We start from the raw sequence: 72089 nt of genomic DNA, 5'->3' as shown, positions 1-72089 counted from the left end.
GCTTGTTTCAACTGTTTATTTTGAATGGTTGAACTCTACCAGGTCCTGTTAGACACTATGAAACACATGCAGACTTTGCGATGTTGAACTAGCATTTTCATTGTGAATATTTATCACGAGGGTAAACAGGCACTCTAGCTGCTGTCTCAGAGCCCACGGAGGTCAGTAAATGCAGGATATCATTGTGTTACCTGGCATCACTGAGCCTAACACTGGGACCATCTATGAATCTAATTCATGGTTCATATCCATGCCATTCCACAGAAATCTATACTTATTAGTGCCAACTATTCCAGAGACGTGAAAACTCATATGATATAATAAGAGTTCATACTGCTCGATATGAACCCTCAACCTACTGCCATGGGACTGTGCAGACAGCGGAGGTACAGCTGTACTTATAAATTTACATAACCTGGCAGAATTTGTGACTTTGGGAATTATGAGAGAAAATACAAAATCTTTTATTTCACATGTTCTTATGTTTGACCTTTTTAAATCATAATGACATCAGAAAAAACTCAAATGACCCCAATCAAAAGTTTACATACCTTGGAAATTTTGGCATGATAACAAACAAGTTGACACACACAGGTCTAAATGACTATTATGGTAACCATCCTTACCTGCCATTTGTTTGCTTGTTTGTGTGTGTTATCAAAAGTCAGTGAGGTTCTGGTCTTCAGACACACCGCTAAATGTTTTTTTGCACTGACGTTGATGAAATCAGAGACAAAGAGACCGCAAAAGAACTATCAGAGAATTTGTAGAAGAAAGTTTAACTTTATAAAACAGTAAAAGGATATTTAACCTCCTAAGACCTCAACTCTTCCACAGCATGCATGTTTAATTTCTCTTTGATATTTGGGCTGATTGGGGACCAATGAGTGTAAAATCAAAGAATTACCAGATTTTCTTTTTTACCTGATGGTTGTTTCTAAGAAAAACGAAAGCCACATATGAGCATATTTGTTTACATTTTTGATAGAACAGTAGCAGTATAATGTCCTCTTAAGTGGATATCAGGCCCTTGTAGAGCAAAATTGAGTATTTTGGTCTAAATAACCCAAAATGTGATGTCCACATATGTGGACGCAGGGTCCTAGGAGGTTAAAGATATCCCACAAGTGAAAACATCAGTCAGCAATGTCCAAACTCTAATTATGAAGTGGAAAACTAGGAATTCTGTAGAAACCAAGCCTCAGTAAGTGTAGGCCAAAAAAAATTCAGCCACGGCTGCCAGAAAAATGTGTGGGATGAAAAGAACCCACAAATAACTTCAGCTGACATCGAGGACAAAAACTGACTGTGGCTGTGTTACGTCCCTACAAATGAGGTCTGGGGGGAGAGGGGGGAACAGTAACAAACAGGTCCCCACAAATCTCATCACTATTTCACAAAGATGTCTGATGGGAAACGTTGTTGTGGTGAACACAAACACACTTCAGTCCTCAGATAACAGATAACAAAGTTCATGTGAGCCACAGACTTAAAGCAGCAGGAACACTTTCCCACACGAATCTTAGTTACTGTGCAGTTTGATGTCTGACACCAGGGCCCTGTTTCAGGAAGCCGGTTTAGTGGAAAAACTGAGTAAGTATACCCTGAGTTAACGAAAACTCTGGTTTTTCGGTTTCACAAAGCAAGTTCAGCTGAAGCCTGAGTGAGTCACTATGACGACACACGCCGTGAAGCTAACCTGCTCCCTAGCAGGTTTACTACAACTAACCCTGACTGTCTCCGCCCCTTTGTCGGAAACCTGACTGTAGGAAGTGTCAGACATGGCGTGCCCCTTCCTTGAAGAGCCAGTAGATCGTGAAGCCCAAATTCTCCGCAGAGCTCTCCGCCGGGAGAGAGTGATCAGATCGCGTTTGGACATTTTATCATTTCCTGATGATTTTCTGTGCGAACGTTACCGTTTCTCAGCACAATCTATAATTTATTTGGATAACATCCTCAGGCCATATATTACGCATGTGACACATCGCGGACATCCTCTCAGTTCTGTACATATTATTTGTATTGCACTTCGTTTTTTTGCAAACGGGAGCTTTCTGTATAATATTGGTGACGCTGAGCACGTTTCCAAGGCTACCGTCTGTCGGGCAGTCAGGAATGTTACAGTTGCACTGAAACGTCTCCTGTACTCGTCTGTGGTGTTCCCCGGTCATAGACCCACAAGATTTATCAAAGAGGGATGCCACAAAATTGCAGGTATCAGGATGAACAAAACTTAATTTATGATGTGGTGATACTTGAACTACTACTTAAATTTTACATTTATTTTCAGGGTTCCCAGGCGTGATTGGCTGTATAGATGGCACTCACATTCCAATCATTGCCCCTTCAGTAAATGAAGGAGACTATGTGAACAGGAAGTCTTTCCACAGCATTAATGTACAGGTACATAGTTCCCTGTAGCATTTCAAACTAACAAATTATTTCATCATAGTAATGGATGCTAATTTGTGTTCTCTGCACTGTGAAGATCATATGTGATGCTGCCAACATTATCACAAATGTGGAAGCCAAGTGGCCAGGCTCTGTCCATGACTCACAAATATTCCGTGAATGTACACTGAGCACAAAATGTGGACATGGTGAGTTGAGAATACTTTAAAATATATAAAGACCAATTGCTTCAGGGACATTTGAACTGAAGTGTACCCTTCTGTCTTAGGAGAGTTCACTGGCTACTTGTTTGGTGATAGGGGGTATCCATGTTTACCCTATTTGCTCACCCCTTACCCTTACCCTGAACCGGGCCCACAGCAGCGATATAATCTGGCTCATTGCAGGACAAGAGCCAGAATTGAAATGACTATCGGAATGCTTAAGGCCCGGTTCCAGTGCCTGCAAAGACTCAGGGTCACCCCAGAAAGGGCATGTGACATTATTGTGGCATGTGTGATTCTTCACAACATTGCCACAATTAGAGGAGAACACTGTCCTTCTGAACCAAACAGCAGTGATCCAAACCATGAACATCCTGACCCTCCCACGGACATACAAGATGGAAGCGCAGTCAGAGACACCATATGTCACAATCATTTCTTTTGACCCATCACCTCAACATGTTGAAAGACGAAAAAACAGATTTTTTGTTCAACTGGCTTTATTGGTCGCCTGTGTTTCCTGTACACAAAGTATTAAAAGATGTAAACCTCATAAAGTGTCTCTGTTGCTTCCTCCTCTGTAACAGCTGTCAATGTTTCTTCATTATTTCCCTGCAGTAAAGAAATAAACAACATTGCTGTTCTACTGTACACTCATATAATCTGTGGAGTATTACTCACAACTGCATGTTGGTCTGGCTCAACAGGAGGCTGCACCAGATGCAGTACACCACCACCATCAACTGATAGAATATGAGGTTTATACAGGTCACTTATAACTTACAAGGGACCAAATGGCAACTAGAAAGTGCATTTTCTGAAGAAACTGCAGTGTGAATGCTTGAATCTGAATGTATGTGCTGAAATGAATTAATTGCTGAATTTAAGTTAAAAATGTTGAATGAGATGAAAAATACAGAAATTTTTGCCTGAAAACAAAAGTGCTGAACTGCTAAAATCTGACACTCACACAGAAGAAGAAGTTGGAAAATAGTTGAAAATGTTTTAAATGTAAATTAGAAAACCCTAAGAAATGAGAAAAGAACATTTAGAGTCAGAAAACATCTGAATGAATATTAAAAGTTCATATTCTTTGAATAACTGAATGACTAAAATGTGATCCCTCCACTTGGATCCACACAGTTTAAAAATTTTAAATGTCTGAGCTTTGAAAGACACGGTGTTGGAAAGAGAAGAACGATGGCGATGTTTTGAGGGTAAAATGATGGCTGTAGAGCAAACACTGTGGACACAGCAGCAGTTGAAAGAGAAGTGTTTAAGATGAATCTTGGCAGAGAGAGAGAGAGCTCGTTAAGCAGGCAGGTGTGAGCCTGGTTGCTATAGTGACTGCACCCAATGGCTCCATACACACGCACACAGACATGCACCTCACTTTTGCTGCTTAAAATGAACAGAAAAGTCAGGCCCAAACAAATTCTTCCCAAATGAAAAGTACATGTCGTATTGACAAAATTCTTTCACCGTGAGCGACAGCCATGTCTAGTCTACCAAATTCTCAGTTTTCATGCCTGTGGAGTTTATTATATGGACGTGGTGACAGTGGAAAGACACCATGCTCTTCTGATTTTCAAACGAACCTTCTGAGCCATTTTAACATTAGAGTCTATGGAAGAGTTGGAGGGAGGAGGCTGTGCATTGGTGACATTTATGAAAGAAGCATAAGACCTAGGACAATAGTAAACACATTGGATGAAAGAGGACAGCCATGGCTACGTTTTGAGGGTAAAATCATACCTGTAGAGCAAACGCTGTGGACACAGCAGCAGTTTTAAAAAAGATTTTAAGATTAATTTTTTTGCTCCTCTCACTCTAGCAGTTGAGCTGTCTCACTCTAGCCCCAACATTCCGTCCCATACACACCCATTATAAACTCTGAAACGGGTGAAAAAACATCATGAAACTTAAACTGGAACTGAAGAAAAAGTATAATAGATATTGAAAAGATAAATACAAGTTGAATAGTTGAATGTCTTGTCTTCGTTTTAAAGTTTGAATGGTGGCTCTATGTCAATGTATGTGGAAGTAGTAAGAGTTTAAAAATGAGTAAGTTGAATGAGGATTTGAAGGGTCTCCCCATTGAAATACATTATAAATTTTTGTTGAAAAAGGTTGAATAAAATTAAAAATATAAATGTTAAAAATGAGAAAAATAGAAGCAGTGTTGTCCAAAAGAATAGGAATCTAACGGTGTTTGAATGGTTTTTCTAAGTTGAACGGTTTTGAAGGAGTGAGATGCCAAAAAACGTACGGAATATATAATAATAACTAGAAAGTGCATTTTCTGAAGAAACTGCAGTGTGAATGCTTGAATCTGAATGTATGCACTGAAATGAATTAATTGCTGAATTTTGAGTTAAAAATATTGAATGAGATTTTAAAAAAACAAAAAAAAAAAAATGAATTTAACCTGAAAACAAAAGTGCTGAACTGCTAAAAGCTGAAGGTTACACAGAAGAAGGAGTTGGAAAAAAACTGAAAATGTTTTAAATGTAAATTAGAAAACCCTAAGAAATGAGAAAAGAACATTTAGAGTCAGAAAACATCTGAATGAATATTAAAAGGTCATATTCTTTGAATCACTGAATGACTCAAATGTGATCCCTCCACTTTGATCCACACAGTTTAAAAAGTTTAAATGCCTGAGCTTTGAAAGATACGGTGTTGGAAAGAGAACAATAATGGCGACAATTTGAGGGTAAAATGATGGCTGTAACACTGTGGACACAGCAGCAGTTGAAAGAGAAGTGCTTAAGATGAATCTTGGCAGAGTGAGAGAGAGAGCTCGTTAAGCAGGCAGGTGTGAGCCTGGTTGCTATAGTGACCGCACCCAATGGCTCCATACACACGGACACAGACATGCGCCTCACTTTTGCTGCTTAAAATGAACAGAAAAGTCAGGCCGAAACAAATCGTTCCCAAATGAAAAGTAAAAGTCGTATTGACAAAATTCTTTCACCGTGAGCGACAGCAGCTTCTAGTCTACCTAATTCTCAGTTTTCATGTCTGTGGAGTTTATTATATGGACGTGGTGACAGTGGAAAGACACCATGCTCTTCTGATTTTCAAACGAACCTTCTGAGCCATTTTAACATTAGAGTCTATGGAAGAGTTGGAGGGAGGAGGCTGTGCATTGGTGACATTTACGAAAGAACCATAACACCTAGGACAATAGTAAACACATTGGATGAAAGAGGACAGCGATGGCTACGTTTTGAGGGTAAAATCATACCTGTAGAGCAAACGCTGCGGACACAGCAGCAGTTTTAAAAAAGATTTTAAGATTAATTTTTTTGCTCCTCTCACTCTAGCAGTTGAGCTGCCTCACTCTAGCGCCAACATTCCGTCCCATACACACCCATTATAAACTCTGAAACGGGTGAAAAAACATCATGAAACTTAAACTGGAACTGAAGAAAAAGTATAATAGATATTGAAAAGATAAATACAAGTTGAATAGTTGAATGTCTTGTCTTCGTTTTAAAGTTTGAATGGTGGCTCTATGTCAATGTATGTGGAAGTAGTAAGAGTTTAAAAATGAGTAAGTTGAATGAGAATTTGAAGGGTCTCCCCATTGAAATACATGGGAAATTTTTGTTGAATAAAGTTGAATAAAATTAAAAATATAAATGTTAAAAATATGAAAAATAGAAGCAGTCATGTCCAAAAGAATAGGAATCTAACGGTGTTTGAATGGTTTTTCTAAGTTGAACGGTTTTGAAGGAGTTAGATGCCAAAAAACGTACGGAATATATAATAATAACTAGAAAGTGCATTTTCTGAAGAAACTGCAGTGTGAATGCTTGAATCTGAATGTATGCACTGAAATGAATTAATTGCTGAATTTTGAGTTAAAAATATTGAATGAGATAAAAAAAAAACAAAAAAAAAAACGAATTTAACCTGAAAACAAAGGTGCTGAACTGCTAAAAGCTGAAGGTTACACAGAAGAAGAAGTTGGAAAAAAACTGAAAATGTTTTAAATGTAAATTAGAAAACCCTAAGAACTGAGAAAAGAACATTTAGAGTCAGAAAACATCTGAATGAATATTAAAAGGTCATATTCTTTGAATCACTGAATGACTAAAATGTGATCCCTCCACTTTGATACACACAGTTTAAAAAGTTTAAATGCCTGAGCTTTGAAAGATACGGTGTTGGAAAGAGAACAATAATGGCGACGTTTTGAGGGTAAAATGATGGCTGTAACACTGTGGACACAGCAGCAGTTGAAAGAGAAGTGCTTAAGATGAATCTTGGTACAGTGGCAGGCAGAGGTCGTTAAGCAGGCAGGTGTGAGCCTGGTTGCTATAGTGACCGCACCCAGTGGCTCCATACACACGTACACAGACATGCGCCTCACTTTTGCTGCTTAAAATGAACAGAAAAGTCAGGCCGAAACAAATCGTTCCCAAATGAAAAGTAAAAGTCGTATTGACAAAATTCTTTCACCGTGAGCGACAGCAGCTTCTAGTCTACTGAATTCTCAGTTTTCATGCCTGTGGAGTTTATTATATGGACGTGGTGACAGTGGAAAGACACCATGCTCTTCTGATTTTCAAACGAACCTTCTGAGACATTTTAACATTAGAGTCTATGGAAGAGTTGGAGGGAGGAGGCTGTGCATTGGTGACATTTACGAAAGAACCATAACACCTAGGACAATAGTAAACACATTGGATGAAAGAGGACAGCGATGGCTACGTTTTGAGGGTAAAATCATACCTGTAGAGCAAACGCTGCGGACACAGCAGCAGTTTTAAAAAAGATTTTAAGATTAATTTTTTTGCTCCTCTCACTCTAGCAGTTGAGCTGCCTCACTCTAGCCCCAACATTCCGTCCCATACACACCCATTATAAACTCTGAAACGGGTGAAAAAACATCATGAAACTTAAACTGGAACTGAAGAAAAAGTATAATAGATATTGAAAAGATAAATACAAGTTGAATAGTTGAATGTCTTGTCTTCGTTTTAAAGTTTGAATGGTGGCTCTATGTCAACGTATGTGGAAGTAGTAGGAGTTTAAAAATGAGTAAGTTGAATGAGAATTTGAAGGGTCTCCCCATTGAAATACATGGGAAATTTTTGTTGAATAAAGTTGAATAAAATTAAAAATATAAATGTTAAAAATGAGAAAAGTAGAAGCAGTCATGTCCAAAAGAATAGGAATCTAATGGTGTTTGAATGGTTTTTCTAAGTTGAACGGTTTTGAAGGAGATAGATTACAAAAAACGTACGGAATAGATAATAATAAAATAGAATAAAGATTCGAATAACAATACTGTGAATGCTTTTCAAGCATTCACACTAATAAAGATTCGAATAACAATACTGTGAATGCTTTTCAAGCATTCACACTAATTAACAAACATACCAATCACCTTACACTTCATTGTCATTATGCTCTCAAAGACAACCAAGCCTGAGGGAAGGCAAAATCAGTAGGAAAATAACTTCACTACAAAATAATCCATTATGGTAAAGAGTTTATCAAATGAATGAGTAGCACTGCAAAGGTGACTGTGAAGAAAGGATGTATGCACATCATGTATTATTTAGAATTTACCCCCTATGTAGGCACTTGTGTCTTGTGGGGTTATTGACTAAGAGGATGTCCCCGCAGAGATGCCTTCGGCCACAAGGCGCCCACTGTTTTGGCTGAGGGCCAACTGCTCAGCCTCTGTGAGTGGTGGTGGTGGAGGACCCCCACCTGTTTTTCGGGCCTCCGCTTTTTTTCTAGTGGCCATAACGGGTCACATTTGAGCATACAGAGTAAGCAAATATGTACTTGTAATGTGCTCAGATAATTTCAATAAGTGCTTACAGAAAGAAAATTAATGTAGCCTCTAACTGCAATTGATTTACATGGGACAAACAGACCAAGCACTATGGCTCATAATACAATTACACCTTACCTGTTTGGACTATATTTTTATATTTCATTTTTACTTGCTGCCAGGCACGTTTGGGGCCTGTTGGGTTGCACCTGCGCTCACATCACATCACAAAATAAAATGTATAAAATAACAAATAAAATAACATATGATAAAATAACGTGTTAAATGGGTGGAAATCCCTAGATCAATGTTTAAATTAACACTCACGCATTGACTCTGTCGGCTATGTTTTGCCATGCATGCTCCCTTTCTTTTGCAGCTGTGGCTGTGTTACTTTTTTCCGCGGAATTTGCATGTTATCGGCATATGCTGCCATCAGAATTTCGGCCTCAAGCGCTGTGACATACATTGACCGCGCCTTCTTTCCCTCCGTCTCCATGGTGACTCGCTTAATCTGTGCTCCGCTTATCAGGGCTTTATGTATCCTCGTCCGCGCACTTCACTTGGGGTTGACGCAACTCCGCGTTGATTGAACTAATTGTTATCAGCCTTTCTGAAACCGAATATTCCGAGTTGGACAGTTCGGGGTTACTCAACCCTGCGTATCGTTTTTCACTCTGAGTTTTCTAAACCGGCTTCCTGAAACAGGGCCCCGAGCTGAGAGTCGTCTGCTTATCAGACATGACACATTTGATTTTAACAGATTTAATGGACAAAATCATTCTCAGACACAGCTGGACTCAGCTTCTTCTGTATCTACATGATGGATCAGAGTTCATGATAAAATATGATTTTTAACTCTATGTTATAAGTAAAATGTTCAACCTCAAGTTTAAATGAAAGAAGAGAAAACACGGAGCAACTCTATAAGAAGACTCTTAATAGATCATACCAAAGTCACACTCTTATTTTAATAGATACATATCAACATTTGGTGATATGAAGGAAACTCCATTTATAATCTGCCTTCGTGTACAACGTGTTGGAGTTTCTTCTAAGCTGATGAACTGATGAAACTCTTCAAATCTGATTGTGTTAAAGCGCCCTCTGGTGCTATGAGACACTGGAGCTGGTCCATAAATGCTCGTTAGAAATTAAATCATGCGTTGATGCTGCCATCTGCTGACAGTAAAGTGCAACAACAGGCTCTCCACCTCTGAAAGTTTAAAACCTCCACTTTGTGAATGAGCAACAGCTGCTTTGTGTCTGATGTGGAGCAAACGTCATACTAGCAGATGTAAACTGTGGATCGCCTGCTCAACCACCACAATTTGTGGTCATATTATTGATTTAGTTATGGTGTTATATACTCACTGGCCACTTTATTAGGAACACCTTTCTACTATCAAGTTGAACTCCCCTTTTGCTTTTGGAAGTGCTTCACTTCTTCATGTCATAGATTAAAAAAATATACTGTAAACATTTCTCAGATATTTTACTCCAAACTGACATGATACCCAATGTTACTGAAGATTTCCAGAACATCCTAAAGGCTTGTGTTTTATGTGGTGACTGTGGAGGTCGTCTGATCACAGTGAAGTGATCGTGTTAAAGAAAAAGTTTTAAAATAAGTGGTGTGTTATCCAGCTGGAAGCAGCCATCAGCAGATGTGGTCTGAAAGAGACGGACATGGTCAGCAAGAATACTCAGGTAGGCTGGATTCATGCATTCTTGTTATTCACACACAAAAAATTCTGATCCTGAAAAAACAAATATAGATATTTGGTTGGAAATATGAACCAGCGAGGTAACATCCAGTCAAAGACACCGCCTGTCGACACTCGGCTCTTTTATTTTTCTAAAAGAGGAAACAACACAGAGCAGCGAGGTTAAAGAGGTCAAAAGTAAACTTCACTATTACAGCAGCCAATCAGAGTGAGGAGCTTAATCCCTCCATTCAAACACAGAATATAAACAATACGCTGTGAAGCAGATCCTGACAGTCTGCAGTGAACACAACTGTAAAACTCATTTCAGTGCAAATAAAACATCTTCCTGTTACCTCGACGTTCTTAGAGTCACAAATAAATGAAGATAACATTTTAAAGGATAAAAGACAAACAGCTTATTGCAGGCACACCTTTTGGTTATTCATTGAAAAAGTCACAAAATCATTTAGTCAGGTTCAAAACAATTTCATACTTTTCAAGTCAATAAGTTGTGTTGTGATTGTTAACATAAAAACCTGCTCTGCAGAGGTTCAGTGAAGCAGTTTGTCCCTGGTTCCTCAGTCAGCATGAAGCCTGCGTGTGGTTACGCCCTCTGAGCCCTCCTACACTCCTCTGGTTCAGTGAACGCAGCGTGAGTCATGACGTTGATCTTGTTAGTGAAACTGAAAGTGAGCTGACACAAATTCCTTCTGGGTCTCTGCTCTTCAGAGGTGGTCCCTCTGGAGGTCTTCGTTCAGCTCAGAGGTTTCAGCAGCAAGGACAAAGAGCAGCCTGAGCTTCATCACCACTGAGCCCACAGTCCCAGACAGCCACAGACTGGGGAATAGACTCAGCCTCACAGGCACTGACACACAAATAGTTGGGAGTCACAAACCACATGTAATGTGACACACAGCTTGTGCTGCTAAAATCTTACCGCTGGGCTTTTTTGCTGGTGTCAGTAACGCGAAATTCAACACATAGTACATGAAACCTGATTCTTTGAGCAGAGAATGGGACACCGTGACGCAGACCAAGGTTATTATCGTTAACGAAAACTAACGAAAACTAGAAGTGAAAAAACATTTTCGTTAACGGAAATAAAAATAAAAACAAAAAAAGGAAAACTAACTAAAACTGTTATGAGTGTTCACAAAACTAACTAAAATTAACTGAATTTATAGCAAAATGTGTTTAGTTTTCATTGATGTGTGCGTGTCATACAATAGTCAAGGGTGAAAATGAAGTTTAGTTTCCAGATTTTTTCTTGCTGTGTCTCATTATGCCAGCAGGTGGCAGCACGTTAGTCGCGTGTTGCTGCTCCGTCCACACGCAGAATCATGTCAGGAAACGTCGGGAGAAAGCGCCAGAGTCCAATTTGGGATTACTTTGAATATGACTGTGTTTTGGATAAAGCAAGTGTCTTGTAGTGGAAAGAGACAAAATATGAGGGACATTTCTAAAGGGAAAAAAATCCCACAAACCTTAAAGTGCACTTGAAAAGCTCACACAGAAGGCTAACCTAGCTTACCTTGAGAAGGGAGCACACTCAACCCTCATCCCCAGAAACAGACGCTAACCCCAGGCAAGGCAGCGTGATGCATCCCGAGACAACAGGACGGGGATATCTACACAACTGTGTGAGTCAATTGTCTTCAAAAAGTTTATCAATTCACTTGAACCAAAATTACGAACACCCGGTGCTGCAAGAGTTAATAGTCTCATTGGGGCCAAGATATACATTTTATAGTTGCCTGGTATCAATGGTTGTTCATCTGCCTTTATTTATTTATTTATTTAAAGAACCCATAGGTGGGAATGTGAGTTGTCTGTCTCTGCGTGTTAGCCCTGCGACAGACAGGCGACCTGTGCAGGGTGCAGGGTATGGTAGCTGGAATAGCAACATACCCAAGGATAAGCAGAAGAGAATGACTGATATGATGAAACTGGGATTTTGTTGCACTTAATTATTGCAAACACAACTAAAACTATAACTGAAACTAATCAAAACTAAACTGAATCTAAGGCTTTTCAAAAAAATAAAAACTAAACTAAACTAGCAAACAATTGGTAAAAACTAATTAAAACTGATATAAAATTGAAAATCTGAAGTCAAAACTAAATTAAAATAAAAACTAATGAAAATTGCAAAACTATTAAAACCCTGGCACAGACTGAACGGTAAAACAGAAACAGAAAGGTAAGCAGCAGGGTGACTCACTCCCCTCTAAATTCCCCACACGGGTAATTCAGTTTCAGCATGTATCTTTCCGTTTCACTCCGGATTCTTGCTGCTGCTTCGTGGTCTTCATGCTTCTGTTAAACATGGCTTATTTTAAAATCCTTCTGGTTTTGTTTCTAATTTCTGAGTTAACAGGTGAGTGAATAGATGTTTTAACAATCTCTCTTTAACAATCTCTCTTTAACAATCTCTCTTTAACAATCTCTCTCTCTCTGTCTGTCCCATGTGTCTGTCTGCTCAGTGGCTAGTGGACACAACATTTTTATTCATGTTTTAATTTCTTTAATTTAATTCTAAAACTAAATTCTAAAACTCTAAACCCCGAACCAGGAAATAATAATTTATAATTGTGATGTCTTCAGCTCTTCAGCAGGATGTTCAGGCAAAACCTGGAGCATACGTCACTCTTCAGTGTGAGATTTCCACAGATGAAATAATCTCAGTGCTGAAGTGGAGCAGAGCTGACCTGAACACAGACGGCTACGTCTACTTCTACAGGAACAAACGATTCTATGAAAACTACCAACATCCATCTTTTCATGGCCGAGTGAAGCTGAGGGACCCAGAGATGAAGGATGGAGACGTTTCTCTGATTCTGAAGAACGTTGCGTTTAATGACACTGGGATGTATGAGTGTCACATAGCTGTGAGGAACCCTGTGAGAAGTAAAAGAGTTCACACTGAGATCAGTCACTTCATCAACTTCACAGTCACAGGTGAGTTTGTGGAGCTCATTAAATGTAAACTAACAACTTCCTCCGCGCTTTATGATCCAGTTAGAACTCTCTCCACCTGTGATTTGATTTCTGTTTACTCTGCAGGTGAAACACATGAAAGCGTGTTGGAGAAAACAGTCATGGAAAAACGAGGTGCAGATGGAAACATGGATGATGCTGAAAGGGTCGGATCTCCATCTCTTCAGGTTGTTGTTCCTGTTGCTGTTTTTGTTGCTCTTGTTGCCGTTGCTTTTGGGGTACACCGAAAAACTCATCAACATAAGAAGCAACATCCAGTCAAGCTTCCTACTGAAGACTCTGCTGAAGTGTAATGAAGCTGCTACAGAAACATATAAGCTTTCTTTATGAAAACTAAAGTACTGAAAAGCACGTTGTTACAGCATTAACACATTTTATTACATTTATTGATATACAGCTTTTAACAAATTTATTAAACCACATTCGTTAACCAAGAAAAACCACCCAGCATCACAAACAGCTGAATTCACCTTCAGAATATTCACATCTAATCCTAAAGTATGAGCGTAAATGCATTCACACAAACACACATACTGCAGGCCACCATCTCCAGTCTACTTCAGTTTTAGTCTTTTTCTGGTCTGAGTAATTTTACACTTAACGTCAGTATTATTATTTTTCTTATTCTTCCATTTTGTTTGTGTTTTTTTAAATTGAAGTTACAAAACTTTGAGGAAAAACACAGATGCCTTTCTTTTGACGGAAATATTGATATTTTTATAGTGATCAGGTCATGTACTGTGCTATGGTTTTATTTTATTCCAGGTTGTTTAAATTTAGCTGCTGAGATATCTCAAAGCTTGAGGACAGAAGCATGAAAAACTGCACATGTTGTGTGAAGTAACTGATGAAACTAATTGTGAATATATCTGATCTGGTTCAATGAATGACTTCCTAATTTGAACATTAGGAAGTCATTCATGGGAACATTCCTAATGTGCTGATGGCAGCGTCACTATACAGAAGTGCAAACCAGGAAGTTAAACACTTCTCTGCATCAACACAAACTAAATGCCTGAATGATAAAGATATGTGCAGGTCTACTAGTGCATGTTTTATGAGAAATACTGTTAAAATGTGAGGTAATTTTATTAAAATATCTGTGTTTTGTGAGAAGGTCCCATAGAAACTGTATATTTTAGATATGATCATTGTCCAACATCTTCCCAATGAAATGAAAACAGTTGTTTTATGATGCAACCTGATACTACTATTAATAGTAGTATCAGTAATAGTAATATTTAGAGGGATTGTTGAAGCTCACTGTGAACTAAACTAAACATGAATTAAACAATGCAAACAAATGTGTACTGAATGATCCCACCCTGGGAAATAAATAGGAATAAATAAATGTGTATCATTGATGAAAGTCAAAACTTTAATATTTTTGTTTATTGCTGCTCAAAATTGTTGGTTCAGTTATAAGAGCTGTTGAATTTTCCGGTAACTGTTGTTTTCGTATCAACTCTGAGTTATTGTTTGAAAATATTATTGTTCGAACCATCACGATGAAGCAAAGTCATTCACAATGATGCTGTTTGCAAGATCAGGTGGAAGCTGCTCTGTGACAATGAATGTATTTATACTTGACTTGAAAGATCTGTGAATGCACTGCTGGCTTTGTCTGTCTTTAAATATACAGTACTCATAAAACAGGGCAAACAAAGGAAAATTAAAAAAAAGAAAAGAAATAAATGTTATGTACTTTGCGTTCTGTACAATATGCCAGTTTACTATTTAATATGTTATTAATACATCTGTGTGTAACAGATTTTTATCATTAAAATACTTCTCATCAGCTGTCCCCAACATGTGTCATCAAAGTATCGGGAATCTGTTGGAAGAGAAAGAGAAACCATTGGTATTTCCTGTTTCTCAGAATCAGAATGGGTTTTATTGCCAAATGTTGAGCAGGTTTACAACATTAGGAAATTGCTGCGGTGCTTCAGTGCAAACATACTGTCATATAACGCTCAAATAGATATAAAAATAAGAATAAGAATTAAAAGTGCTGCGTAGAAAGATATATACATGAGTGCAGGTGGTGATCAGTGCCAAACATGGAATGATGCAGTGACACAGTGTAGGGTCATGTGTTAGTGGTGGGAACAGTCATACGGTTATTGTTCATGTGTCCGACAGCAGAGGGGAAGAAACTGTTCTTATGGCGAGAGGTTCTGGTGCGAATGGACCGGAGCCTCCTGCCTGAGGGGAGCAGGTCAAACAGACTGTATCCAGGGTGAAAAGGGTCAGCTGTGATCCGAGCTGCACGCCCCAGTGTCCTGGAGGTGTACAGGTCCTGCAGAGATGGGAGTCTGCAGCCAATCATCTTCTCAGCAGAGCGCACAACACGCTGCAGTCTCTGTTTGTCCCTGATAGTGGCTCCAGCGTACCACACGGTGATGGAGGAGGTGAGGATGGACTCGATGATTGCAGTGTAGAACTGCATCATCGTCCGTGTTGGCAGGTTGAATTTCTTCAGCTGCCTCAGGAAGTACATCCTCTGCTGGGCTTTCTTGATGACGGAGGTGATGGTGGGCTCCCACTTCAGGTCCTGGGTGATGGTGATACCCAGGAAGCGGAATGAGTCCACAGAGGTGATGGGGGTGTCAGTCAGGATGATGGGGGGAGTGGGGCTGTGTGCTTCCTGAAGTCCACAATAATCTCCACTGTCTTCTGGGCATTCAGCACCAGGTTGTTGTGGCTGCACCAGGACACCAGACGTTCAACCTCCCTCCTGTAGGCAGACTCATCCCCGTCCGAGATGAGTCCAATAACGGTGGTGTCGTCTGCGAACTTGATTAGCTTGACAGACTGGTGGGTGGAGGTGCAGCAGTTAGTATACAGGGAGAAGAGCAGAGGAGAAAGAACACAGCCCTGAGGGGAGCCGGTGCTGATGGTCCGAGAGTCCGAGACATTCTTTCCCAGCCTCACATGCTGCTTCCTGTCCGTCAGGAAGTCAGTGATCCACCGGCAGATGGGATCAGGCACATTCATCTGGGAAAGCTTGCCTCGGAGATGGTCTGGAAGGATGGTGTTGAAGGCAGAGCTGAAGTCCACAAACAGGATCCTGGCGTAGGTTCCTGGGGAGTCCAGATGCTGCAGGATGAAGTGTAGGGCCATGTTGATGGCGTCGTCTACAGACCTGTTGGCTCTATATGCAAACTGCAGGGGGTCCAGGAGGGGGGCCGTGAGGGTCTTGAGGTAGGAGAGAACCAGGCGCTCAAATGACTTCATGACCACAGATGTCAGAGCCACAGGTCTGTAGTCATTTAGTCCAGTGATCTACATATGTGTGTTGTATCTATATATGTGTATACAGTGGGGCAAAAAAGTATTTAGTCAGCCACCGATTGTGCAAGTTCCCCCACTTAAAATGATGACAGAGGTCAGTAATTTGCACCAGAGGTACACTTCAACTGTGAGAGACAGAATGTGACTAAATACTTTTTGCCCCACTGTATGTGGTGTATTTATGCTTATATCCTTACTCTCATTCCCCTTAATGTATCTGTAACATGCAACTTCTTTCGGTGCTTTGCTACTGGAAACTGAATTTCCCAAAGGAACCCACCCGAGGGATTAATAAAGTTTCATCTCATCTAATCTAATCTAATCTAGGTTTCTTGGGGACAGGGATTATGGTAGAGGACTTGAAGCAGGCAGGCACATGACATGCCTGCAGTGAGGAGTTGAAAATGCCAGAAAACACTGGGGCCAGCTCGTTTGCACAGTGTCTGAGGGTGGCAGGAGACACACCGTCTGGGCCGGGAGCTTTTTGAGCATAAACTGCTTCCTCACACCTGCTTCATGAATATGAAGAACAGTGGTGGGAGGAGGTGGTGTGAAATCCTCCTTTGTGTGGGGTGAGGAGGGGGGTGTTGTAGGTGAAGTGTTTGATGGTGGTGATGGCCCTATGGAGGGGGGAGAGGTGGGGGAATGAGTGTCCAAAGTGTCTCTTTTGTTGTGTCTCTTTCTCACCCCGTGAAAGCCCCGGGCAGGAAACAGATTTGAATTTATCAGAAAGCCTTTGTCCTGTTTTTAAAACACTTCTTAAAACACTTTTTTCATTGGCCACAGAGTGACAGCTGATTTCTGATTGTTTTAAAGTGTCTTCACATAAATGATTTTGTATTTTTATTCTGTTCTTAACTTTGGTCGGCACTTGCTGTTTTAAAGAACTTTATTAGTAAAGTTGCCTTGGCTTATCAAATATGTAAATTAGTTATTTACTCAGGAAGTCACAGTAAATATTGTTTATATTCCAGCTACAGGCCAGTATTCAACACAGTCACATGATGTCAGCGTTTTGTTGATATTTCATTTTTTCTTTTTAATTTTTTGTTCAATTTTTTCCTTTGTATTTAATACTTTAATAATCACACTGTTACAGTTCCTGGGCCTTTGACACAGCATTTTGTGTTTCTGTTGTGGACTTCGTCATTCTTTTGGATTTCAAGATGTGGTTTATGTTGTAGTTCTGTCATTCCTCTATGCATTGTTCTGCTGTTCCTGTTCTATTCTCACTTTCTGGTGTCTTGCATGCTTGAGTTTAATTCTACATGACATGTCTCCTTATCCTGAGATTATTATCAACTGTGCTCCCACCTGTTTCCTTTTCCCTCGTTACCTGTTGTGTGTATTTAAGCTTTTCAGCAGCCATTCAGCCTTTTTAAAGACAGGAATAATCGTTGTTGCCATTCAGTATGGCTTCCACTCCACAGAAAACTGTATGATGTCCGTCATCATCTGGATGATGCGTTCACACGCTCCAACAAATTGAGATTAATTTTGCTCTATTTTAATTCTGCCATTGCTTCCTTCCACGCTCACGCCAGTATAAAAACTTTGTACTCAAGCGGGTTTCCATCAAATATCAGCACGTCTCACACAGGCAAAGCGATAAATGAAAGCTGCTGTGATGTCATTCTGTTTTTGGTTTGTATTGAAAATGCCTTCAGGTGCTTCTTTTTTGACTTGCAGCTTCATAAGTTGCATTAATTCCTGTGAGAGAACTGTTGGTGGTGGTTGTTTTTCATGCACATGAACTCAGTGAAGAAAATCACAAATATCTCCACTTAGCTGAATATTATCTGCCTCTTTCCTTACAGCACCCTAACAGTGAAAATCAATCCTTCCTCTAACAGACTGTAAATGGATCGTTTTCCTTTGAGGTGAAAGGTTTTAGAAACTGCAGGTTGCTGAATCTTTTAAGGCTAGTAATTTATGCCATGTTCCAAGGACTCGCTCATGCTCTGTGGCCGATGATGCAGTTATTTCAGCCGAAAAAACACAGCCTACTCACTTTTCCTCAGTCGTTGATCCTGTTCCTGTCACTCACACTTCTCCATCAGAGCAGCTCTCTCAGCTTCTGCTTTGATCCGTGGTGATGCTGCCGAGCCAAGATTTCCAGCTGCCTTTGCAGTCAACGAACCATCTTCAGTACAAGTGTCTGCACCCATCTCAGGTCGGATCTCCTTTTTGGTCGTTACTTATGTAGGTAGGTGACAGCCCTCTAGTGTCCAAATGTGTAACAACACAAACTACCAACAAAATACTAAATGAGTCCTGCCGCACCTTGACTCATTGTCCATTTCATTTCTTTTAAGTTTTATTGAGTCTAAAAAAACAAACTGAAAGTGAAAATGTCAAGCATGAATAAAAAGAACAAATATGCAAATCTGACCTTTATATCATTCACAGACAGACTTACCTGACTGCGTGAAGGGATTTTTTTACCTATGAATTTAACTTCAAGGTAAAATTTGTTTCACTTTGACATTTTACAGTGAAAACAATGAATACTTCAATCTCTGAATTTCAGTCATTCATTCATTGACTTTGTTCAGAGAAGTTTCCCAGAGAAACTTCTCCTCATTGGACCATAGATGCTAATTTATTTCAATATATTTATTTAATATACTTATTTACTGGGTACTTGTGAGCGACAGAGGTGTGATTTCCTTTGAACTTTGAACTTTCCTTTAAAGCATTGTCATCTCTGAGTCTCTACCATGCTGTTGTGGATGGCTTCTCTCAACGTGCTGCTGTCTTTATGTTTGATTTCTACATCTACCGGTGAGTTAAACCCAGAACTGAAAATAGATTATTACAAATTGTAAGTAATGTTGAATCTGTATCATTCTGAGTAATTTCTTCAACACTTTGAAAGATTATTTCAGGTTTTTTTTTTTTTTTTTTTAGCAGCAAATGTTGCAGTCAAATAGTGCAAAATATAACATTTCCTGTCTTAAAATCACTGTTTAATCATGGATGGAGACTTATCTGTTATTACTATACAACACTTAACAATGAGACAATAGTTGGCAATAGTACAAACTGTGGAGTGGGGTTGTCTCTGTTCAGAGGCTATTTTGAGGATTTGTTCTAAATGAGTGGAGATATTTGATCAGAAAAGTCTCACATTAAGCCCTTGTTGATAAGTGATGAATAGACTTGTTCTTATGCACTAAAACCTTTACATCCAAAATGACTTAGAAAAGATGTCACTTTGCACAGTAGGTATAGCACTTTCATACTCTATGTCTGAGCCATTCACACTTGTCAAGGTACCGCCTGATTAACCAAAATAAAATTAAAGTAGAAGTAGTCACCAGGCAGAATTATATTCCATGTTTAAAAAACAAAATAAAGGAAAAAAATTTGTAACACAAATGTATCACAATATATTGTCCTACTGTCCGTCCAAGTTTCTCGCTGCTGTATTACTAAACTAATCTTTGCAGCAACTTTGAAGGTATTTGCCTTGACGTGTCACACGCTGAATGTTAAAACTTGTTACAGTCTAACCCATTTTCAGACTGAGTCAGGACTTCAGACAGTTTGATATAGTTCAATAGAAGCCCCTCAGCATTTGAAGCTAACATCACGAGATGCAGAAAACTGTGACTGTTACAACCACAGAGCTTTAAAAGAAACAGAAAAGGTCAAGTCAACGATGAAATGTCCAGACACAACTCAAATAACTGTCCTCAGCTTGGAAGTGGTCTCAGCTTTCCCTCCACAGGCCCACCTGCCTTTAAGGGGGATTTTTTAAATGAAATCCTGGCTGTCAGTATGACTCTACTGTGAGACCACTTGAGAAGAAGGGGCTCATTACTGAGCACAATGTGATGAATTGCACTGTTTCATGCTAACACATCAGGCAGAGCTAAAACCAAAAGGTTTTACAACATTAGTCGAATAACTTCTCAAATACAGGAAAGTCAAACCTCACACGAAGGGAGGTGGAGACAGTTTGTAACCATATCTGTTCAAACAAATCATATTTAACATGTCGGACTTGTGTGTAAACATGTGTTTACCTAGAAATTAAAAATATATGGCATAGGAATCGAGAAGCATTTCCATGAAGGTTTAATCACTGACTGTTAAGTGAACGTCATTAACATCAGTCTGAAGTCACTGTCTGACGGCCAGGAGATAATTCAAAGGAGACATGTGTTCAGCTGAAGTCCATCTGACAGCTGGATACAGCTGTGATCACATCTGCTCGGGTCTGGTGTCAGAGAGCAACACTGGTTCATTATCTGGGTGGAGATCATTCCAGGTGTTTTAAATCTAACTCGGAAAGCTGGTGAAGGAAACTCGAAACTTGATATGTCACGAACATCTTCAGGGAATTTGATCATGTTTAACACAAATGTTTACCTGATCTGAAGGACCAGACTTTTGTTTCCAAGAGTCAAATATCACTTTAACATCAGAAAAAGTGTTTTTGTGTTTTCAGGCAGAGCAAATCTACAGCAGAGTCTGAAAAAATGAAGTGAAGTAACACAATAAAGAAGAGTTGCCCAAAATTCCTCCACAGATGATGATGTTATACAGAAAAAACCTAGGGCATTCCTATCAAGTCACTGAATCATGAGTGTGCTTACTGAACACTGTGGGCGGATTAAAAGAAGCATGTTTGTTTGACTCACTAAAAATGTTTCCGGTGTTTTCTCACCTGAGACCACGTGGTTTATGTTAAATGTTCCTGTGAGTTCAGGTCACTGAGGTGTGTTAAATATTAAAAATATCACTTCTTCTTTTTGCTTCAGCTCTTCAGCAGGATGTTCAGGTGAAGCTTGGAGATGACGTCACTCTTCAGTGTCAAATTTCCACAGATGAAATAATCTCAGTGTTGAAGTGGAGCAGAGCTGACCTGAACACAGACGGCTACGTCTACTTCTACAGGAACAAACGCTCCTATGAAAACTACCAACATCCATCTTTTTATGGCCGAGTGAAGCTGAGGGACCCGGAGATGAAGGATGGAGACGTTTCACTGATTCTGAAGAATGTTACGTTTAATGATGCTGGGATGTATGAGTGTCACGTAGCTGTGAGGAACCCTGTGAAAAGTAAAAGAGTTCACACTGAGATCAGTCACTTCATCAACCTCACAGTCACAGGTGAGTTTGTCACCTCTGAGAAACTGCAGCACCGCCCATGTTTACAGCCCTGCTAGAGTTTCCTGCACTTGTGATTTAACACATGAACATCCAATAGATGCTGAGCTAAAACGCTTCACCCACAGCCGCCTTGATGTTTAGATGTTTCCTGTGTCTGAGCTGAAACTGCTCAGAAACTGAAGCTGTTCACTTGCAGAACTCACACCTGTTAGTTTGCTGCTGTGCTGGTGTGTGAAGGACTTTGCTCTGACAGCTGCTGTTTTCTCTGCAGGTGAAACACATGAACACATGTGGGAGCTGGATGGTGTGAAAGAAGAAGAGGCACAGAGAGATGTGGATGACACATTCGAGGTGGAAACTTCAACCACCCTGAAAGTCGTTCTTGCCGTTGTTGCTGCTGCTGCTGTCGGTGTCGCTGTTCTTGGTTTTGCGGCACTTTGGAGATTTAAAAGAAGCAAGAGTCAGCTCACTGAGGTGGACAAGGAGGTGTGAAACCTCCTGTTCTCACCACAGCAGCGATCTGGTGTCTGTGCAGGATCAATAAACTTTGTCTCACTGGGTCTTCTTCTGCTCTTGTGGTTCTGTTGGTAAAGCACAAAGAACAAAAAAAACTTGACCTCAGGACTCTGTTTCACTGTGAAGTACAAATAACATGATTTAATACCTCAATATTAACGCATTACATGTTGTAGATCATTTGGTTAAATGATCACTCCACAATGTTTGTCTGTTGAGAGCTGCTGTACCTACATCTCTTACAAACTACCTCCAACGCTTCAGTGACTGGGATGCAAGTGAAGACGGATGTAACATCGCACGAGACCACGGTTTCATCTGCCTTCATAATGACTTCTCTCACCTTCTCAACAAAATCCAACGTGTGGTGTTCAGAGCTGAGGATCGAGGCAGAAACTTAGAGATGTGACGGAGTTCATACAGACACCTATATAAAATGATGACCTGTTTATGTATCTTCAGTAAACCACACAGACCTGGTGTAAGTCTGATGTCATTAGCTGTTTAAGAGTCCAAACTCTGCTTCAGGTCCCAAAAGTCAAACGAACACTGCAGCATCCTTGCGAGTTAAAAACTGTCTAAAATCTTTCATCTTTAATAAAATGATCAGTTTTGCTGCTTTGCCAGGTGTAACAATGGAGTTTAACATCCAGGCATCTATGAAAACAGATTAAAAAAAAAATTAACAGAGTTAGAAGTTAGCAGGGAGTTAGCTCACTCGTCTCCACCTAAACATGATTTACTATTATCTGACTGAGTGGTTTCAGAAACAATTCAAACATACAGCTCTGCTATCACTTCCAACATAAATGAGCCTTATGCCCATGTTCTGTTTTGCTTCCTTCCTGTTGCCTCATGTTTAATTAGTTTCAGATGTATTGTTTGCATGCCAATTCGTAGCTTTCCTCATTACCTTGCATGTTATAGTGTGTGGATTCCTTTGTGCATCGTTGGACACTCTTGACACTCTTCAACACCCACATTCATAGTACATGTTAAAGTGAAGGCACTATTTATTGACAGATGAATGAAATACATCACTTTTAATAGGAAGCTCAACCTCAGCCTCTCATTTCCTGTAATAAACTATGGAAGCATCAGTGATGACCTGCTTGTATTCAAGAAGTACTTAAAGACAATTTTCTCCCTCTAGTGGTCATGTATGAAACAGTCAGTGTGTCCCTGGACAGCTGTGAGTGGAATGATCCAGTTTGACTAAATCAATAAAAATCTAATAGATTGTTGGAATAATCTGTAATCAGAGGTGACAAATCATCAGATCTGTAGTGACTGAAAAACTGAACACAAAATGTTTAATTTTGAAAATGATCGCACAATTTACATGTGAGAACTGATTATTATGAAGCAAACTAGCATAATCTCCATGGAAATCCACACTCAGAGACAGGCGCTCATTGTAATGTAATGTTAATACAATTGAAACTGGTTTAAATCTTCACTGCTGACAATAAGAATATAATAACATATGCTTTGTTGTTGTTTTGAGGTTGTTTTGTTTGGTTTCAGATGAAGGTCATACAAATATCTCTCTCTCAATTTTATTTATATAGCACCGAATCACAACAACAGTCACCTCAAGGTGCTTTATATTGTACAGTAGAGCCTACAATAATACATACAGAGAAAAACCCAACAATCATATGACCCCCTATGAGCAGCACTTTGGCGACAGTGGGAAGGAAAAACTCCCTTTTAACAGGAAGAAACCTCTGGCAGAAATGCACTTATTACTTCATGCAAAATCTCCTTTTAACTTGGCTTGAGTAATGAATTGTGAACCTTCCTGCATTCATTCCCTTCTTGCTAAGCTGTGGTGCTGTTGTTGTCAGGTTTAACAGAGTTCCTTATTGTTTCTCCCTCCTTGTGTCACTTTTCCAAACATGAACTTTAATGTCTGTGGATTCTGGACGTCTTTATGAAGAAGCAACTGGTGAACCCGTGTGTCCATTAACAATTGCAGCAGGTTGGTCCTTGGCGCAATGACGCAATGTCACCACCAGGGGGTGGGAATCGAACAGGTCCGAGTTCGACTATCACTCCACCTGATGATGTCATCATTAGGGGTAAGGTCTTTAAGTACTGGAGCACTACAATAATGTGCATGTGTATGAATCACTACCATCAGTATTTCTATGATGACAAAACAGCATTAATATAACTGTGATGAGTTTTGGTCTATTTAACTTCTTTGTTCTTTAAATAAGAGAACAACAATATTTTGTTCTCTCATCTCTAGACTACACAGTGTAGAGATCTCCATAGTTTCTTTTACTATTGTGCTGAACAGACACACAACAAACATACAGTCACATGAACAAATGAATGTAATCTTTATTAAGATTTAAAGAAAATAAGGCCATTTCATTAAGAACAGCAAGCGTGCTGAGCGTGTTATTTATTCAGTTATTCACTTATTATAACAAACTGTAAAAGAATTAATGATCTAATTGTATTCATGTAGTATTTAAAGTCAAGCATCGCCCTCTAGTGGCCATAAACAACCCTTGCGGGAGGATTAATGTAACGTTGCAGTTATTAAGCGTAGTTTCATTATTATAAAACACTTGTTTCTTCTGGATGTTTTTAGCTTTTAATGATAAACTCATCATCTCTTGGTGTTGTGTGTTTGTTTGTCAGATCTAAGTCAGTGTTTTAATTCAAATTATTTAAAAAAAACACACTTCAGGTTTTTCACTGGTGAACAGTATATTTAAATAATTGTATTCACTTCTATCTTTAGACAAGAAAGTCAGTCTCCCACTCAGTGTGTTTGAACCAATAGAAAAGCTGGTGCTCAGAGGAAGAGGGCGGGCTTTACTTGGTGTCAGTGACAGAAATGAGAAAAAGCTGAAATGAGTGAGAAGGACGATGAAGGAAACATCTGTGCTGTGTCTGCTCTGTAAGTAGAATCTCTGTGTTTGTTTGAATTCTTGTACTTTGACTGTCTGCTCTCCTGATAACTGATGATGGAGGAGAAGACATGAAAAACAAATCAGGCTGAAATCAAGTTCAAACACCACGAGGACCAACTGCAGGTCTGAACTGACTCTTTATCTTTGCTCAGGAGTCGAGGAAACACAGCAGGCAGTGAAAAGATCAAATCATTCACTCGTTATATCAACACAGCTGCACAGTGGACACATGACTTTTTAAAGTAGTTGATCATTTTTACTCACATTAAAGTCAATGCACATAAAAAGCTGCTTTTAAGACACAAACTGGGAGGAACAGTACAAAATTACATCATTACTTGTCAATAACTGTAAGATAAACCTCAAGACATGTTAATAAAAACATAATTTAAAGATATGTAAATGATATTAAAAAGTACAGGTGTGACAGATGTGCAGCGGTTAGTGTCTATTTAGGTTTCCTCTCACAGTCCAAAGACAAGTTAGACTAACTGATGATTCTAAAGTGGCTTTAGGTGTGAATGTCTGTAATGTAATAATAATAATAATGTAATAATGTAATAACAGCTGTGATAGAGTCTGTGATAGAGTCTAAAGTGGACAAGCAGCAGAACATGGTTCTGTTTTTTTTTTTTTTTTTAGTTTTACACATTTTTCCAGTATTTTTTTCCAGTGAGTTTGTGTGTTTGTCAGCTGTTTGTGTGGAGTTGTTCTTTATGTTCACCTCAAATCAACCTGAGTGTCATTTCTCTTTAGTTCTGATCTCACTGCTGAGCTGCACAACAAACCAAGGTCAGTAACCTTCTTCTGTCGTCTCATCTGTAATCCTGTTCTATTTATCATTTAATATATCAGTGTAAATTAAAACACTAAAGTGACAAGATTTACCAACATCTATCCACTAACACCTGCTACACTTTGCCTTCACCAGTTGCCTCACGCCCTGTTACACTTTCAACTCTGAAACTTTTCGCTGTTTCTACAATTTCTGACTATATTCAAAATTTGAAGTAATCCACTCGTCAGTTTGACCCTCTTAAAACTTACCCTGTGTTCACCATAATAACTGATATTATTCAGTTTTCCTTCACCTTTCTAATCAGCCTTTACAACACCTGTACTTAAGAAACTGCATATAAAAAATATAAAAACAATACCTCTCATCCTAAATTCAACTCTTTGTAACTAACATCCTATCTCTAAACACTCTGTGGCTTGCAAACCCAAAACATGCTGCACGAAAATTGGTCCACCCCAAGGATCGGGTCCCCCGACACAAACAAAGGAACATAGTGTTCGCTGTTATGTGCCAAAATTGATACATCGGGGAAACCAAACAACCTCTAGTGAAGCGGATGGCACAACACAGAAGAGCTACCTCGTCAGGCCAGGACTCTGCAGTCTATTCACACCTACGGGCGTTCCTCTGTACACATCCTGGACAGGGAGGAACGCTGGTTTGAAGGCAGAGTAAAGGAGGCCATTTACATGAAAAGGGAAAGACCATCTCTGAATCGAGGAGGGGGCCTAAGGGGACATCTGTCGCCATCTTACAATGCTGTGATTGCAGCCAATCCCCAACTCTCTGTGAATGGTACTCATGGCCATTGATCAGTGGTTGTTGATCAGTGGTCATGAGAATTTGCATATTAATGATCAAGGAACTGACCTCTGTTGAGATTATTCTGTTATTATATGTTACCATATATATGTAATCAAAGTAGTTGAATTATGATACTGCTGTAGATCATATTATACCCTTTAATATAGAGTGTGTGATCAGTATGTAGTTTAGTCCTCATTATACTTTTGAGTTAGAAGAACATAATCATTTTGTAGTTCATTAGATAAGTGTGCATCATTCTGTATCCTTGATCGGCTGTGAATGTGTTACACTGTTTTCTTGACATGCTTTACTGCTGAATCATCAAGAGAAGGTTGTAAGCAGGAGACTTGGTGTCTAGGGAGATAGACAACATTCCATACCCCCACCTTTGCAGGGAGCAGAGAAGACAGGGAGCCGAGGTCATAATTTAGTAAGAGAGAAAGAATGTGAATGTTTAGACTTTTATGACTAGGTGGGGGCCACTAGAGACTATAAAAAGCTGAGCAACCCGTCACCATTTTGAGACTTGCTGTGACCCTCTGCAGGCAGCTCTCCCCATCATGATGGTTCAAATGCTCTTAAGTGTTGAATTGTATGGAAATAAATGATTGTTGATTGAGCATTTATACACCGAGTATTGTCCTTCCTTCAGCCCAAAGATTCAAAGAATTGGGAGATTTCAACACCTCCCAGCCCATTGTTCCTTCAGTGGTGCTAGTTTCAGTCATTATGCAAATATAGTGTTTATAAACCTGCAGTCAGCTGAGACTGAAGAAATCACTTGAACGAGTTACAAAAAGTTTCCCCCACTGAAAACATTATGTCCAGATGAACAAAATCAACCTTTTGGGATTCTTTCCATAATTCTTCAGTTGGATTCAGGTGATTGGCTGGACCATTCTAGCAGCTTTATGTCGTTTTTGTGAAACCAGCTGAGTTTCCTTTTGTGTGTTTTTGCAGTCGTTGTCTTGCTTGACTCTGTTGACCCTCGCTTCATCTTCATCACTCTGGTAGATGGCAACAGATTTTTATCAAGAATGTCATTTTTCCATTCGTCCTTCCTTCAATTACACGAGTGCGCCTGTCACAGCTGCGATGACAGTCTTGTAGGGTTGAAGGGAAAAGTGCCCAAACGCAGATGATGAGAGTGAGCTTTATTTACAAAATGGTGAGAAAACAGGCTGAGCAGAGGTTGGAGGACCGAAACTAAGATAAATGTAAACTGGGGAGAATCTAACAAATTAAACTGAAACCTAAACTCATGGGATGACATGCATGGAGAAACACAGGAAGACATGCGGAGGAAACACAGATGGACCAGTGACCAGGACAAGAGAACACACTATAAATAAACACAGAGGGAAACGAAGAAACTGCACACAGAAGAGACACAGCTGAACTTAACAAATATGATGAGACAGGGAGGATATAAACTGGATGCACTAACATCAGATACGGACCTTCAAAGTAAAACAGGAAATACACTGACAGAATTCAGAGACAGAGTACAGACAGAGTAAGATGAGGAGCATAGAGACCAAAACCTAAGAACAAGCAATACAGAAACCAAACACTAGTAACCAAGAGGAAACTACAGACCAGTAAAACTAATAATAAAACATCAAAACACTGAGTCACACAGAGGGGGCTCTCTGAGTGCTGAGTACAGTCGTGGCCAAAAGATTTGAGAATGACACAAATATTAGTTTTCACAAAGCGTGCTGCTTCAGTGTTTTTAGATCTTTGTGTCAGTTGTTTCAGTGATTATTGAAATAGAATTACAAGCACTTCAAAGTTTCAAATGCTTTTATTGAGAATTACATCACGTTTATGCAAAGAGTCAATATTTGCAGTGTTGGCCCTTCTTTTTCAGGACCTCTGCAATTCAACTGGGCATGCTCTCAACTTCTGGGCCAAATCCTGACTGATAGCAACCCAGTCTGTCATAATCAATCTTGGAGTTTGTCAGAATTAGTGGGTTTTTGTTTGTCCACCTGCCTCTTGAGGATTGACCACAAGTTCTCAATTGGACTGAGGTCTGGGGAGTTCCCTGGCCATGGACCCAAAATGATTTGTTCCCTGAGCTACTTAGGTATCCCTTTGGCCTTATGGCACGGTGCTCCAGCGTGCTGGAAAATGCATTGTTCTTCATCAAACTGTTCTTGGATTGTTGGAAGAAGTTGCTGTTGGAGGATGTTTTGATACCATTCTTTATTCATGGCTGTGTTTTTGGGCAAAATTGTGAGTGCAGCCCACTCCCTTGGATGAGAAGCAGCCCCACACATGAATGGTCTCAGGATGCTTTACTGTTGGCCTGACACAGGACTGATGGTAGTGTTCACCTTTTCTTCTCTGGACAGGCCTTTTTCCAGATGCCCCAAACAATCGGAAAGGGGCTTGATCAGAGAATATGACTTCACCCCAGTCCTCAGCAGTCCACTCGCTGTACTTTCTGCAGAATACCAGTTCTTCCCTGATGTTTTTTTGGAGAGAAGTGGCTTCTTTGCTGCCCTTCTTGACACCTGGCCATCTTCCAAAGGTCTTCACCTCACTGTGTGTGCAGATGCGCTCACACCTGCCTGCTGCCATTCCTGAGCAAGCTCTGCACTGGTGGCACTCCGATAGCGCAGCTGAATCATCTTTAGGAGGCGGTCCTGGTGTTTGCTGGACTTTCTTGAGCGCCCTGAAGCCGTCTTCACAATAATTGAACCTCTTTCCTTGAAGTTCTTGATGATCTGATAAATGGTTGATTTAGGTGCAGTCTTAGTAGCAACAACATCCTTGCCTGTGAAGCCCTTTTTATGTAACACACTGATGGCTACATGTGTTTCCTTGCAGGTAACCATGTTTAACAGGAAGAACAATGATGTCAAGCATCCAGTCTGCTATTCTAACTCAGTCAGCATAACAAAATGATCTCCAGCCTTGTGCTCGTAAACATTGTCACTTGAGTTGATGAGAACATTATTGAAATGATCTCAGCAGGTCCTTTTATGGCATGAAATGCTGAATGATGAAATGCAGTGGAAATTGAATTTTTGAGATTAATTTCATTTTCATGACAAAGAAGGATTTTGCAATTCATCTGATCACTCGTCATAACATTTGGAGTATATGGAAATTGCTATCATAAAAACTGAAGCAGCAAACTTTGTGTCATTCTCAAAGCTTTTGGCCACGGCTGTACAGTAAAAAAACAAACACTGCATAAGAACTATTCATTGGTTTTAATCATCATGAGATGTTTCTTGTGTGACATTTTGATAATGAGACACATATGGAAGTGAACCAGATATTAATTTGCACTAAGTGGCAGGACTGCTTTCTAATTATTTATAGATTTCAGCTGGTTTCATGACTGCCCATGCCTTTCTACCTCTCTCTCTCCCTTTCCTCTGTCATTTCTCATTATTACACACAATTTATGGATTTCTACGGTTTGATTTCTTTGCGTGTGTGGATTGGTTGTTACCTACATCTGGTGTCAGTAGCACCTTTAGAAATATATTTACTGAAGAAATTGTTGTACTTATTTTTACTTATTTTACCTGCTGGTAATCCTCTGTTATTAATGATTTCATGTATTGCAAACCATATTTTTGTTTATTCTTATTGAACTGGTGTTTTCAGAATGGATCTCAGAAATAAAACTGATGAGACAACTGATTAAGCAAAACATGTTAACACTTGTGTCAGATTTCATAAAATAAACAGATCATCAGTTTTTCATTTTAACCCTCACAGCTCGTCTGACTGTGAGTCCCAGCAGCTCTCAGTTCTTTAAAGGAGACTTTGTGTCTCTGAGCTGTGAGGAGGACGACAGCTCTGCTGGATGGACTCTGAGGAGAAACACAAGCAGACGGCAGATGAGTCAATGTGAAGATGGGTGGGGGGAGGCAGTTGGTTCCTCCTGTGACATCACTGTTTTCCCGTGGGACAGTGGAGTTTACTGGTGTGAGTCCAGAGAGGGTCCCATCAGTAACATGGTTAACCTGACAGTCACTGGTAAGCTGAGCGTGTGGAGTTAGTGTTGATGAAGCTGTGTGTAAATGGATGAAATGCTGTAGTTTGTCTCTGTGCTCAGATAAATCAGTGATCCTGCAGAGTCCTGTCCTCCCTGTGATGGAGGGAGATGACGTCACTCTGCTCTGTAAAACAAAGACCACTCCCTCCAACCTCACAGCTGCTTTCTATAAAGATGGCTCCCTCATCAGGAAGCAGCCTACAGGTCACATGACCATCCAGCATGTTTCCAGGTCTGATGAAGGCCTCTACAAGTGTGACATCAGCGGTCATGGAGAGTCTCCATCCAGCTGGATCACTGTCACAGGTGACACACTCACCTGTCTGTGTTTCTGCAGGTTTCAATGTTCACAATGTGACGACAACTTCATGACTGTGTTTGCTTTATTTTAGGGGAACACACCACCACACCTCCACCTACATCCACTCCTCCACCTACATCCACACCTCCACCTACATCCACCTCTCCTCCTGGTTCCACCTCCATCACTCTTCCTCCATCACTCTCTCCTCCTGTTCTCTCTGTGTTGTCATCTGTTGGATCAGTCTGTGTTGTGGCTCTACTGGTTTTACTGGTTCTGCTGGTGAGACGATGTGTTCACAGGAAACCTGAAGGTGAGACTCAGACTTCCTGATGTTTCATGTCTGAGTTTGTTTATTAGAATAAATTTCACATTCATGATGACCACAGTAACAACTTTCTTACATGTAATCTCTGTTTACAGAACTTATATTATTGTTTAATTTTTATCGGATCAAGGTAATGGAGAAGATGACATCATCACTGACATCACGTGCAGTGTCATCAACATATCCAAGTGTCTGCAACAACCAATCAGAAAAAGTGAAGGTAATGCAATGTTTCAAACTTTTTTACGTCAGGATATTTGTAAATATTTTAAGACATCTTTGGGAGGAAATTTCCAAATATCTTAAAAGTAGTTCTTCCTCTCCCTCCACTCATAAGCAAGACTTAAATTCTTCCATTTGGGGCTGAACTCATCCTCCTTACCCGAGGACCATGGCCTCAGACTTAGAGGTGTTAATTCTTATTCCCCTCTTGGCTGTGAACTGCTCCTGAGCGAGCATGAGTACATCACCTGATGAAGCCCTCAGTTATGAAGAGCATCTGTGACAAAGGGCCCAAGGTCTTGGACCCTTTGTCACAGAGCTATTCCAACTGTTTTACATGGACTGAATTGGTTGTAGCATTGAACAATATTCCAAGAGGTGAAGTTACATGTCCCAGTTGCAAGACTTAATAGCTGAGTATACATCCACACTTCACTGCACCACACATTAGACCTGGCCCATATGGCAGCTCCTGTGGGTGGAGGACTGACAGAAAAATTCCACATATCTTGAAGCTGGCCCTCATGGCCTATGGCCCAGCCACCAGGTGCTCCATTAAGCATCCTCCCCAGGCTTGGCTCCAGGGTGGGTCCTAGTAACCCAGTCCCAGAGAGGGTAAACTGGTCCTTTGGTTTATTGCTTCTTATAGAGGGTCGCTCTTTGTCTGAACACACACTCTGGTCCAGTCAGTCTTAGGAAGCCCTAACAGTCCTTGACAACACAGTCTGTGGGATCACTGGGACACACAAATACCTCCACCACAGTATGGTGGCAATTCACTGACTGAAGGTCTGTGAAAATATCGCAGTATCACGATATTTTGGATTTTGAAAATATTTTCTACCTGTATAATAAAAAAAGGGAAAGAAGAAATGTCTAAAAAATTTTGAAAGGCAAAGGTAGGAGAAGATGTTTTCATAGCAATACACATATACTTTTGTTATGAATTCGCCTTACCTAAAATGTGCAAACTTAGTCTTTCACTCTGTGCTTACTGAGTGTTGTTCACTGTGAGCTGGACTGTGTGTTTGTGGTCTGTGGTTAACTGAAGCTAACAGCTCTGCAGTCGTCCAGCATCCTGTTTCTGATAGAAAGAAACACTTCAGCTGCAGGTGTTTCAACACAGAGCTGTTCATTTTAAAAACACATCTCCAAGGACATGGAGACATCATTTGGAAAAGCACTTCTCTAAACTCTGCACACAGAAATTCAGCCAAAGTAGATTTAATTTTTAAAATAGTGTTCAGGCTGCGACAAGTGTTTGCTATGTGCTCTATAGTAAAGAGAGTCAATCTGCACTGAAAGCAGGTGGCAGCTTTGTGGTCGTCCAGTTTTCTTTTCTACAGAAACACCTCCACTTCTCTATTGTCAAAGCTGTGTCACAGTTGAGGTGTTAAGAACACTGAAAAGCTGCTGTGGTTTATTAAAATTATCACTTGATCTCTTCATAGTGCATCATGGTAAACAAATAATGCAGCAATCTAATATGTTTTATTCTCAGAGTGCGATTCAGCGGTGATCTACTCAGCAGTGAGAACTGAAGACGTCGGTTATGGACAAACAACCATCAGAGCAAGAAGGCCCAGGTTCAGCTCCTTATCTTTGACTATGGACAGAGACAAGCGGCTCACCCTTTTTTCCAGCCATCATGGTAACCTAAGCTGAAAAAAAAAACCACGTTATGACTCATGCTCTTTACCAGATAAAAGCTCACTTCACACTTATAAACCTTTATCTGGAAGCCTGTGAATCAAAAAAGTTGCAACTGGGGCTGATTGAACTGCAAAGCCTGTAATCACTTTGCCACTGCTTCTTTTTACTGTTTAAACTGACATCTTCCCCACATTAATAATTCAGCATTAGTACTCCAGCCTAACTCGCATGATTATTTCTCACATAAGTGCTATAGATAACAAGGTCAACAAACTTTTCCAGTGACACACCTGAGAATGCCTTCCTGTATAAATGGAGTCACTCAAAAATAACTGCCCCCTAGCATCCAAATGTCGTTAAAAAAAAAAGAGAGAGAGAGAAGGGAATTAATAACTCACTCTTACACTCCGGCCCTAATTGTTGAAATTATTCCAGATAAACATACTTTGCATTTTTCAAGAAAACAGTATCAGCATGTTATATGTTAGGGATTAGAGGATGATTTTCATTGTGATGTTCATACAATTATATTATACTCGGCCTTAAGACAAATGGACCATAACAGACATTTCTGTAAGATACAGAAACTTGTTTCAAGACAGTGAATGTTGAAACTAGAGAGAAACTAGAGAATTTTCACTTGTTTCCATGGCAGATTTTTTCACTTAATACAAGATATTTTAGGTTGAAATTCACTAGATTCACTGTCTTAAAACAAGTTAATATACAGTGGGATTCAAAAGTTTTGACAGCCTTGTTATCAATATCAGTCATTATTTTCCTGTATAAATCGTTGGTTGTTACAATAAAAAATGTCAGTGAAATATATCATATAGGAGACACACACAGTGATATTTGAGAAGTGAAATGAAGTTTATTGGATTCACAGAAAGTGTGCAATAATTGTTTAAACAAAAGCAGGCAGGTGCATAAATTTGGGCACCACAAAAAAAAGAAATGAAATCAATATTTAGTAGATTCGCCTTTTGCAGAAATTACAGCCTCTAAACGCTTCCTGTAGCTTCCAATGAGAGTCTGGATTGTGGTTGAAGGTATTTTGGACCATTCCTCTTTACAAAACATCTCTAGTTCATTCAGGTTTGATGGCTTCCGAGCACGGACAGCTCTCTTTAACTCACACCACAGATTTTCAATAATATTCAGGTCTGGGGACTGAGATGACTCAGATACTGAGTGGAATCCATGTGTCCCTCAGCTTTGACAAGATTCCCAGTCCCTGCACTGGCCCCACAGCCCCACAGCATGATGGAACCACCACCATATATTTTACTGTAGGTAGCAGGTGTTTTTCTTTGAATGCTGTGTTCTGTTTCCTCCATGAATAAAGCCCCTTGTTATGCCCAAATAACTCAATTTTAGTTTGATCAGTCCACAGCACCTTATTCCAGAATGAAGCCGGCTTGTCCAAATGTGCTTCAGCAAACCTCAAGCGGCTCTGTTTGTGCTGTAGGCGGAGAAAAGGCTTCCTCTGCATCACTCTCACATACAGCATCTCCTTGTGTAAAGTGCGAATGGTTGAACGATGCACAGTGACTCCATCTGCTGCAAGATGATGTTGTAGGTCTTTGGTGCTGGTCTGTGGGTTGACTCTGACAGTTCTCACCATTCATCGCTTCTCTCTATCTGAGATTTTTCTTGGTCTGCCACTTCGAGCCTTAACTTGAACTGAGCCTGTGGTCTTCAATTTTCTCAATATGTTCCAAACTGTGGAAACAGACAGCTTGAATTTCTGAGACAGCTTTCTGTATCCTTCCCCTGAACCATGATGGTGAACAATCTTTGTCTTCAGGTCATTTGAGAGTTGTTTTGAAACCCCCATGTTGCTACTCTTCAGAGAAAATTAAAAGAGGAGGGAAATTTACAATTGACCCCTTAAATACTTTTTCTCATTATTGGATTCACCTGTGTGTGTAGGTCAGGGGTCACTGAGCTTACCGAGCCAATTTGAGTTCCAATAATTAGTTCTAAAGTTTTTGGAATCAATAAAATGACAACAGTGCCCAAATTTATGCATCTACCTGATTTTGTTTAAACAATTATTGCACACTTTCTGTAAATCCAATAAACTTCATTTCTCTTCTCAAATATCACTGTGTGTGTCTCCTATATGATATATTTCACTGACATTTTTTATTGAAACGACCAACGATTTATACAGGAAAACAATGACTATTAATAAGGTGGCCAAAACTTTTGCATCCCACTGTATCTCACTGAAGTGTTACTCTTTAGCCTAATGTGTCTTATTTTAAGTGTAAAGAGATATTTTTGACTAGAAATGAGACAAATATACTTGGTAAGATTTTGAGTTTTTGCAGTGAGTAAATATTCTGGTGCCAGTAAACTGTCTTACAATGGTTTGTCTAAAAATTTATCTTGTGGTTAAAGTGTATGAAAATAACACTGCATGTCTATGCAGATGCTGTGTGATCTGACACATCAGCAGAAAATATGTAAAAAAGTTAAATACGTCACATGATCAAAAGCAGAACGTTAAATTATTTTAACTGTGATGCATTCGCTGACATGTCCTCATTCTATGCTGTTTATAAAGAGAAGAATGAAGCTTGGCTTTGTGCTCGTATTCTCCTCCTGTGTGTGTGGATTTTTTTTTTGTTGTTGTTGTTTGGCAGAGTCAAATGTCATCTAATCACTGAAGTGGTCCACCAGTCCACCCTCTGGAATCTAGCTGCTGTTCTCTAACTGGTCCACAAATCCACTGTAAAACACACTAGTTTATATTATCTTTGTTCTCCTCATAAAGTTACCCTCACTGAGGGGCAGAACATTCAAATGGAGAGATTTTTATTTTATATAAAGATGCAGAAAAAGAAAAAAAGAATGGCACCATAAAGATTTTTTTATGGTAACTTCACCACCACTTTCTAAGTGTGCTGTCGTCTCCACAGCAGTGATCTGGTTTCTCTGCAGGTTCAATAAACTTTGGTCTCACTTGATCTTCTCGATCTACTCTTATTTTAATAGATCCATATGAAGTTTTGGTGATCTGGAGGAAACTTTATTAATAAACTGACTTTATGTACAATGTGTTGGAGTTTCTTCTAAGCATAATTATGAAATTGTCTTCAAAGAAAACTCTGTAAATGCACCATAGGCACATCTGATTGTGTTAAAGCGCCCTCTGGTGGAGCTGGACTATAAACACTGTTCAAGCCTCAATAACAGACTCAACAGTGCTTCAGGTTCTAGAATATGTGGCCCACTGCGCATGCTCAGGAGGTGTCCTGTCAGCAGTCAGCGCTGCAGCAGTTGTTTCCACCAGAAGTGAATACTGGCATCAAAAATATTATAGCATGATCAGTAACAAGTGTGACGTCACCTGTGAGCAGATGATAGTTTAGGTTTATTTAGGTTATTTTTATTTACGCTTTTTAAGTTTCATTTTTTAGAAGCCTATTAAGTGAGGAAATTAGTCTTTGTTATACAATCTTCAATTCAAGGTATTCCCGATAAAAGTGAAAGTTGGCTCCACCCACTGTGACGGTTTGCGGGACAAGATGTGTTTAGGAGAGATAAGGACCCAAAACGCAGGCACTGGCTGAGATGTGAGTGAGCTTTACTGCAGGAGGGTGACATACGACCAAAAGCGAGAGTGGCAAGAAACAAAACCAAGAAAGAGTCTAAACTGGGAAAACTAACAAAACAAAACCGAAACCTGAATTTGAATCACCAGGGAGGGTGCACGGAACACACTGACATCAGATACGGACCTTCAAAGTAAAACAGGACATACATAGACTGGATTTAAAGACACGGTACAGACGGAGAACAGAGGAAACACACGGGCAGACACTAAAAAGAAGGAGCACAGAATCCAAACCCTACGAACTAACAAGTCTAAACCCCTGTACATAATCAGAATACATTAGAAAACAAGATTATGATATAATAATAATGATAATAATAGCATCAGATAACCACTCGCCTTGTATTGTTTATTTATTATAATTTTGTGCTAGTCTCCATCTGGTCAGAATGTTCTTATTTTTCCATTTCCTTTATCCACACATCCTCCTGAGAACCGGTAAAAATGAATCTTCACATTGAACTCTTTTGTGGTTTCATTAAAAGCTCACATGTAAAATAAGATAAGCTTTATTAGTCCCACATGTGGGAAATTTGTTGTGTCACAGCAGAAAGTGGACAGTACAAGTTACAGCAAAAATGAAGAAAAACAACGGACTGGGATAAGATAATAAGAATAAGATACTATATACAATAGAATAAAATACTATGTTAACAGAAAAAAAATTACACTTAGTGTTATTGTGCATGTGTGGATGTGTGTGTTTGGTCAGTTGTGAAGTCTTTGTTCAGGAGTCTGACAACAGTGGGGAGGAAAGACCTGCGAAGTCTCTTCGTCCCACATCGTGGGTGCTGCAGCCACTGAAGGAGCTGCTCAGTGCTGTCAGAGTCTCTTGCATGGGGTGGGAGACGTTGTCCAACAGGGATGACAGCTTAGCCACCATTCTCCTGTCACTCACCACCTCCACTGGGTCCAGAGGGCATCCTAGAACAGTGGTGGCCCAGGAGATGCTGTTGCCCCAGCAGACTACACCATAAAAGATGACTGAGGCCACCACAGAGTCATAGAAGGTCTTCAGGAGTTGGCCCTTCACTCCCAAAGACCCCAGCAGCAGGTACAGCCTGCTCTGTCCCACACCGTGAGTCTCTTTTCTGTAGAGGGCGTCTGAGTTATGAGTCCAGTCCAGTTTATTGTTCAGATGAACACCAAGGTACCTGTAGCTGTCCACAGTCTCAATGTCCATACCTTGGATGTTCAGTGCCTGCAGAAGTCTACCACCAGCTCCTTGGTTTTATTAGTGTTGATCTGGAGGTAGTTCTGCTGGCACTAGTCCACAAAGTCTTGGGTCAGTCCTCTATACTCCTTGTTGTCCCCATCAGTGATGAGGCCGACTATTGCAGAGTCATCAGAGAACTTCTGCAGGAAGCACTGGGTGGAGTTGTGGGAGAAGTCTGCAGTGTAGATGGTGAAGAGGAACGGAGCCAGAACCGTTCCCTGTGGGCCCCCCGCACTGCAGACGACCCTGTCCGACACACAGCCCTGAGTTCTCACATACTGTGGTTGGTCGGTGATGTAGTCCAGTATCCATGTAGTGAGGTGATGGTCCACTCCTGAGTTCTCCATCTTGTCCTTCAGAACCGAGGGAAGATTGGTGTTAAAGGCACTGGAGAAATCAAAGAACATGATTCTCACAGTGCTTCCAGCGATCTCCAGGTGAGCGAGGGAACGATGTAGGAGGTGAATGACGGCATCATCCGCTCCGATACCAGGTTGGTAGGCAAACTGATGTGGGTCCAGTGATGAGCTCACCAGGTGCCAAAGCTGAGCCAGGACCAGCCTCTCCAGGGTCTTCATCTGGTGGGATGTCAGAGCCACCGGCCTGTAGCTGTTGAGGTCCTTGGGATGTGGAGTCTTTTGACACTGGTACAACACAGGAGGTTTTCTAGAGCTGCTGGACTCTCCCCAGCCTCAGGTTCAGGTTGGAGAGGTGCTCCGTTATCCCACACAGTTGGTCTGTGCAGGACCTGACAACCCTTGAGCTGATGCCATCTGGATCCGCTGCCTTCCTAGCTCTGATCCTCCTCAGCTCCCTCCTAACCTGAGTGGTTGAGAGAGACAGGCTGGAGCCTTGTGTTGAGTGTGTATTGGATGCTGTTGTTAGGGGTGGGGAGGAGTGAGCAGGGTGATTAGAGGTGGTGTGAAGTGTCTGAGGTGGGGCAGCAGTGGGGGTGGGTGAGTCTGCAGCCGGTGTTGAAGACTGCCTCCTGGAAGAATCAAACCTGTTAAAGAAATGATTCAGTTCATTTGCCCCCTCACATCTCCCATGAGCAGTGAGTTCTGATCTTTGTGGCCTGAGATGGTTCTGAGGCCTCTCCAGACTTTGCTAACCTTCTTTTGTTGAAGCCGTTTCTCCGTCTTCTGCCTGTAGCTGCCCCGATCAGACCTCTCAGCTCTCTCTGCACTCTTTTCAGCTCCTCCTTGTCTCTGGATTTGAAGGCTCTCCTCTTTTGTTTGTGGATGGCTTCAATTTCTGGGGTAATCCAGGGTTTGGAGAAACAGCGCACAGTCCTGGTGGGTGTAGTGTTATTCACTAAGATGTTATCCAGTTATGACAGTTATGATGGAAAGGTCCAAAATTCTAATATTAAAATTCTGAAGGAAGTACCAGGTTCCAATAATGGCACTTTGACACAGTTCAGTGATGTGTGTAGAAATAAAAGCTGCATATAAATAACACAGAGCTGCTTATTTTCCTCCAGTTGTTTGAACTATTTGTAGAGACAGAGAGCATCAGTCTGATCACTGGAATCTGCTCTTTGTCCCTGGATTTGGACCCAAGCAGACCCCGATGGACTCAAAAACACAGAAACTACAACATTCAAGAAGTTTTTATCATGTCTTCTTATGTTTATATTTCTTTTGATTATCTTAATTGTACAGCACCTTGGTCAAAACACCTTGTTTTAAATGTGCCATTTAAACAACTTTGACTTTGACTTTTTGCTGCACTGAGATTAGAATCAAATCACTTAATCAGACAGTTCATGAACAGAAACAACAGATAAGACAAGAAACAAAACTGTACTGAGCAACATGTGCTGACACTCACTGCTGAGCCAGTTTGTCCAGAATACTGACAGAGACACAAACAGGCATCTTTGCCACCCACACACTTCTGCTGAACACACAGCTTTGACTTTTGAAAGCCATATCTACTAAAACCTTCACTGCTGAGTGTCTGCGAGCCCTGATAGTAAAAATCATCATCATCATTAATATGTGCTGACAGCAGCTGCTGGACTGTGTATGGCTGTCGTTTCCAGTTCTTTTGTTTGGATCAAACTAAGATCACTGAAAGAGCTTTCACTGTGATTCGTCAAACACACGAGCTAACAGCCAATAAGAAGAAGGAGAAGTTGGATGTGATGCTGCTGACACAGATTTGTCTTGTAAAACAGGTTAACAAGGAAACACAGGTGCATTTCCTCGTTGGTGGCTGTTTGATACAGAGGTCTCTTTACTTTCAGATTTTTAATTCTTTAAAATTTTTTTTTGATTGTGAGGATAAAATTTTAAGGAGGTTCCTCTTGACCTCACAAATAACAACAACAGGACACATGGACGTAACACAGTTTAAAAAATATCTTTCACTGGATAATTTTAATTTTTCCATCCTGACGATCAGAAGAGTTTTTGAGGGTTTCAGAGATCCTTCAGAACAACAGTAAGTGTTCATGAGCTTGTAATAATTGTACCAAGTTTCTGTAATTTCACAGACAGTGTGGAGTGGGAATTTCTCTTTATATCTACCAGTGTTAGTGGAAAAAGGTTCTCATTCTTATACTTCTTTCTCTTTTCCTTTGAATTTGAGGTATTTGTTTGTCACATGTCTGGACTTGCAGCTGCTCAAACAGGACAAACAAAGGTGGGCATGAAAGTGTTGATGCAGGTCACAGATGTCTGATATAAAACAGCTGACAGGGAAACACAGTTAGTTTAGTCTGCAGCTGTTTGATACAGACACACCTTTACTTTGGGATTTTAAACTTTTACATTTTTTATGATTTGATTTTTTTTATTTGTCAAATATTTACATCTGAGTAACTTTTCACTCGTTTGTAACAAAACTTCAGTAGCTTCCTTTTCACCTACTGAAAAACCGATGGGACACACTGACCTCACAGTTCTTTTATCTGTCAGGAGATCATTTTATTTTTTCCACTCTGGTGATCAGAAGAGTGTCTGAGTGTTTCAGAAAAACAGTAAGTGTTTAAAATGACGTCTTTCAGTTTTTTAGGTAATTTGACAGGCTGACTGAAGCATGTGAGCGTTAGTGGATTAACCCGTTACTGTAACCACTCACTGGTTCTGCTGGTTAGATGAACATCATGTCACGTTAGTGTAAAACATTTGATTCACTGTTGGCTGGTTTCGTCTGTGAAAACACATCAAATTAAAGGAATTCAATGTGTTTCATCAGCTGAAGAACCAAAAGCTGTCAGACTTTATCTGATGCAATATAAAGAAGAAAATCGTTCAAGAACTGAACCTGTTAAACACTCAGACCTGCTTCAGATTTCACCGCTTTAGTTATGACGCACTTATTTATGGTCACCCTACAGCAGCGTAAACACACGTGACTCTAACGTGACTTCATTCAGAGACGACGACTTGGACGTATTGAGTTTGAACGAGTGTCTAAAAAGTCAGATCTGTTCTCAGTCAGAGACTTTCAGGATCATTTAAACCTTAAATTTAATCTCATGTAGTCAGGATTTAAACTCAGGTTCAGTTATTTCAATAAAACCATCCTGAGACATTTAGAACAATCGAAGCGTCGGAGTTCAAGAACACGGAAATGTCTGCTGAGACTGCGTCGCTCTGCTCGACTTTGCTGTTTGTCGGCCTCTTCGTGTTTGTCTCTGCAGGTGAGATTCACTCTGTGGGACAGAGAGGAAAAGCATCAGTCTGTTTACATGTTAACAACATTTCCTGAAGAGTTATTTTCATATTGATTCAGTTTTTCCGTGTTTGTGAAGGAGACACGAGGCTGGGTGGAGTCTGTGTGGACCTAACATGTCGGTGTGATCAGATCTCACAGAGACAAAGAAGTGTAATGTGTGTGTCAGTGTGATGTGTTGTAGTTTCAGGAGTCAGTATACCATCACGAGCAGATCTACAGACGTGGCATGTGTCACCCTGATATAATCTCTTGCCACACCGAGTGTCACCATAGTTTTGTAAATGACAATGTTTATTAAGGGTGGCACATGCCACTCCATGCCACCTCTGTAGATCAGCCCCTGAATTTTAAAATGTTGGACAAAAAAGTCACAATCATTGGCTACATTTTAAGGCATATTACACTATGTAAAAGCTGCATATGTGTAAAGAAATGACTTTGATTTTGCCCATTTGATTTCAATGCTACTCTAAGAACATTTCATTACATCCAGCCCTGTGACAGAGACAAAGAAGTGTGATGTGTGTGTCATTGTGATGTGTTGTAGTTTCAGGAGTCAGTATACAGCTACAAAGCTTTTAGTTCAGTGTATACAAACAGCTGTAGCTACATAAAGGCAGCATGCAGAGACTCACAGTGTCTTATAATTAGAGGGCTGCTCGTCCACCTGGCCCTTCCTCACAGTTTCTGTCTGATTTCTCAGACTTTTATCTGATTTAGTGCTCAGCTCAGATAAAACGATAATTGTGGCTGATTTTAACATCCATGTAGATACTAAAAATGTTGTTATTATTATTAACATTATTTCCTGAAAACCCTCTCTTGTCTGATCATATCCAAATAACATTTAAATTTAAAATAATACCTACACAACAGTGAGGAATAGATATAATGACAGTATTTTCTTATCTAGTGTCTTTCTTAAAGTGCTGTAACTAAGTTTAAGGATATAATTCCTCCACTGTTATCCTCTTCATGTGCCAACATGGTATCTTGTTAACAGTGTTACATCCTCACTGCAAACAACTCTGGATGCTGTGGATTCTTTAAATTATGCAGATAAATTGAAACTTTGCAGAGATGCAAAGTGGATGGATGAGAGAAAGAACACTTTGAAAGTTCCACATCAACTATCAAGGATGATTTTTAATGACTTTTTGAATATGATGTGATCGTATTGCATTGACTGTAATGAATTGGAGCATAATTGTCCTTTATGTTGTATGCTGCTTTAGAAGTGAACAGTTGCAGTTTGATCCCTTTAACCTCCCTGATTTGTGTTGTTTCTTCTTTCAGACAAGAAAAACATCACAGCTGAGTCTGGACAAAATGTCACTCTGACGTGTCGAGCTCCAAACACCAACACCAGGGCTGTAGAGTGGAGCAGAGCTGACCTGGAGCCAGAAAACGTCCTTTTGTATCGGGATGGCCGATTTGAACCAGCCAATCAGCATCCATCTTTTAGGTACCGGGTGGATCTGCAGCTCAGACTGATGAAGGATGGAGACGCCTCTCTGATTCTGAAGAATATGACAAATAACGACATTGGAACATATGAGAGTCGGTCCGATTGGATGAAGCAGTCATGCAAGATCATCAGCATCATCTACCTGACTGTTGATCCTCCAGGTGAGTGAGTAGAGTTGAGTGTGTGTGTGATCAGAGGTGAAGCTGCTTCCTGGTTGTTGATGTTTGTTTGTAAAGATGTTGATGAGAAGTTGTCACGTGTGTTTGGTAAATTGTGTTTTTTTAGCGCTAATATTTCATAGGAAAGTCCAAACAGCCTCACTGGTTCTCCATAAAGAACAAAGATTTGCTCTCTGTGGCTCCAACACAACTTAAAGACAATCAAAGGTGGACAAAGTTCTCTGTGTTTTGATGGAGGCTGCAGCTAAATGCTGCCTCCTCCATAGTACTATATACATGTTTATACAGTGATGTCATTTTGAAGTCCTTTGGCTGATGAGGGTCTTTAGTACGTAGCTGATGGTTGATGATGAGATGTTTGTGTTGTTCTGTGGAGATCGTTCAAGAACTGAACCTGTTAAACACTCAGACCTGCTTCAGATTTCACCGCTTTAGTTATGACGCATTTATTCATGGTCACCCTACAGCAGCGTAAACACACGTGACTCTAACGTGACTTCATTCAGAGACGACGACTTGGACGTATTGAGTTTGAACGAGTGTCTAAAAAGTCAGATCTGTTCTCAGTCAGAGACTTTCAGGATCATTTAAACCTTAAATTTAATCTCATGTAGTCAGGATTTAAACTCAGGTTCAGTTATTTCAATAAAACCATCCTGAGACATTTAGAACAATCGAAGCGTCGGAGTTGAAGAACACGGAAATGTCTGCTGAGACTGCGTCGCAGAGGTGGGACCAAGTCATTGTTTTGCAAGTCTCAAGTAAGTCTCAAGTCTTTATCCTCAAGTCTCAAGTCAAGTCTCAAGTAATGTCAGGCAAGTCAGAGTCGAGTCTCAAGTCACTGGTGTAAAAGTCCGAGTCAAGTCACAAGTCTGAAACTTTGAATTTCAAGTCCTTTCGAGTCTTTAAAAAAAACAAACGAAAAAATAATGTTGCAGTTATGCTAAATGTAAATATTAGACCATGTAATTTTAAAATCTGTGTTTTTCTCAACACATGACAAAATAGTGAACTTAGAAAATATACACAAATTGTGAAATTGCACCTCTTTAAAATGCAGCTCAATTAAACCTAGCTCCAAGAATAATTTTCACCGACAGTTCTGAGATACGCTGCATGTTATTCTTGGATGCGGTTGTAGGACCAGCTTTAAAATCGCATGACAAAAATATCATACACATTAAAAAAAAACTGTATCACCAACGTAGCCTGGAAAACATTTGCTAGTTAGATGAAGTCAGCTATCTCATCTTAGCATATTTATATGCATATTTATAATCATACGGTTCTTGGAGTGAGTGCATACACTCATGAAGTTTAGTAACTTCAGGTCACTGCAACAAGCCCAGGTACAGTTTACCGACGGATGGGTGCAGGACCTTGAAACGCACCGTGTCGAACGAAAGACCATCGTACGTATCATAAGTTTACCAGTCTCACAAATCGTCTTCATAAATACACATTCCTTAACCGTTTATTTATATAACCTTTGAGCTCAACGGTAATTAATTAGTAGTGGAAATAATTTCTGGTAGCATCACAGAAATGTAGCAGTGACAATAATATTGTATGCTGTAATCGTACTGGGCAATTAGTGATACAAAAAACCTGTTTTATCCTGTGAATAAAAGTATGTGTTTTTGTCAGTGTACCATAATAACAGAAGCGAAACGCAATATTGTGTCAGGACAATTCACTATTTATGCACAATAAATAAAGGAGCATAGCGCGACAATTTCTGTTCAGCGCCAGACTTGCTTGTAACCTATATCACCAGTTATGTTAAGAAAAATGACGTATTAACTACTAAAAAACACTGACCTTCGTGTAAATGCTTGGAGCAGACTAACCTGTGAGCTGGAGTGTTCTAGGACGTTATATTTGATCTTTGAATGGCTGCAATCCAGGCCATCCGTCGTGTCTTTGTTACTTCGGAAACATGGCTCGAACAATTTCTCTTCAACGACGTAATCCGATAACAACCGATCTCTTTACCCCTCGGCTTCCCGTGGCTGTCATGCGACCGGCTATTGCAGTTAATAATACAACGGCTTCTTGACATTTTTGTGTTTCTTTTTATCGCTGTGTGACTGATTTTAATTGAAAGCCTGTGTGCGCTAGTACCGCTTGCCACGAGTTCCCAGAATCCTTTGCGGTTCTACCCGTGAATGACGTCACATTTTAAATCCCCATATAATATGCATGTAAAATTTTATATTTGGGGTAAAATATCAAGTCTTTTCAAGTAAACCGGTTCAAGTCCAATTCAAGTCCCAAGTCATTGGTGTAAAAGTCCAAGTCAAGTCACAAGTCTTACAACATTTTTTCAAGTCAAGTCTAAAGTCATAAAATTAATGACTCGAGTCTGACTCGAGTCCAAGTCATGTGACTCGAGTCCACACCTCTGCTGCGTCGCTCTGCTCGACTTTGCTGTTTGTCGGCCTCTTCGTGTTTGTCTCTGCAGGTGAGATTCACTCTGTGGGACAGAGAGGAAAAGCATCAGTCTGCTTTACATGTTAACAACGTTTCCTTTATTTTCATATTGATTCAGTTTTTCCGTGTTTGTGATGGAGACACGAGGCTGGGTGGGGTCTGTGTGGACCTAACATGTCGGTGTGATCAGATCTCACAGAGACAAAGAAGTGTAATGTGTGTGTCTGTGTGATGTGTTGTAGTTTCTGGAGTCAGTATACAGTCACGAGCAGATCTACAGACGTGGCATGTGTCACCCTGATATAATCTCTTGCCACACCGAGTGCCACCGTAGTTTTGTAAATGACAATGTTTATTAAGGGTGGCACATGCCACTCCATGCCACCTCTGTAGATCTGCTCCTGAATTTTAAATTGTTGTACAAAAAAGTCACAATCATTGGTTACATTTTAAGGCATATTACACTATGTAAAAGCTGCATATGTGTAAAGAAATGACTTTGATTTTGCCCATTTGATTTCAATGCTACTCTAAGAACATTTCATTACATCCAGCCCTGTGACAGAGACAAAGAAGTGTAATGTGTGTGTCTGTGTGATGTGTTGTAGTTTCTGGAGTCAGTATACAGCTACAAAGCTTTTAGTTCAGTGTATACAAACAGCTGTAGCTACAGAAAGGCAGCATGCAGAGACTCACAGTGTCTTATAATGAGAGGCTGCTTTCTCTCACACATTATGTTCATTTATTATCAGGATGTGTTTTTGTTTGAGGAACCTGCAGGAACTCAGTTCAGTAAGTAAACTGTGAAAAACACAAGAAACCAAATGTCTGTGAGTTCATAACAAACAATAACATCTTCTCACATTAATAATGACGATTATGAAAAATACTCTATGAAAATGAAAAAAAAACAAAAACATAAAACACTCTGATGTAATTAACATTATTAAATACAAAGTTACAGTAAAAAAACAAACATCTTTCTTAAACGTGAAAGAAAATAAACTACCCTATAATTTTTCCACATTTGGTATCGTCCACTCAGCACTTCCTGTATATAGTTTGCTGGTTTATGAGGCCCCTCCTTTGCTCAACAGACCCTCAGCACCATTGAAAGATTTATTTTATATTATGCATTAATTGTATATTATGCAGTAATTATTATGTTTTTAATAAGTTGTGCTGGAGTTACTGTTTCTGGTAAATCTCATCTGTAAGGCTGCAGTTTTAATTCATTTGAAGGCAGGACTCAGAAACCGGTCTTGTTATCATCTATCGTCCACCTGGACCTCACACAGAGTTTCTCTCTGATTTCTCAGACTTTTTATCTGATTTAGTGTTCAGCTCTGATCCATGTAGATGCTAAAAATGACAGCCTCAATATAACATTTAATCTGTTATTAGAATAATTGGCTTCTCTCAAAATGTAAAAGAACCACTCTAGATCTTGTTTTAACATATGGAAGAAAAACTGAACATTTAACAGTGTTTCCTGAAAACCCTCTCCTGTCTGATCATTTCCTGATAACATTTAATTTTTTCAATGTGTTCAATTAGATCTTCTCACTCTCACTACAGAAGTGAACATTTGTGCTTTGACCTTTAACCTCTCTGCTCTGTTTTCTGTTTCAGACCAGAAAAACATTATAGCTCAGTCTGGACAGAAGAACGTCACTCTGACATGTCAAGCTCCAAACAACAACATCACAGCTGTAGCGTGGAGCAAAACTGACCCGGAGTCTGGACAAGTCCTTTTGTACCGGGACGGGCACATTGATACCTCCAACCAAGCAGCATCCATATTTTAAGAACAGGGTGGATCTGCAGGACAGACAGATGAAGGATGGAGACATGTCTTTGATTCTGAAGAATGTGACGATTAATGACACTGGAACATATGAGTGTCGTGTCTTCACAAAAGGGACGAACAATAAATCCATCAGCATCATCTACCTGAGTGTTGATCCTCCAGGTGAGTGAGTAGAGTTGAGTGTGTGTGTGATTAGAGGTGAAGCTGCTTCCTGGTTGTTGATGTTTGTTTCTAAAGATGTTGTTGATGAGACTTTGTAGAAAGCAGCTGGTCTGAGTGATGTGATCAGAGTGCAGTAGATAATGTCTGACAGCAGTTTGAAGAGGAAATGGATTCTGTTCTGTTCTTCACTCATCACCTACCTGACAGCTGACACCTCACACCTGTTTCTCACCTGCAGGTCAGCCAGGAGGATCTGTTGGACTCATCATCGGTCTTTCAGTTGCTGCTGTTCTTCTGTTTGTTGTTGTTGTTTCTTTTTTGATCTACCGAAAAAAGAAGGTTAAGAAGGTGAACTATGAATCTACTTGCTCATCACAGTCCTAAATTCTGTTTCACTGAAATCAAGAAGGATGATTTTAAGACAAAGAAACTAATAATGCTGAACCTCAATCAGAGGGACATCAAACACGTCCATATTTATTTTTGATTTCACATTTCTCTGATTTTCATCAGACTTGTTTAGACTGTTACATGAAATTTCACATGATGAACCTACAGCATTGAAATCTGTGACTTATTTTATCAGGTTAGCTGCTCATCCCAGTGTAAGTTTCAAGTCTTAAAGTTATTTTCATTTCTGCCTCACTTCATATGTGGAGAACACAGGAGGTCACATTATCAAACAAATACACATCAAACAAGATCAAGGTTTTTCAAAATAAAATATTCAGCTTCTGAGTGAACTCGTTTTAAACAAATCTGTGATTGTCAGCAGACTTTGTTCATCATTTGTTTGCCCTCCTTATTTGTCACTTCAGTGTCCTGTATGTTACAATAACAGAGTCACTGAGTGTGTTTCATCTTCAGGTTCAGCTGTTTGTGAGATCAAACTGGTTCTGTGAGGTTTGAACAACACAAATGAATCCTCATGCAAAGATCAGCTGTTACAGTATAATTATTGATACTGACTGAACCAACCTGCACCATAAACACTGCATGTGGTGAAGAAACGATGGATTACTGTGGATTATAAACAATCAGTGATCTGCCTGATAGTGTTTAGGATTTATTGATCATCTTCAACTGAATGAATGTTATAATGTACAGTGTTATGTTATTTTTCAGTGTAACTGCAGATTTGGATGTTTTCTCTGATCTTTTCTTTCCATCAATGCAACTTTTTTTACTGCAGTCTACATTTCAAAATAAGGTCAAATGTTATTGATTGATTAATCAATTTATTACTTTTTTGTGACTCTGTTTATTGACAATAAAGTTTTGAAAACATTTTTATGGCATGTTGTCTTTTAATTCTTTTCATTTAGTTCAGCAGAGTTTGAACTCAAAACTCGGACTAACCAGTGGTTCCAGTTTTGATGATGATGTCATCGTTAGGTTTGTGGTGTGTTGGAGCAAAACAATGAATTGCTATAGGAGAGCTCCTGATTAGATCATGAACATATTCTAAAATCATTTCTCTATATCAGCTTCATCTACATGTCTGCTATCGGATCATCGTGCAACCTGCAACACTTTCACAGTAAAAGCCCCCTTGAAGCTCTCTAATGTAGCCTTGCCCCATTACCTAATTAAAAAGTAATGCAATATAGTACATGTAAAAATGAAGGAACTGACTGCTAATGAGAACTAGGCAAAACAAACTAGAAGCATCACTGACAATTGGCTTGTATCTTTATAGACTTTAGGGTCAAACACCGCCCTCTAGTGGCCATAATTATAAATGATTTGGGAGAATAAATAAATAATAAATGTTCCATCAAAGTTATGAAATATAATCAGATGATCTTAAAACAGTTATGATCTTCTGGTCGTGTGTGTTAGTGTGGCAGCTTTAAGCCACAGCATTTTATTTCAAAGTATTTCCAGAAAAAAAAACTACACTTGAGCTTTTTCACTGATGTGAATATTTAAATAATTCTATTTACTTGTATCTTTAGACAAGGCATAACATGAGTTACCTCCTCTGTGTTTGAACCAATAGAAAAGCTGGTGCTCAGAGGAAGAGGGCGGGCTTTACTTGGTGTCAGTGAGAGAAATGACAAAAAGCTGAAATGAGTGAGAAGGACGATGAAGGAAACATCTGTGCTGTGTCTGCTCTGTAAGTAGAATCTCTGTGTTTGTTTGAATTCTTGTACTTTGACTGTCTGCTCTCCTGATAACTGATGATGGAGGAGAAGACATGAAAAACAAATCAGGCTGAATCTAAACTATTAACTGCAGGATGAAAGGTGTCCCATATAATCACACTGATTACTGTTCTAGCAGCTGAATGGCTGATGTTTACAAAGAGTAAAAATGTAAAATGTAAAAAATGTAAAAATTGTCATTGAATGAAAAACAGGCCCAAGTTTATTTTCAGCACTGAAGCCAAGTTCAATTCAATTTATTGAATATCAAGTTCTGCATCAGATTAACTTTAACTAGTAATGACTTCATACATTTCTCTACAGACTCATTACTCTACTAATTTACATTTAATCTGCAGATTTATCTGACCTAACATCAGCATCTACTTCTGATAAACCAGCCAGAGTCTGTGCTGTAGCCCACTTAAAAAACACGAAAGTCACATGGGCCCAGTGAGCTTAAATCTTCAGTCTAATCAAAATAGAGTTTTTCTTGGCATTGTTGTTAAAACCAAAACAAAACAAATGCATAAATCACACAGGCTATAAAGTGCTCTAATAGGGTGATATGGTACTACAAGGTCAATAAGATAAGATGGGGCCTGATTATTTAAGACCTTGTGAAGAGCAGGATTTTGAATTCCATCCATCCAATCATCTTCATCCGCTTTATCTGGGGACGGGTCGCGGGGGCAGCAGCCTAAGCAGAGAAGCCCAGACCTCCTTCTCCCCAGCCACCTCTCCAGCTTATCCGGGGGAACACCAAGGCGTTCCCAGGCCAACCGAGAGATATAATCTCTGCAGTGTGTCCTGGGTCTGCCCCGGGGCCTCCTCCCGGTGGGACATGGCTGAAACACCTCACCCAGGAGCCATCCTTGTCAGATGCCCGAACCACCTTGCTGGCTCCTTTCGATGTGGAGCAGCAGCTCTACTCTGAGCCCCTCCCGGATGGCCGAACTTCTCACCCTATCTCTAAGGGAGAGGCCAACCACCCTTCGGAGGAAGCTCATTTCTGCCGCTTGTGTCCGCGATCTCGTTCTTTTGGTCACTACCCACAGCTCGTGGCCATAGGTGAGGGTAGGGGCGTAGATCGACTGGTAAATTGAGAGCTTCGCTTTTACACTCAGCTCCCTCTTCACCACGACAGAAGTATATATAAAGTGTATATAAAGTGCTCTAATAGGGTGATATGGTACTACAAGGTCATTAAGATAAGATGGGGCCTGATTATTTAAGACCTTGTATGTGAGGAGCAGGATTTTGAATTCAATTCTGGATTTAACAGGAAGCCAATGAAGGGAAGCCAAAACAGGAGAAATATGCTCTCTCTTTCTCGTCCCTGTCAGGACTCTTGCTGCAGCATTTTGGATTAGCTGAAGGCTTTTCAGGGAGTTTTTAGGACATCCTGATAATAAGGAATTACAGTAGTCCAGCCTGGAAGTAATAAATGCATGAACTAGTTTTTCAGCATCACTCTGAGACAGAATATTTCTAACTTTAGAGATGTTGCGCAAATGGAAGAAAGCAGTCTTACATATTTGTTTAATATGTGCGTTGAAGGACATGTCCTGGTCAAACATCACTCTAAGGTTCCTCACAGTGTTACTGGAGGCCAAGGTAATGCCATCCAGAGTAAGAATCTGGTTAGATACCATTTTTCCGTAACTCCATACAAACAGTTTGTCAGCTGTTTGTGTGGAGTTGTTCTTTATGTTCCCCTCAAATCAACCTGTGTGTCATTTCTCTTTAGTTCTGATCTCACTGCTGAGCTGCACAACAAACCAAGGTCAGTAACCTTCTTCTGTCACAGTTTAAACCTGATAAATGCTCACAGATATGACCTGATTGGGTTTCAGAAATAAAATTGACAAAGCAAAGAGCATTTTTAATGACTGTCTAAGACAGAAGTTATAAAATATAAAATTTCAACAGTCTTTCATTGTAACCCTCACAGCTCGTCTGACTGTGAGTCCCAGCAGCTCTCAGTTCTTTAAAGGAGACTTTGTGTCTCTGAGCTGTGAGGAGGACGACAGCTCTGCTGTATGGACTCTGAGGACCGATAATAAGATCACTCAGTGTGGAGATGGGTGGGGAAGATGGTCTGGTTCTTCCTGTGACATCACTGTTTTCCCTCAGGACAGTGGAGTTTACTGGTGTGAGTCCAGAGAGGGTCCCATCAGTAACATGGTTAAGCTGACAGTCACTGGTAAGCTGAGTGTGTGGAGTTAGTGTTGATGAAGCTGTGTGTAAATGGATGAAATGCTGTAGTTTGTCTCTGTGTTGAGGTGGATCAGTGATCCTGCAGAGTCCTGTCCTCCCTGTGATGGAGGGAGATGACGTCACTCTGCTCTGTAAAACAAAGACCACTCCCTCCAACCTCCCAGCTGCTTTCTATAAAGATGGCTCCCTCATCAGGAAGCAGCTTACAGGTCACATGACCATCCAGCATGTTTCCAGGTCTGATGAAGGCCTCTACAAGTGTGACATCAGCGGTCATGGAGAGTCTCCATCCAGCTGGATCACTGTCACAGGTGACACACTCACCTGTCTGTGTTTCTGCAGCTTTCAACATTCACAATGTGACGACAACTTAATGACTGTGTTTGCTTTATTTTAGGGGAACACACCACCACACCTCCACCTACATCCACACCTCCACCTACATCCACCTGTCCTCCTGGTTCCACCTCCATCACTCTTCCTCCATCACTCTCTCCTCCTGTTCTCTCTGTGTTGTCATGTGTTGGATCAGTCTGTGTTGTGGTTCTACTGGTATTACTGGTTCTGCTGGTGAGACGATGTGTTCACAGGAAACCTGAAGGTGAGACTCATACTTCCTGATCTTTCACAAGTCTGCATAGTAGAAAGTTCACATTCATTATGATCACAGTAACAACTTTCTTACATGTAATCTCTGTTTACATATACATCTATATTAATGTTTCATTTTTATTGGATCAATTTTTGAGTTTGTTTTTTATTTTGCAGGATAATTTAGAAATTGACTTTCAGTTCTCATGATTAGATTTTCATTCCTTACCTGTGCAGCTAACTCTTTAACACTACAAATCGAATAACGTTTTCAGTTTTCTTAAAACCTAATTAGAAAAATTAATTTGCTGATGATTTGATACATTTAAGGAGCTCAAGAAGAAGCTGCAGAAGATGACATAAAGTACAGTGACATCAGAATATCAAACTGTCAACAACAGCCAGTCAAAGGAAAGAGAGGTACTTTATTTTAATTCTTCATCTATCTATCTATCTATCTATCTATCTATCTATCTATCTATCTATCTATCTATCTATCTATGTATTTTTATTTATTTATTTATTTATTTTGGGGGGGGGGGGGGGGGTGTACAAGATTATTGTGTGAGGACAACTAACTAACATCTATATAATTAACGGCAGCCATATTGTGTTGCTGAGACAATTAAACATTAAAACCTCTCCAAAAGGCTCCAACAGTCGGTCCGGTTCAGGAAATTCAGTAAGCTAAGTTGAATTCTAGCTGATAGCTAGCAGCTTAAGGTGCCTCACATTTGACACATGGACCCATTTTTTCTGCCTTTTAAGCCTCAGAAGTTGATGATTGGTTTGTTCAGTGCTCATGTGTTAGAAGTCAGAGATGGTGATCACATTGATGCTCTGGGCTGTGACGTTAATAAAGCTGTAATGTTTGAAAATTTGACACATGTATGGCAGAAGTGTGAAGTGCATTAAGTGTTAAGTCTTCATGACGTCCAAGTATGAACTTTTAATGCTATACAATGTACAATGCTATGCAAATGTACCATTTATAATGTTGGGGGAAATCTGCAGTCAGCTGAGACTGAAGAAGTCATTTGGATGAATGAGAAATTCTCCCAGTGAAAAAGCTGCATCCAGATGAGAAGAATCAACTTTTGGGGATTTCATACTATACAGTTTTTATTTAAATAGTTTCCTTTGTATTAAATTAAACAACTTGATCATCGTAATCATGATGATAAAAGTGAACAACACTGTGTTCACCGTGTGCTGGACTGTGTGGTCTGTGGTTAAAAGACACTAACACCTCTGTTGTTAGCGCACAATTTGTTTATGATGAATAAATAAACAAAGCTGCTAATTAAAAAAAAGTGACAAACTGTGTCCAGTGTAAAGCAGAGGTCTAGAAACACTAACAGACACCAGTTTTATGTTAATTTGATACTCTGAGAACTAAAAAAAAAACAAAAAACTAAAAATTGTATACAGTCTTATTTAAAACCACAGTACCCTCACCACTTCTGTTTCACAGCAGGGCAAAGAAAAAAAACTAAAAAGTGAGATACTGGCTTTATCTCTTCGTACGTTATAACTTTGCTCTCCTTCACGTCTCCTTCCTGCTCAAGAATAAATTTTTCTTCATACAGACCTAAAAATCATTTACAGCAGCTCTAATATAATATTATTGCACTACTGTAGTTCTATCTGTTTTAATTTATGTGTTTAATTCTACAGAGAATAATCGAGCTGAAATCTACTCAGCAGTGAGAACTGAAGGCATCTGTAATGGAGAACCAGTCATCAGGACAAAGAGGTCCAGAGGTACAGCTGCTCTTTAACTTTTACAGAGCCAAGTTAACTTCTTTCAGTTTTTATGCTAATGATATTATCACTCAAGCTTCTGATCTTTCTGTGAGAGAGACAAAACAATTAGAGAGAAAACTGCTGCACTTAATAGGTGCACTTTTTTAAGCCTAAGATTATAAAGCTCATAATATATTTTCATTAAGATGTATTCTGGAACTTGTACTCAAATCTGTCAGTTTTCAATTCAAATATAGACAAAAATATCTACAGTTTCAGTGGTGACCAGAAATGACTAAAATTACTCACCAGTAATGAGTAAATGAATAGTGGAATTGTAAAGCACTTTGGGTGCCTAGAAAAGCGTTATATAAATGCAATTCATTAGTGTGGGTGGGTGTGGGTGTGGGGGGACTCTTATTGTTAAGAGGCCCTCACAAGGGCTTGGCAGCCTAGCACTAACGTGAGTTAGCCATAGATCTGGCAGAGGTCTGTTGTGAATGCTGGTCTTATATACTGGTGACTTAATTGGAATCAGGTGTGAAAGCTGATTGAAGTCTCTGCCCGAAGGTGGAGCCCAGCAGAGTGGAAAAACCCCGCACTCACCCGGACCATGACACTCTGTTTCTGGCCAGACATGTGGCAGCATTTCTGCTATAATTTGTTTCGTATTTAACAAAATAAAACTGCAGACACAAGTGCACACATTATTTTTTGACTGCTAGTGAAAATTGTTTTCTTTCCAAATAAATCTCTCACTGAACTAACAAAGCCAATCAATCCCTCAACGTGCTTGTACTCCCTGCTCTTGTTGTCTGCATATTAACTAATTTTCTTTGCTTTTTAAAGAACTTATTTTAACATTGCACTCAACAACCAAAAAATCCTCTTTAACAAAAAAGTAACTTCAAGGGTCAAAGTGCATTATATTTCTTCAATATACAGGGCAACAGGTAGGGGTGATGTGGGCCGCAAGTGGTCCCCGGGCCGTGAGTTTGAGACCCCCGATCTACATGGATGTTAAAATCACCCACAACAATTATTTTATCTGAGCTGAGCACTAAATCAGATAAAAAGTCTGAGAAATCAGACAGAAACTCTGTGTAAGGTCCAGGTGGACGATAGATGATAACAAGTAAGACTGGTTTCTGCGTTTCACAGCTGGGATGGACAAGGCTAAGCATCAGGCTTTCAAATGAATTAAAAGTCTGTCTTGGTCTTTCATTAATTAATAGGCTGGTGTGAAAAATTGCTGCCACACCGCCCCCTCGGCCTGTGCTTCGAGATTTCTGGTAGTTAGAATGACTCGGGGGTGTTGATTCATTTAAACTAACATAATCATAGAATAGAATAGAATAGATCCTTGAAGGAAGGGGAAATTTGGATGTAACAACAGCAAGAAAGACACATATATACAAACAACCAGGACACAGAACAGAAACATACACAATTTTTACATATTTACATGAAGGACAATGGTTATCAAAACAGCGTACTGTATTAAATAAAATTTAATTAAATACAGATAAGAGGCAAAGCCAGGTTGTAGTGTGAATCGGTTGATAAAATAGTGCACAGTGCTGATGTAAACATCTATGTTTGTTGGGAGCAGTTTTGATTGTACAGTCTGACAGCTGCAGAGAGGAAGGAACTGTGGAAGATGCTCCTTCATGCATCTAGGATGCAGAGTCTGTCACTAAAGGAGCTCTGCAGCTCAGCAACATTTACACGAATGGGGTGCGGAGACTTTGTCCATCAGAGATGTTATTTTGGCCAGAGTCCTTCTGTCTCCCAACACCTGCGCTGGGTCCAGGGTGCATCATCCTGCTGTAACCAGGTTTCTGTAAGGCGGAGTAAATGGATTTGTTGATCAATTATTAATTCATTTAATAATTTATAGTCTCATCTATGAAGCCCACATCGTTTTTTGGACACCACTCAGATAGACAGCAATTTAAGGAGAACATGCGGCTAAACATGTCACTCCTGGTCTGATTGGGGAGGGGACCAGAGAAAACATTGTTTTGGCAAAGTTACACACCAATTGAAAATTGATTTTAGTGACCTCCGATAGATGCAATTGGGCGTCATTGCTGCTGACATGAATTATGATTTTACTGAATTTGATCCCCAGTGGATGTGTTGTCAAGTGGGGAAAAATGATTAGACAAATGAGCAGGTTAGTGGTGTACAGGTATTGTGCCAAAAAGTGATTTCCTGTGTTTCGATGTGTTTTTGTCTCTCTTTCTGTGTGTGTGTGTGGTTTTTTTTACATTTATAATATCTTTACTTATATTGGTAAATAGGTTTTAGTGAACATATATATATATATATATATATTATATAAAATAAAAAAATGTTTTGCTAGAATTTTATAGACTGAATTATTTTACCTACAATATAACTAATCCAATCCTTGTTTGCCTATAATATGTGAAATATATGTCAAATGAATGATATCAAGTAATCTTGAGCTACAAAAAACATTCCTGTGACAAGTCACAATTAGTTTTTGGCAAAGTGTCATGTTTATATTTATTATTTATCCAGCTACAAAGGTCTCATTGACATTACAATTTTATTTTTAAGAGAGACACTGTAGGGAGGGCAACAGAAATTGCAACACGTATAACAATGGTTCTATAATGATATTTTATTTGGCCAAAAAGTAATTTACAGCTGTTTAAATACGGGCAATCACTTTTGTGATTTGCGATGTCACAGGAACAGGAAGTGATACTCTATGGCAGAGAGAGCCAAAACCAAGTGAGCGCGCAAATCAAAGGAAGAGAAAGTAAAACTACAAAGCTTCTAATCATGTTTTGTGTTGTTTGAACTGTGTGTTTGTTCAGACTTTAAACCAGAGCCAGACGTCTTCTACTCTTCACTGAAGTAGTCCACCAGCATCCAGCTGCTGATCAAGTCAATACCTCAGACCAAAAGTTTCATCCGCTTGTTGCAAAGTGTGTATAATGTATTTATTTAAAAATAAAAATCAGATTGCCTTTGAATTGGAGCTTTTCACATTTATTTTCCTGCAAAGTCAACAGTGGGAATGTATATATGCTAACATTTTCTTATGTTCTCAGTAACTTTACTCTTTTAATTTTTTTGTGTGTTGGTTGTTGTTCACGCAGCAGAGGTGCGGTTTCTCTGCAGGAGGACTGAAAGCTTGTTCTCGCTTCTTTTTCCTGTGTGGTTCTGTGAGTTTGACCAAAAGTGAGAGACGATAAATTTATCTTGTTCCGATTTGGTTGTGGCTCACTGATACATGTTTTTTTTTTCATTACAGAGAACACACACACACATTTTCATTAATTGATTGTAGAAATAATATTACGGCCAAGAAAATACAATACTCATGTGATGAGAGTTATGTTGATAATATGATATTGTTACAAAGACATCTGCTCAGTCAAATATGTGGGTCCATCGGCTGCACTGACCCCTTGTGAATGTGGGAGAAACTGAAAAAGGCTTTAGCTTCAGGTGTTGATCAGCAGAGTGCAGAGTGTAAGTACTTCTTACTCCTGATTGTGTTTCTTAAATGTTACATGTTCACTCTACTCTGTAATAAATGAGATGATCTTCTTTTAAAAAGAATTATTACAGCCTCATGTCTGTTTGATATTTTTAAAACACATTTACATTAAGTTAATCTTTACTTGGATATAAATGAATTCAGGCCATTTTAATAAGAACTCCACATACTTAACATGTTTTTATGTATTTATTAATATAGTAACCACAGCTTGTTCAGTGCAATAGAAAACTATATGGGTACTTATAATGTTGCCAGTGGAGAAATATGTATTGGTATCAAATCAATACCAACGTTATAGGATAAACTCTTTAGTTCATTTTACTCCTCTGAGTTCAGTACGTTGTTCCCATTATATCAAAAAGCTGGCATGTTTCCAACAGCAGAGGGGAAGAAACTGTTCTTGTGGCGAGAGGTTCTGGTGCGAATGGACCGGAGCCTCCTGCCTGAGGGGAGCAGGTCAAACAGACTGTGTCCAGGGTGAGAAGGGTCAGCTGAGATCCGAGCTGCACGCCGCAGTGTCCTGGAGGTGTACAGGTCCTGCAGAGATGGGAGTCTGCAGCCAATCACCTTCTCAGCAGAGCGCACAACACGCTGCAGTCTCTGTTTGTCCCTGATAGTGGCTCCAGCGTACCACACGGTGATGGAGGAGGTGAGGATGGACTCGATGATTGCAGTGTAGAATTGCATCATCGTCCGTGTTGGCAGGTTGAATTTCTTCAGCTGCCTCAGGAAGTACATCCTCTGCTGGGCTTTCTTGATGACGGAGGTGATGGTGGGCTCCCACTTCAGGTCCTGGGTGATGGTGGTACCCAGGAAGCGGAATGAGTCCACAGAGGTGATGGGGGTGTCAGTCAGGATGATGGGGGGGAGTGGAGCTGTGTGCTTCCTGAAGTCCACAATAATCTCCACTGTCTTCTGGGCATTCAGCACCAGGTTGTTGTGGCTGCACCAAGACACCAGACGTTCAACCTCCCTCCTGTAGGCAGACTCATCCCCGTCCGAGATGAGCCCAATAACGGTGGTGTCATCTGCAAACTTGATTAGCTTGACAGACTGGTGGGTGGAGGTGCAGCAGTTGGTGTACAGGGAGAAGAGCAGAGGAGAAAGAACACAGCCCTGAGGGGAGCCGGTGCTGATGGTCCGAGAGTCCGAGACATTCTTTCCCAGCCTCACATGCTGCTTCCTGTCCGTCAGGAAGTCAGTGATCCACCAGCAGATGGGATCAGGCACATTCATCTGGGAAAGCTTGCCTCGGAGATGGTCTGGGAGGATGGTGTTGAAGGCAGAGCTGAAGTCCACAAACAGGATCCTGGCGTAGGTTCCTGGGGAGTCCAGATGCTGCAGGATGAAGTGTAGGGCCATGTTGATGGCGTCGTCTACAGACCTGTTGGCTCTATATGCAAACTGCAGGGGATCCAGGAGGGGGGCCGTGAGGGTCTTGAGATGGGAGAGAACTAGCCGCTCAAATGACTTCATGACCACAGATGTCAGAGCCACGGGTCTGTAGTAATTTAGTCCAGTGATCCTAGGTTTCTTGGGGACGGGGATTATGGTAGAGGACTTGAAGCAGGCAGGCACATGACATGCCAGCAGTGAGGAGTTGAAAATGCCAGAAAACACTGGGGCCAGCTCGTTTGCACAGTGTCTGAGGGTGGCAGGAGACACACCGTCTGGGCCGGGAGCTTTTCGAGCATTCAGACTCTTAAACTGCTTCCTCACATCTGCTTCATGAATATGAAGAGTTGTGGTGGGAGGAGGTGGTGTGAAATCCTCTTTTGTGTGGGGTGAGGAGGGGGGTGTTGTAGGTGAAGTGTTTGAAGGTGGTGATGGCTCTATGGAGGGGGGAGAGGTGGGGGAATGAGTGTCCAAAGTGTCTCTATTGTTGGGGCCATTGGAGGTGTGAAGGCTGCCTGATGGCTCGTCAAAACGGCAGTAAAAGTCGTTGAGGGAGTTGGCCAAGAGCAAGTCATCAGTGGAGTGGGGGGTTTTAGGCTTGTAGTTGGTGATATTCCTAAAACCTTTCCACACAGAGGCCGAGTCATTCTCTGAGATCTGCTGCTGCATCTTCTCAGAGTGCTGGTGTTTAGCAATGTCCACTTCTTTAGTGAACCTGTACTTGGCCTCTCTGTAGCAGTCCCTGTCTCCGCTTCTGAACGCCTTTCTCTTTTCCAGCCACAGCTTTTTGAGTTTAGGAGTAAACCAGGGTTTATCATTGTTATAACTCACCCTGGTGCGTGATGGCACAATGCTGTCCTCACAGAAGTGGATATAGGAGGTGACAGTGTCCGTAAACTCGTCCAAGCTGTTAGAAGCAGCCTTCATTGTGTCCCAGTCTGTGGTCTCCAAACACGTGCGAAGCTCCTCCACAGCCTCGTTGCTCCACTGTTTTTTAGTCCTCACGAGCTACCTGCGCATCCGCGTCTGGCGGGATTTAAACAGCGGCCAGGATGAATGAAGCAAACTCCCGAGGAGAATAAAACGGTTTGCAGTGAATAAAAAGATATTCCAGAGAGGAAGAGCAGTGCTGAGCAATCACTGTCACATCTGTGCACCAGCCACTATTGATGTAGAAGCAGACCCCTCCACCTTTGGACTTACCGGAGAGAGAGGCCTGCCGGTCCGCGCGCAGCAGATGGAAGCCCTCCAGCTTGAGCGCGCAGTCTGGGATGTTCTCACTGAGCCACGACTCCGTAAAACATAACACACAGGAGGAGGCAAAGTCTCTGTTCATGCTTCTCATCAGGGCCAGTTCGTCAATCTTATTCCCGAGTGAGCGTACATTAGAAAGGAAGATCCCAGGAAGAGCAGTTCGCAGTCCACGTCTCCTCAAACGCCCAAGTGCGCCGGCTCGCTTCCCTCTCTTTCGGCGTCTCACTTTCCTGATCAGAGTCTGCAGTAAATCTGCCGCGAATGCGACAAATATTGGAAATAAATCCACAGGCGTTGTAGTCCTGTAGTTAAGGAGCTCTTCTCTGGTGTAAGAGTATCCAGAGGAGTGCCCAGACACAGAAGAAATGCACAAAAACAAAACAAAAGTAACGCACTGAAGCACCAGGGCATCAATACGCGGCGCCATCTTGGATCAAGTCAATAAGGCAGACATGCTTTTCCAGCACCCTTTCATAGACTTCTCCAGGGATGCATGAGGAGTCTGATCCCCTGTAGTTGGAACACACCTTCCAGTTCCACTTCTTGAAGCAGGGAACCACAACCTGGGTCTGCTAATCCAGTGGTACCACTCCTGATCTCTATGCAACATTGTAGAGGCGTGTCAACCAAGACAGCCATACAACATTATGAACCTTCAGGTACATGGTCTGAATGGCTTGTGGTGCAGTTATGTGTAAATTTATATTGTGGGAATTTCTTTATATCACAGGTTTCTGTGGCCTGTAAGTATTTTTTTTTTCATTTGTAATTATTTATGCGGTAATAGAAACATTTTATAGCAACTAATTTATAGCATTAATAAAAATGAACTTCCACCTGTATACTAAACTCAGTCTAAAAAAATGGAGTGTTGTTCACTGTGAGCTGGACTATGTGTTTGTGGTCTGTGGTTGAAGCTAGCAGCTCTGCAGTCGTCCAGCATCCTGTTTCTGAAAGAAAGAAAACACTTCAGCTGCAGGTGTTTCAACACAGAGCTGTTCATTTTTTTAAAAACAGGAAGGAACATGGAGACATCATCTGGAAAAGCATTTGTCTAAACTCTGCTCACAGACCATCATCTCATTTAAAGTGAATCTTAATTATATTCAGAACTTCTGTTCCAGTATCATTCACTGTTTTCCTCTATATTTATCCTTTGACTTTTTCTTATTTTTATGTGACTTCAACATTTGAAATTCAGTCTATCTCAGCAGCTATAATTCATTTATGTCTTCTAGAAAGTCAGTTTGTTAGTTTCTGTGCCATGACGACATGTTGACCACATGATTCTAGTTTCACTGTAGTCTGAAGCTGGTGACACCTCTCACCACAGTCTGAACTGGTTTGGCCAATAATAGTTTCTATGTTGTGAGAAAATATTTGCTTTGTGCTCTGTGGTAAAGAGAGTCAGTCTGCCCTGAAAGCAGGTGGCAGCTTTGTGGTCATCCACCTTTCTTTTCCACAGTGTTATGACCCCACGATGTAGGTCAAGGGGTGTGTGTGGGACTGGTAAAAAATGGGTCCAGAACAGAATGAAAGGAGAACAGACAGAGGTGTTTAGTAAATAAAATAGTTTTCATTATAGAGAACTTTAACATAAAGAGCCGGCAACACTGTTTTACCAGTAACAATAGAAAAAGAAAAAGGTTGCAACAACAAAGAACACAACAACCGAACAAAAAACTCCACACCACGAGGAGGCACTTCCAGGGGCCTATAAGCTCACCCTGTCACTAGCAGCAGCTTTACTGCTGCTGAGGCCCACAAGCCCACACTACTCACATGTAGCAGCTACACTGCACACTGCTTCCACAACTCCACACCACAGGCAGGACAATAACACACTGGGGCGATCGTGGCTCAAGAGTTGGCAGTTCGTCTTGTAATCGGAAGGTTGCTGGTTCAAGCCCCAACTTGGACAGTCTCGGTCGTTGTGTCCTTGGGAAAGACACTTCACCTAACGCCTACTGGTGATGGCCAGAGGGGCTGATGGCGCGATATGGCATCCTCGCTTCTGTCAGCCTGCCCCAGGGCAGCTGTGGCTACAACTGTAGCTTGCCTGTAGTGAATGAATAGTGGAATTGTAAAGCGCTTTGGGTGCCTAGAAAAGCATTATATAAATGCAATCCATTATTATTTTCTAGAATACAAAGCAGCGACACCAGAGAAAACCACCCTCTCACATCCAGTTCATCCCCAGCTTATATGACCTCAGAGAGGAGATTGCTGACTGCACCCAGGTGGTAAACGAGAACAGCAGCTGTGTCCTGGGGAGAAAGAAGAGTGCGAAAGAGACAGGGGTGGAGCAAGAGAGGAGGAGGCGGAGAGAAAACACCACATATATATAAATACATATAAATGCAATCTAGGGCTGCTCAATTAATTGAATTTTAATCTCGATTACGATCTGGGCTTTCAACAATCATTAAAAATGAATGAGCCGATTATTAGCCCCTCCCTCGTGCTTTACTCTCGCGCTGCTCCGTGTGGCAAATCGAGCACACCTCTCTGCATTTCGAACACCCGTCACAACAATCGAGGACCCGAGGGAAGCTCAGAAAGCTAAGCAGAAGTTATTTGGAGAGGAGAGTGACTGCCGTTGGTTGAAAAGAGAGGTAAAAAACTTCAGTGGTGTGGAAACATTATGGGTTCACGGAGTCAGACGTGGATCAAGTAGACACAGTGTGTAAACTTTGCTATGGTGTCGTAGCTGCACCACAGAGCAACACTGCAAAGTTCACTAAACATGTTTGCATTTTTCATTTATTTCTTATATTGCAAACATTTGCACTGTTATCAGTATTTGCACACTATTTTATATTATTTTTTAAAGTCATTATTCAATAAATTGTTATTGTTAACCCTTTAAATCCCTGTAGAACCGGAACCGCGTAAGCTAGCACAATAATTTGTTTTGCATATGAAACCAGAGGAGTTGTACTTACATCTTAGGCCATCAGCTTGTCCTCGGTCACGGTTTCCTTCCACACATAGCTTTGCAAAAACTGCTTAAAAAGCGCTTGCAGGAACAAAAACATAATATTCCAGAAACACGCTTTGCCGATCCAATCAGCTGTTCATAACACTTCCCACATTGAACAAGAAGTCAACGCAAACTATTGCATGTACATCATTTCCTGCCCGAAACCGGAAGTGACGTCATTTCGTGGAAAATGTAGTTTTTTACTTGTAGGCCTTAGAAGCCAATACTACAAAATAATATTTATTTTCGTTTTTCCTGCAGTATATAAAAATTGGTGTATTTCAAAAATAAAACTATGAAGACACTCAAAATAAATTTCCTGTTGTTGTAAACTATTTTTTGCAACTTTTTTGTATTTAAAGTTTTGAGGGATAAGCCTCTTTAATTTCTCCAAGTAGAAATAATATGTAAAAAAAACAAAAACGATTTTCAATTTTTTTGTAGTTTGTTGCACTTTTTTTGCAATTAATGTAGTTACTATGCACCTAATGCAGACATATTATTAAAGTTTGGGCTATAATGGTTGTATTGATGTATATCAACTTGAAATGCTCCCAAAAATGGTACTACAACATATAAAAATATAATATAAGCTCTGGCGGACTTGGTTCTATGGTAGGTCTTAAAGGGTTAAACTTGTCAGTTAGTGATGTCCAGCAGGTGAAAATGCAAGCTCCATGAACACGCACAGCTGTGGATTCCAGCTGCTTCGATTAACTGGCTGAGTTAATGCCAGTTAATGCGAGACAAATCCAGCTGCTCATTAAAGATTTCTGGTTTGATCAGAAAAGAAAACATTGGTCCATACACCTGAAAGTCCCAAAAATGCATTGTGAATTGTCTCGAGTCTACAGATGTATCCGTGTATCTCTGTGGTGCTGATGCTGTGCTGAGCAGAAAGCTCCTGAAGCTTTTGAAGTGTCGGAATGTGGAGAGCTAACAACGTCCCTCTCACCAGTAGGCTAAGTTATTTTTAGCCAATTACAAGTTGAATCTGATAGTTGTGGTTGTTAGCTAAGATAGCGTCATTAAGAAGCAGCACAACTAATCTGTCTATGCGAGCTATTTGCGATGTGCACCGCTGGTGCAGCTATTTATTTTTTAATGCACCTTCTCAGATTAATTCACTGTGTGTTGTGCCCAGGGCTGGACTGGGACAAAAAAAATCGTCCCACCAGGTATTATAGGAAAAGCCATAAAGCCTTTGAATGAAAACAAGTGCTGTTGTGACAGTGATGTACACTGTCTTGTTGGTATATGTATGATTTCTATACATTTTACTTCAGATAAAAATTTTGGTTGTAATCTTCAGATAATTATTTAATAAAAGCTAGATGTTTTAAATGAAAATACGAAAGAAAAGCATTTGTTTGTGCCCCCCTCTCCCTGTTAATGCCCTACCTGACTCCCTGGCAAAACTTTGCTAGACCCGCCCCTCCACAGTTACCAGGTCAATTATGGTGTTCCACAGGGTTCAGTGCTAGGACCAATTCTGTTTACATTATACATGCTTCCCCTACGCAGCATCATTAGAAGACTTAGCATAAATTTTCACTGCTATACAGATGACCCCCAGCTCTATCTATCTATGAAGCCAGATAACACACACCAATTAGTTAAACTGCAGGAATGTCTTAAAGACATAAAGACCTGGATGGCCGCTAACTTTCTGCTTCTTAATTCAGATAAAACTGAGGTTATTGTACTCGGCCCTGAAAATCTTAGAAATATGGTATCTAACCAGATTCTTACTCTGGATGGCATTACCTTGGCCTCCAGTAACGCTGTGAGGAACCTTGGAGTCATTTTTGACCAGGACATGTCCTTCAACGCACATATTAAACAAATATGTAAGACTGCTTTCTTCCATTTGCGCAACATCTCTAAAGTTAGAAATATCCTGTCTCAGAGTAACGCTGAAAAACTAGTTGTAGGGTAATTTCCAATAAACCAAGTTCAAAAAAGAAGAGTCTATGGCTGACGTGTGTTCCTGGTTTCCAAAAGAAATGCTTCCAGTTGCATTATGATTCGAAGACTGTTTATTTATTACAAACTGAGGATGTAACAATGAACTCCTTCCTAAAAAAGCATGAAGGTTCCAAAAAATAGCAGTTATCCAGAACTAGCTGTGCACACGGTCAGAAAACCGTGAGACTCCTAACCTCTCTGTCCATGCTCCTCCCCTTCCCTCTCACACAGGGTTTCATGCTACTATTGCACTTACATACTTAAAGTGAGAGGTAACCCCTTTTAGGTTCCAATCCCAAAACAGTAACTTACAATTACTTTATGTAAACACATATATTTTCACATTTATTAATCCTAAAAAGATGACTTATGTAATGAATCTATGAATAATAAAACAAACATGAACTCAATCGTGAATAAAATATAAAGCAGACGTCTGGCGCTTACACTAGTTCATGCATTTATTACTTCCAGGCTGGACGACTGCAATTCATTATTATCAGGATGTCCAAAAAACTCGCTGAAAAGCCTTCAGTTAATCCAAAATGCTGCAGCAAGAGTCCTGATAGGGACTAGAAAGAGAGAGCATATTTCTCCTGTTTTGGCTTCCCTTCATTGGCTTCCTGTTAAATCCAGAATTGAATTCAAAACCCTGCTCCTCACATACAAGGTCTTAAATAATCAGGCCCCATCTTATCTTAATGACCTTGTAGTACCATATCACCCTATTAGAGCACTTCGCTCTCGCTCTGCAGGCCTACTTGTTGTTCCTAGAGTATTTAAAAGTAGAATGGGAGGGAGAGCCTTCAGTTTTCAGGCCCCTCTTCTGTGGAACCAGCTTCCAGTTTGGATTCGGGAGACAGACACCATCTCTACTTTCAAGATCAGGCTTCAAACTTTCCTTTTTGCTAAAGCATATAGTTAGGGCTGGACCAGGTGACCCTGAATCCTCCCTTAGTTATGCTGCAATAGACGTAGGCTGCCGGGGATTCCCATGATGCATTGAGTTTTTCCTTTCCAGTCACCTTTCTCACTCACTATTTAATAGACCTCTCTGCATTGAATCATATCTGTTATTAACCTCTGTCTCTCTTCCACAGCATGTCTTTATCCTGTCTTCCTTCTCTCACCCCAGCCGGTCACAGCAGATGGCTCCGCCCCTCCCTGAGCCTGGTTCTACCAGAGGTTTCTTCCTGTTAAAAGGGAGTTTTTCCTTCCCACTGTCACCAAAGTGCTTGCTCATAGAGGGTCATATGATTGTTGGGTTTTTCTCTGTATCTATGAAGCGCCTTGAGGAGACTTTTGTTGTGAATTGGCGCTATATAAATAAAATTGAATTGAATTGAATTGTCAGCTATCAGCTAGAAAAGGATCCTGGTGTTATTTGTCTCTCTGAAACAGTTCATAACTTCCCTTCAACTCATTTATGTCACCTAAAATGTAAACCTTTTTCTCCATCACCTGTTCAGCTCTGATGATTCTGTAAGGACATCTCCTGGTTTCATCTTCATGTTTCCCTCTCACCACATATCCAAACCGATCCAAACCAAAGGACCATAACACACAGAAACACCCCCACTTTTCTATTTTCAAAGCTGTGTGACAGAGTCGAGGTGCACCAAAAAGCTGATGTGGTTTATTATAAATCATCACTTAATCTGCTGGACTGGACGAGGATGGCACTGAAGGCAATGATGTGGGAGCCGCAGATGGTGGCGCTGCATGCGACGGCGTGGGAGCCGCAGATGGTGGTGCTGCAGGCGACAAAGGCTGGAAAGGCTGGAAAGGCCTCTTGGACCCTCCAGATAACAAAACTGACACTCCAAAAAATAAACTCAGGCAAGCAGCCTAAACACACAGCATCGTAAACGGCAGATCGCGACACGGACAAACTGAAACACAGGGCTTAAATACACAGAGGGAGCATTCAGGGAATAGGTTACATGAGGGAAACACTGCTGGGGCAAATCAAGCCTAACCAGACAAAGGAAGCACAACCATTTACATGAGACAAGAGCTGTGTCCCAAAACGTCGGCTGCATCCTCCGGAGGCCGCACTTGAAGGCCGATTACGTCACAGCCAGGCGACAAAGGCTGTCCCAATTCGTCGACTCCTTCAAATGCGGCCGAGAAATGCGTCCTTCATTTCCCCGAATTTGAAGGATGGGTCGGGCGTGTCCTTCGTGGCCCACCATATCCCAGAATTCATAGCGCGACCCAGCCAAATTTCAGCTGCCAACAATGGCGGCCCCCTCGATAGTAAGCCGGGGGATTCAATGGTCACTCCAGCCGGCGAGAGCAGCAGACTCCCGGCTTCATTGTTTTCAGACCCCCGCTCTTTCGCTACTCAGGTTAAACATGATATATAAGTCACTTGGATAACATAAAAATGTAATTTTTTACCCTTTTTCTGTGTTTTATTTGTTCCGGAGTAAATCGGTTTGGTTGAGATCAAAGTTATAAGATTACCGTATTTTCACGACCATAAGACGCACTGTGCTAAAAGGCGCAGTCTCAGTTATGTGTGACATTACTGTATTTAACACACACATAAGGCGCACTGGATCATAGGGCGCATACAAGTACCGTATGCGGATTTAAAAATAAAGCGGGAGCAAACCTGAGTTCGGTACCTTACTCACATTTTTATTCCCAGTAATCGTCATCATCAACAACACACAAGCATACAAGTGTGCGTATTTAAAAATAAAGCAGGAGCAAAACAAAGTTTGGTACTCACATTTTTATCATCAATCAAACCCATGGAAGTCCTCATCCTCTGTGTCTGAATTGAACAGCTGCACTAAATCTCCATCAAACATGCCAGGTTCACTTTCTTCACTGTCAGAGTCACTTTCCGTGCCGTGCGGCTCCTCGGAAATGATGCCGGCGTTTGCGAAAGCTCGAACAACAGTGCCAGCAGACATGTTAGCCCAAGCATCTACAATCCATTGGCAAATTGTGGCGTAACTCGCCCGGCGCTGCCTTCCACTCTTGGTGAAACTGTGGTCTCCATCGGTCATCCATCGCTGGATGTGTTTGTCGCCGATGTGTTTGCTGCAGTAGGAGTGGAAGATGGCCAGCTTTTCCTTATAATCAGCTGGAAGTTGCTGCGCTACCGTAGTCCTGGTCCGGATGGAAAAATGGCACCGTTTCATAAAAAGTGAAAGTGAAACTGCTTTTAGCCGAATGGTGACCGTCGAAACTCTCCTCCCTTTAGCGTTCTCATTGTGTTCTCTACTACGTCCTCATTACAACACACAGGGCGCACTGCGCTATAGGGCGCGCCATACTTTTTGAAGAAAATCTAAGACTTTTAAGTGCGCCTTATGGTTGTGAAAATACGGTAAATAAAACTTTATTTATCCATCGGGTGGGTTCCTCCGGGATTTTCACACAGCTGAATACACGTCAAACAGAAAACTGATTAAACAGAAGTGTGAGACGGTCGAGAATTTACGCCAGTGTCCTGTAATATTTTAGATAGCAAGGAGCAGACGGACGAGTTTATTAAACACTACCGACAGAGCGGTGACGCAAATCTGAAGGCTAGACCATCCCATTTCACAGCCTCGCACTTCCGGCCTTCTTGGTCTTCGGAGGACCCGGCCCACGTAGACCGCGAAGGGCGGGGCCTCCAAAGGATGCATCCGTCGTTTTGGGACACAGCTAAGGACTTTCAAAGTAAAACAGGAAACATAACACAGACTGAACTTACAGACAGACTCACAGACAGGCACTACAACAGAGGGAACAGAGACGTGGGACCAGGGCAGACACAGACAATGACTGGACACCGGGATATAGCAACTGAGGATTACACAGAGACATAAACCATAACATAACCATAACTCTAACAAAGAAACCAAAGACTAGAAATGATCAATAATATAATAAACTCAAAACCCTGGGTCCTAACACGTTGGTTATTAACAAAAAGTATTGCACAGTGAAAAGGCACTACAGCTCAGTTGCCCCCCCTCTTTTGTCCTCCTGTTTCCCCTCCCTCTCCCCTCCAGAGAGATGACTTCAGTTATGGACACACAACCATCAGAACAAGGAGGTACAGCTACCACTTCTTTATTGTCAAAGCTGTTTCACAGTTGAGGTGTTAAGAACACTGAAACACTGGTATAGTTATAATAACAATAACAAAACCACATATCACAGCCCTTTACTAAATAAAAACTCACTTAACACTGGTAAACTTTAATTGGGAGCATGTGTGAACCAGAGAAATTGAGATTGGGTTGAGATTGGGATTGAGATTGGGAGTGTTAATTAAACTACAAAGCTTGTAATCACTGCAATCACAACCTTTCAATAAACGACTTCTGGGTGCTTTTTTGCCACTGCTTCTTTTTTATTGTTTAACCTGACAAAACATGTTGCCCTCATATCTGTTTATCATATCTGTTTGAACATTATTATTCCAGCCTAGTTAAACATGGTTAATATTGGCTATTGTAGATAACAATGTCAAAAAACGTTTCCAGTAAGTATAAATGTAGTCTCTCAAAAACAACTGCTCCTTAGTGTCCAAATGTGTATTGTGCAGCGGAGAGCTGCTAGCCTCAACAGAATACTGGGGTCTGTGGTTTACGCCTGCGCAAACCAGCTCACCAGGCTGTTCAATCTCTCTCTGACTCATGCTACCATTCCCATTTATCGGAAAGCCTGCGCGATCCTTCCCATTCCCAAAAAAACTGGCACAGACAACCTCAACAAATACTAACCTATAGACCTCACATCTGTAGTCATAAAGTATTTTGAGTGGATAGTGTCTCAGCACATCAGCGGCAGCCTCCCTCTCTCGACCCATTTGCTTAGAGAGCATATCGATCCACAGCGGATGCCAATACCATCACCATTCACAGAGTGCTGAACCATCTGGAGAACAGGAAGAGCTATGTGAGAATGTTCTTAGTGGACTATAGCTTAGCATTCAACACAATAATCCCTTACAACCATAGTGGACCACATCCTTCCTTTCACCTGCTCCTGGATCAAAGTTTGCCTCACAAATAGGCCCTTATTCAGTCAGACTTGGCCCTACCTTCTCCCCCTCACTGCCACTCATTACAGATCCCTGCAGGGCTTTGTTCTCAGCCCCCTACTGTACACCCTGTACACGTATGACTGTACATCAACCCACCCAAACAACAAAACTTAATGTCCTTAAAAAAGAGGAGGCACAGAAGGGTCCACTATTATCTTATCTTTCTGACAGAACTTTTGTTTTTTGAAAAAAGCAGATGATAGTTTAGGTGATATATTGTTTTTATTTTTAGCCTTTAATGATAAGCTGAGTCTTTGTTGTAATGCCCCATGATTAAACCGTACTCTGGTGCTGCCATCTACTGACATCTACTGACAGGCAGTTTATAGAGGTTAGGAACAATCCATGCTTTCATGGTGTTTATATTCTAACTCTACAATCTGAATGTTGCAGCAGAAATTTAAACTCATTCGATCATACCGCCATCTGAAAAAACAAAAAAATTCCAATCTTCTGATGTCCAATTTTAGTGAGTTTGTGCGAATTGTAGATTCAGTTTGCATTTCTCAGGGTGAAAGAGCATCACCCAGTGCAGTCTTCTGCTGCAGTAACCTATCTGCTATAAGTTTCAATGTGTTGTGTAATCAGAAATGCTCTTCTGCACACCTTGATTGTAACAAGTGTTGCTGTGTTGGCTTTGTATGAGCTTGGAGCAGTCTGGCTGGTCTCCTCTGACCTCTGACACCAACTGGAGTTTTTCATTCAGAGAACAGCTGCTCTATTTCCTCTTTGTCAGACTCTTCTCTGTAAACCCAGGAGAGAAGTCACAGCAGATCAGCAGCTTCTGAAACACTCAGACAGCTGGTCTGGCACCAACAACCATGCCATGTGACTAGTATCACCTTTCTTCACCATTACGATTACAACACAAATACATGAAAAAAAAATTATCAGACACATTTCAGTACAAATAAAATATCTTCTTGTGACCTCGATGGTCTCAGTTTCAGAAATAAAACAAAAACACATTTTTAAAGGATAAAAGACAAACAGGAAACAGCTGATTGCAAACACAGCTTTGGTTACTTACTGAAAGAACTCACAAAATCATTTTGTTGTTTTTAAAAGAGTTTAATATAAATACAAAGTCAATCTCAGATCATGGAGCTGTTAGGGTGCCTGGGTTGTCAACCCAGTGTTTTGTGTTTTTGGTTCTTTGATTTTATTTATTTCTTTATATTGCAGCTTTCTGTGCCTTATGGGTTTTTGGATTATTTTAGGTGTAGGTTCTCTGTGTGGGTTTTGTTAGACTTTTAGTGTTCTGGTTTCTGTCTGTGTTCTTTAGTTGCTGTCTCCCCCTTCTGCTTTATCCCCTTGTCAAGTCTCTGTGTTATGTTTTCAGTTTTACTTTGAAGTCCGTGCCTCAGGTCATTGTATCAGGTTTTGCTTCCTTTGTCTCATCAGCCCTGATTTGCCCCAGTTGTGTTTCCCTCCTGTTTCCCACTCCCTGATTGCTCCCTCTGTGTATTTAAGGCAAGGCA

The 72089-nt window shown here is 40.6% G+C and overlaps 1 protein-coding gene and 1 long non-coding RNA gene across 2 annotated transcripts; both read left to right on the top strand.

The window, feature by feature from the left end:
- Window positions 1-342: 342 nt before the first annotated feature.
- LOC113018075 (uncharacterized) lies at window positions 343-13734 on the top strand. The gene is made up of 4 exons (XM_026161142.1): window positions 343-386; window positions 11739-11761; window positions 12726-13079; window positions 13185-13734. The coding sequence occupies exons 1-4, from the start codon at window positions 343-345 to the stop codon at window positions 13409-13411; spliced, it is 648 nt and encodes a 215-aa protein (XP_026016927.1). The 3' UTR covers window positions 13412-13734.
- A 38762-nt stretch (window positions 13735-52496) lies between these two features.
- On the top strand, window positions 52497-57347 carry LOC113018117 (uncharacterized). Its single transcript, XR_003271710.1, has 3 exons — window positions 52497-52669; window positions 52990-53079; window positions 57258-57347. It is a non-coding gene; the product is annotated as an uncharacterized LOC113018117 (long non-coding RNA).
- The last annotated feature ends 14742 nt before the right edge of the window (window positions 57348-72089 follow it).

The sequence above is a fragment of the Astatotilapia calliptera genome, unplaced genomic scaffold (assembly GCF_900246225.1).
Source record: "Astatotilapia calliptera unplaced genomic scaffold, fAstCal1.2 U_scaffold_4, whole genome shotgun sequence".
In the NCBI taxonomy this organism is placed as follows: domain Eukaryota; kingdom Metazoa; phylum Chordata; class Actinopteri; order Cichliformes; family Cichlidae; genus Astatotilapia; species Astatotilapia calliptera.
Note: the sequence above shows the minus strand (reverse complement) of the source record. Positions and strands in the feature narration are given on the sequence as shown.

Excerpts from the sequence above, each read along its gene's own strand:
- LOC113018075 (XM_026161142.1), top strand. The coding sequence starts at position 343 with ATGAACCCTCAACCTACTGCCATGGGACTGTGCAGACAGCGGAG. Across the intron at positions 11,762-12,725 it reads GGGGATATCTACACAACTGT|CTCTTCAGCAGGATGTTCAG; the intron begins GTGAGTCAATTG and ends TGATGTCTTCAG. Across the intron at positions 13,080-13,184 it reads CATCAACTTCACAGTCACAG|GTGAAACACATGAAAGCGTG; the intron begins GTGAGTTTGTGG and ends TTTACTCTGCAG.